This window comes from Lactuca virosa, chromosome 4 (assembly GCF_052849685.1).
Source record: "Lactuca virosa cultivar CGN04683 chromosome 4, Lactuca_virosa_CGN04683_v6, whole genome shotgun sequence".
Lineage (NCBI taxonomy): Eukaryota > Viridiplantae > Streptophyta > Magnoliopsida > Asterales > Asteraceae > Lactuca > Lactuca virosa.
In genome coordinates, this window is record NC_136429.1 from 427,322,593 (window position 1) to 427,394,681 (window position 72,089).

General features: G+C 34.3%; 5 protein-coding genes and 1 pseudogene across 6 annotated transcripts; all 6 read left to right on the forward strand.

Annotated features, from left to right (window-relative positions):
• Nucleotides 1-18,060: 18,060 nt before the first annotated feature.
• Nucleotides 18,061-20,909, forward strand: SOS4 (pfkB-like carbohydrate kinase family protein). Its single transcript, XM_079046121.1, has 13 exons — nucleotides 18,061-18,362; nucleotides 18,465-18,573; nucleotides 18,748-18,841; nucleotides 18,947-19,051; nucleotides 19,175-19,258; nucleotides 19,338-19,411; nucleotides 19,525-19,589; nucleotides 19,672-19,735; nucleotides 19,836-19,901; nucleotides 20,046-20,102; nucleotides 20,253-20,297; nucleotides 20,409-20,462; nucleotides 20,599-20,909. The coding sequence occupies exons 1-13, from the start codon at nucleotides 18,286-18,288 to the stop codon at nucleotides 20,737-20,739; spliced, it is 1,035 nt and encodes a 344-aa protein (XP_078902247.1). The 5' UTR covers nucleotides 18,061-18,285; the 3' UTR covers nucleotides 20,740-20,909.
• Nucleotides 20,910-22,113: 1,204 nt separating this feature from the next.
• On the forward strand, nucleotides 22,114-25,542 carry LOC145109021 (uncharacterized). The gene is made up of 14 exons (XM_079046122.1): nucleotides 22,114-22,399; nucleotides 22,802-23,038; nucleotides 23,180-23,262; nucleotides 23,389-23,446; nucleotides 23,567-23,626; nucleotides 23,733-23,862; nucleotides 23,944-24,167; nucleotides 24,239-24,331; nucleotides 24,411-24,482; nucleotides 24,567-24,599; nucleotides 24,707-24,838; nucleotides 24,910-24,966; nucleotides 25,077-25,169; nucleotides 25,230-25,542. The coding sequence occupies exons 2-14, from the start codon at nucleotides 22,943-22,945 to the stop codon at nucleotides 25,260-25,262; spliced, it is 1,164 nt and encodes a 387-aa protein (XP_078902248.1). The 5' UTR covers nucleotides 22,114-22,399; nucleotides 22,802-22,942; the 3' UTR covers nucleotides 25,263-25,542.
• A 2,098-nt stretch (nucleotides 25,543-27,640) lies between these two features.
• On the forward strand, nucleotides 27,641-37,909 carry LOC145106605 (uncharacterized). The gene is made up of 12 exons (XM_079043566.1): nucleotides 27,641-27,736; nucleotides 27,964-28,046; nucleotides 36,038-36,095; nucleotides 36,207-36,266; nucleotides 36,381-36,513; nucleotides 36,595-36,815; nucleotides 36,888-36,980; nucleotides 37,059-37,130; nucleotides 37,214-37,246; nucleotides 37,354-37,485; nucleotides 37,710-37,802; nucleotides 37,877-37,909. Exons 1-12 carry the CDS (start codon nucleotides 27,641-27,643, stop codon nucleotides 37,907-37,909), a joined length of 1,107 nt encoding a protein of 368 aa, XP_078899692.1.
• Nucleotides 37,910-40,315: 2,406 nt separating this feature from the next.
• On the forward strand, nucleotides 40,316-42,983 carry LOC145169142 (uncharacterized). Its single transcript, XM_079087708.1, has 13 exons — nucleotides 40,316-40,413; nucleotides 40,639-40,721; nucleotides 40,848-40,905; nucleotides 41,017-41,076; nucleotides 41,191-41,320; nucleotides 41,402-41,625; nucleotides 41,697-41,789; nucleotides 41,868-41,939; nucleotides 42,024-42,056; nucleotides 42,163-42,294; nucleotides 42,356-42,412; nucleotides 42,523-42,615; nucleotides 42,683-42,983. The coding sequence occupies exons 1-13, from the start codon at nucleotides 40,318-40,320 to the stop codon at nucleotides 42,713-42,715; spliced, it is 1,164 nt and encodes a 387-aa protein (XP_078943834.1). The 5' UTR covers nucleotides 40,316-40,317; the 3' UTR covers nucleotides 42,716-42,983.
• A 2,816-nt stretch (nucleotides 42,984-45,799) lies between these two features.
• LOC145106606 (uncharacterized) lies at nucleotides 45,800-47,511 on the forward strand (annotated as a pseudogene). Its single transcript, XR_013707606.1, has 10 exons — nucleotides 45,800-45,820; nucleotides 45,973-46,102; nucleotides 46,169-46,392; nucleotides 46,464-46,556; nucleotides 46,637-46,708; nucleotides 46,793-46,825; nucleotides 46,932-47,063; nucleotides 47,122-47,178; nucleotides 47,289-47,381; nucleotides 47,449-47,511. The product of XR_013707606.1 is annotated as an uncharacterized LOC145106606 (transcript).
• Nucleotides 47,512-49,367: 1,856 nt separating this feature from the next.
• LOC145109023 (glutamyl-tRNA (Gln) amidotransferase subunit C) lies at nucleotides 49,368-50,762 on the forward strand. Its single transcript, XM_079046123.1, has 2 exons — nucleotides 49,368-49,647; nucleotides 49,858-50,762. Exons 1-2 carry the CDS (start codon nucleotides 49,485-49,487, stop codon nucleotides 50,652-50,654), a joined length of 960 nt encoding a protein of 319 aa, XP_078902249.1. The 5' UTR covers nucleotides 49,368-49,484; the 3' UTR covers nucleotides 50,655-50,762.
• Nucleotides 50,763-72,089: the final 21,327 nt, after the last annotated feature.

Here is a 72,089-nt window from a genome sequence, read left to right on the forward strand (position 1 = left end):
ATGAAGAAGTTATGAATTTTTAACAGACTTTTCCTGTCCCGGCCTGTAAAAAATATAACTTTAAAAATAAACTAAAAATAAGCCAACGGAGTCTAAACAAAAGTTGTGGAGCTTGATCTCACCTACGCGTGGATATAAAGACCGTAAAAAATGGAGCTCATATGCAAAAGATATGAATTTTTGAAGTTCTAGACACAAACTTCGAGGATGACCGAAGCCGTACGCCCAGCGTACTCGGAAACAAGGTCAGCATCCGACCACGTCGCCCTTCCTTCGCACATCGACATGCAAAACGAGTAGAAAACATTCTTCAAAAAATAACCATATAAACTATATCTTATATAGTTTATGAAACTTATCTACTGAGTATTTATTTCCTAATAACTTATCAATATTCTATACATAATCATCAATATAGCACTTGTGAGACTACCTTCATTTACTTATTTAAGTATAAAACAAAAGTTCTGAAAATATAACCAGAGTCTCCTGAAGGGAGAGCGAGACACTTGTGTATAGATCTATACGGGACTGACAATCCAGCACCAGAGCTGCTTATAACAGCTAGGTCGGCAGACTTGTGGTGACAAATGTCCTACCGATTGCGACGCCTGAAGAACGTCGTGTTCAGGCGATCCTTGGTCACCAAGTATGGTTATGATAACTCACACTTTGATATTGAATAAAATGATTAGTGTATGAATAAGTAAAACTTCACATAGTTTTATCTTTATAAAACTATAATACAGTATTTTACCAGTTTAAATACGTAAATATTATTTTCGTATTGGAAAACACCTTTTCTTTATGGTTTTATGTAAACTATAATACAATATACCACTTAAGAACCAGAAACTTTCACCCTTTTGCTTACCGTATAATACATAAGAAAATATAGGATTTCCTGGGAAAAACGTGTTTACCTTATCAATTAACGAGAAAACGGATTTGAGATATAACACATTAGAAAATATAGGATTTTCTGGGAAAAACGTGTTTACCTTATCAATTAATGAGAAAACGGATTTGAGATATAATATATCAAAAAATATAGGATTTTCTGGGAAAAACGTGTTTACTTTATCAAATAACGAGAAAACAGATTTGAGTTATAAATATGCTTATGAACTCACCAGCTTAAATGCTGATCCTCTCTTTCAAAATAACTTGTATTCTCAGAAATCCAGTAGACAGGTACTGTAACATCCCAAAATTTCAAGCCAAATTAAAACTTTTGGATTCATTTGAAACCATTCAATTATTACAATTTGTTTTCAAAATAGTTTATACATCAGAGTTCCTAGAAATCATAATCGTAAATCGAGGAAGTGTACGGTCACGCCTTCGCCTACCCGCGGCCATCCGCTGAACCTGAAACAATAAACTGAAACTGTAAGCCCGAAAGCTTAGTGAGTTACCCCCAAAATACCAACCTCATATAACCATAATCATATCATATCAACAAATACAGAACAACCATGCATCTCAAGTCTACAGTGTGACTGGTCCACTCTCCAAGTCTCGACACGTCTGGTCCGCCCTCTCGGGGCCTTCAGCCTATCCGGACCGCTCGTCGGGCCTTCGGCCTGACTAAGTGCCCTCCCGGGTCTACAGCCTATCCGATCCGCCCTGGGTATGTTGGCCTACAGCAGGAAGCAGGACCCGCCTCAACCCAACCCAACCCAATCAAAACAACCATGTGCACATATAACAGATGATCACATAACGGTCTATAGACGAACAAACCGATCTAACATATCACATAGCATAGCAACATCCTATAACCAGGATACCGACCTAACCAGTCACTAACATAGCAACATCATATATACCAGGATACCGACCTACCAGGTCACTAAACACAATACCGTCCTAACTACCAGGACGCAGATCTAACAGTTCAATAACATAACATGCAATATACCCGGATACGAATCCGATAAAGGGTCGGCCTTGGTGCCGTAGACCCTGTCGATATAGTGAGGATAACTCACCTTGCAATGTCGGACTGAACCACGAAAACACGCTCCCGACACACTGCCCCAAACTCCAACACCTATAATCATCAATGATCCAATCATAAATACCTGTTTTCCAATTATCCTCAAAAGTCAAAAAGGTTAACCCTTGGTCAAAGTCAAAGTTAACTATCAAGGTCAACAGTCCATGTTGACCTCAACTCGCCGAGTATCCTCAGCTACTCGCTGAGCTCCTTGCATAACTTGCCAACTCGCCGAGTCACCATGCCACTCGCCGAGTCCAAGGCAATCTTCATCGGACTCGCCGAGTTGTTCATCCAACCCGTCGAGTTCATGACCATCTTCATATGACTCGCCGAGTCTACCATGCGACTCGCCGAGTCCCTTCAGTCCTTCATCCATACAGATGCTTTTTAAGCCATGCTAAGACTCCATACTGCAGATCCAACTTCCCAAGGCATGCTTATCACGTAAAGTTGCAAACTTTACGTGCATGCAAGGCTCTAATGACTTATAATGCCAAATCCAAGCTTGAAATGGGGTTTTACACTCAAGGAGGGGTTCATACTTGCCAAAGCTGATAGCTTTATGGACTTACAAATCAAGGAGAGTTCAGATCTGAAGTTACAACTTCAGATCTGAGCTCATACCCAAAAATAGCTTCATAACCAAACCAAGAAGCCCTAATTTCATCCAAAGAGATCTAGAATGAAATGGAGTTGGGATAACAGCTTAATACCTTCCCAAAAGATGCCAACTGAAGTAGATCTTGATCCCCACGAATTCCTTGCTTCAATCCACATGTTTCCCCCAAGCTCTTCTCACCAAGAATCCTCTTCCAAAGCTTAAAACACACAATGGGGTACACACACACGTATTAGGGTTTGCTAAGCTCTCAAGGGACTATAAAGAGGCTGAAGGTGGCTTATGATTCTTTAAATAGGGTTCCAAACCCCGGAAATTAGGGTTTTACCTTCCAACTCCTACTCGTCGAGTCCCTTCTTGGACTCGGCGAGTAGTTCACTTAAACTCGCGGACCAACCCGCTGCTACTCGGCGAGTCAGGCCACCAACTCGTCGAGTAGACCTTGAAATCATGAGAAATTATAACCACAAATTGATACTCGGGAATCAGGGCGTTACAATTCTCCCCCACTTAAACTAGACTTCGTCCATGAAGTCTGCTGCGGTGATCAACCTCGGATAGTGCTCCCGCATCTCTGCCTCCGGCTCCCACGTCCACTCAGACTCTCTTTGGTGCTCCCACCGTACCGTTACCAAGGGTACCTCCTTGTTCCGCAGAACCTTCACCCTCCTTCCCAATATGGCCACAGACCTCTCCACATAATCCAGGCCCTCACCGACCTGAGTGTCATCTAACGATATTACCGCCTCCTGATCCATGACACACTTTCGCAACTGCGAAACGTGAAAGATGATGCAAAACCCAACCTAACCTTTTAGAAAGGTCTAACCTACAAGCCACTTTGCCAACTGACAAAATCCTGATGATCCAACGTATCGGAAACCCAACTTTCCCTCTTCCTGAGGCGAACCCTTTGTGCTGACAGGACAATTGTCCCTCCTCATCGTACAAAATCAATCCACCGAAACACGAACACTCATGCCTGGCCCAATCAGCCTCGGCTGGAATACCAAACATATAAAGTCTAGTCAATCATAAGGTCCGGTCATCCTCAGGATGGAATACCCTAGATTGGAATACCTCCATGAACATAACTCGGGTCTACTCACAACTTGAGATCCAAGGATCTATCCTTGCGTCTCATCCACCATCCTCAGATTCGTCACAACCGAGTGCAACTCCCCCGAATCTTCAACAATACATCCAATCCGAACGCGCTCCTACAACAGACATAACCAACACAATATCTATGCCCACAGCCTATGACTGGAATAAAATTACGTGGTCCTCAGCATAGGTCTGGATTGCCTCTAAGCCCACAACATGAGTCTGGTATGCCCTCCCCGGCCCTCAGCTCATGACTGGAATGCTCCCGATGACCGATCGACACTACTGTCGTTACCTCAGATGCCCAACACTCCGACCCTGCAGATATCCAATTTCCTCTGCCATTCGAAGGTCTAATCGCCGCTCCTCTCATCAACGAGCAACATAACGATACAAAACTACTACAACACATGAATCCCAAGTCATAAACCCATTTCAACTCTTTTTGCTGCCATATGACGTTTCTCAAGCGAAGTCGAAACCTCCTTGGTCCCAACTTGTCTGTCCACTACCTGATCGTAGGACACCTCACCAATTACTGAACCAAAAGACACATACACACAACAGTCCCACGTGTCTCTCGAGAAGAATCCGACTGGCTGGACTTGCTTCCACGCCCTGCCAACATAATGAACGCTACATGACCCATGTCAGCCTCACATCCTACCTGGTCTTCCATGACCCATCTTTTCTTACTTCAGACACGTTATGGCCCTTTCGCAGATGAACCAACCCAAGGAACACCACATTAACTCAAACCATCATCACCATACCTACCACTACCGGCCAACCAGTACGACACTCATATCTAACCCATATCACCCCCTTCGGGTTGGAATACCAACATGTCTAATCAATTCAACTATTGAGTTGAAATTCTCAGGGTTTGTTGGCCTACCGCCTCAACCCCACCGCTCCCTTCGAGCCTCCGTGCCTACGACTTACAGTCGGCCCGCACCGGGTATCTTGGCCTACTGCATAGAGCAGGACCGCCTCAACCTCAACCAAACGCCATAGACGATCATGAGAAAGATCTAACCCGGTTCCCAAAACCTGAATGACATGATATTCTAATCCCAAACCTTCCCAAAACTGACTAATACCCATTCGGATCCACTCTCAGTCCCTAACTGGAGTATTACCCGATCCAAGAAGATGAAACCTCGGAGGCATTCCGAACTGATGGGATCACCAAGATCCTTTGCACTCCATCTGATCTAGCAAAAACTTTCGATCAAACCAAAATACACTGGAGTCTTCAGCCTACTCCAGCAGCATGTTCAACACTTGGAACAGACCTATTGATTGCTATAGCATAGTAGCCTACTCAATACCCGAACATAGATCTACGAACATATACAGAGTCTTCAGCCTGACTGGACCACCCTACCAGGCCTTCAGTCTATCTGGACTACTCTCAGAACCTTCAGCATGTCTGGACCGCCTCTCTGGGCCTTCAGCCTGTCTGGACCGTTCTCCGAGCCTTCGGTCTAACTAGTACGCCCCACTGGCCTTCAGTCTATCCGGACCGCTCTAAACTGTTGAGCATCTCCCTGGACCACCCCTTTTGATGCTCTCTCCCATGCATCCTGTTCTCACCCACTTGGGGCTTCGAACTCCTGATCTACTATGTGGACTATATCCCCAGCCTAATCCTAGGCCTCATGTCGATTGTCCACCTTCTCGGAAATCCGTGGTCTGTTCCCTGACCCGCGTGTCTACTACATACGCTAAATAACATGCACTCACGTGCTGAATGTATTGCCGAGTCCTGGCAGCTAAAAAAACCCTCAATCTATCAATCCAAAAACCCTCAGAGTCGAGCACACCCTCAACCGAATACTCGAACTGAACTCAAACCATGATCAGAACTCCAACCTGATTCTCCGAATTCTGTTATCAACCACCGAGAAGACGTGATACACATGCTGGGGAGTTTTACCAAACTCCCAACTCACACAATCCTCCAACCCAACAGCCACTTGGTTTGTCTTCCTTCCTGCCAATGATGCGAGACTTATCCCATTTTCAACACCGCTCCTGCTTCTGTATCCTGGGACGATTCTCCCCCACTTAGATTCGACTAAGTCTTCACATTACATGGACATTGGGAAAGTTCCCAACCCTTCTCACTTTCCCACAATCGATCTGATGACAACCAACTCTTTCCCAATTGATCACACACTTCTAATAACCAGATGAACACCTTCTGTATCCCAGTGCAATCGACAGTCATTAATGCTTGAATGGCCCCACCCTCATGTCCTGGAGACCAAAAGATAAATGCTGCAAATAATACCTCAGCAACGAACCACTTCCCTTGGCGCTTTCATTCGTAAATCACTAACGGTTGCTTAAACCACTGAATCCTGACGATGATGGATAACCCTTCTGTGGAACCCTATCCGCCGACTTCACACGTAATACCCCTTTTCCCTGAAGGTGCTCCAAACAAGTTTCCCGCTCTCGGGCTCTAGAATCATTCTATTCAGGGTTCGCACCCTAACTCACTTACCCGCTTAAACGTCCACAGCTGAACTGCAACAACTGAAGCAACCTCTGCCCTAACCTGGGCTTCGAACTACTTCCCAAGACATAGTCTACAATTCCAAAAGTGCAATAGATCGCACAATAAACCCTTACCGTCCGATACCAGAGATATAAGGCAACCCGGACATCACAAAATACTTATGCCACATCGACCCACCTGTGCTCAACGATGCTGAAATAATATCGCCAATCCCTTCAATCAACTGACCCCGAGCAAGAATACAATATGATCCTGGGGTCACAAGCCTGCTCACTCCTTCGAGCTCGGAAAACTGAAAGGGCACAATCCTTGCCCTATACAACGACAGTCCAATCCAACAATTAACCATTCCACTTCCAACTGCAAAACCCCAGCTGAACATAATCATCACTCCTTTCCAGAGTTCCTGCGACCCATATTCCGGCCTCGAGCAAACCCCCGAGCCTCAATCTATAAACTTGCGTGCTAACCTCTCCCGCTCCACCCGCGGAAATATAACGAGTACAAATCATCTTCCCGATCCCAAATAATTGCAGCCCTCTGCTCATCAGAATATGTCCCAGAACTAGGAAGCTCGACCAGCTCCTCCCTTTGCCGTCGTTACAGTTGTTAAAGCTGTCGCGGCAACCGTCTCGGCAATGGCTGCATAGCGCTCGTCGAAATACTCAACCATAACGGTCTTAAAAGACCCAATCATCTCTGGAATCTGTCCCCGAACTATCTCGATCACCTACTCCCGGATGATCCCCTCCTGACATGACCATCTGACAATACTGGCCTATCCTGGCTGCCAGTTCTCGATCCTGATCCGGATCCGGTCTCGAAACGTCTCGAATAATCCATACCATAATCATGGGAACCGACTCCAACCCAACCCTGGGGGTTGTGACTTCCTTGATACGCGTATGGGTCATGTGGTTTCAGTAGTACGAGCCCATACTACCTTCCACACCTACCCATATTTGTCTCAAGTATCACCACAACACCCTACAATATACATATACATAGCGAGCGATAAATCCTCACTCTATACGAATGCTAGATATCTCAGCACTGGCCTCCCGGCCTCTCACTACCCACCCATCCATGAAACTTCCATCAACCCCTGCAACACTAGTGTATGCTAGCCATACATAACGCTGGACCCTATAGACTTTCGAATATCTAACCTACCCTAACCCCTAATCAATAAGAACAGAACATAAGGCCAGGTCAAACATTCTCAGGCTATAAGATCTTAGTTATATACAGCTGTGATGCATACACAAGTAACTACAGTAATGATGTTAATCTCATATAAGGAAAACCCTAGGCTAACAGGTATCATGTAATCAGGCAATTCTATCATGCAATTCCTGAAGATCCCTAGCCTAGTACTAACATGTTGTTCTAACGTATCACAATATCAAATAACCGTATGGTATTTTGGGGTCTGCTTACTGGCTCTGGATGATCGTACACTTCGCATCCTCTTTTACTTATTTTGAAAACCATTTAAAATCATTTTGAAAATCTTTCCTTGATTTGAGGCTGGATTCACACGAGTGTTCCTCCAATTCACTCAAACCAAGGCTCTGATACCAACTTGTAACATCCCAAAATTTCGAGCCAAATTAAAACTTTTGGATTCATTTGAAACCATTCTGTTATTACAATTTGTTTTCAAAATAGTTTATACATCAGAGTTCCCATAAATCATAATCGTAAATCGAGGAAGTGTACGGTCACGCCTTCGCCTACCCGCGGCCATCCGCTGAACCTGAAACAATAAACTGAAACCGTAAGCCCGAAAGCTTAGTGAGTTACCCCCAAAATACCAACCTCATATAACCATAATCATATCATATCAACAAATACATAACAACCACGCATCTCGAGTCTACAGTGTGACTGGCCCGCCCGTACCGGGCCTTCAGTATATCTGGTCCACTCTCCGAGTCTCGGCACGTCTGGTCCGCCCTCTCGGGGCCTTCAGCCTATCCGGACCGCTCGTCGGGCCTTCGGCCTGACTAAGTGCCCTCCTGGGTCTGCAGTCTATCCGGTCCGCCCTGGGTATGTTGGCCTACAGCACGAAGCAGGACCCGCCTCAACCCAACCCAACCCAACCCAATCAAAACAACCATGTGCACATATAACAGATAATCACATAACGGTCTATAGACGAACAAACTGATCTAACAGATCACATAGCATAGCAACATCCTATAACCAGGATACTGACCTAACCAGTCACTAACATAGCATCATCCTATATACCAGGATACCAACCTACCAGGTCACTAAACACAATACCGTCGTAACTACCAGGACGCAGATCTAACAGTTCAATAACATAACATGCAATATACCCGGATACAAATCCGATAAAGGGCCGGCCTTGGTGCCGTAAACCCTGTCGATATAGTGAGGATAACTCACCTTGCAATGTCGGACTGAACCACGAAAACACGCTCCCGACACACTGCCCCAAACTCCAACACCTATAATCATCAATGATCCAATCATAAATACCCGCTTTCCAATTATCCTTAAAGTTCAAAACGGTCAACCCTTGGTCAAAGTCAAAGTCAACTATCAAGGTCAACTGTCCATGTTGACCTCAACTCGCCGAGTATCCTCAGCTACTCGCCGAGTTCCTTGCATAACTTGCCAACTCGTCGAGTCACGATGCCACTCGCCGAGTCCAAGGCAATCTTCATCGGACTCGCCGAGTTGTTCATCCAACCCGTCGAGTTCATGACCATCTTCATATGACTCGCCGAGTCTACCATGCGACTCGCCGAGTCCCTTCAGTCCTTCATCCATACAGATGATTTTTAAGCCATGCTAAGACTCCATACTGCAGATCCAACTTCCCAAGGCATGCTTATCACGTAAAGTTGCAAACTTTACGTGCATGCAAGGCTCTAATGACTCATAATGCCAAATCCAAGCTTGAAATGGGGTTTTACACTCAAGGAGGGGTTCATACTTGCCAAAGCTGATAGCTTTATGGACTTACAAATGAAGTAGAGTTCAGATCTGAAGTTACAACTTCAGATCTGAGCTCATACCCAAAAATAGCTTCATAACCAAACCAAGAAGCCCTAATTTCATCCAAAGAGATCTAGAATGAAATGGAGTTGGGATAACAGCTTAATACCTTCCCAAAAGATGCCAACTGAAGTAGATCTTGATCCCCACGAATTCCTTGCTTCAATCCACATGTTTCCCCCAAGCTCTTCTCACCAAGAATCCTCTTCCAAAGCTTAAAACACACAATGGGGCACACACACGTATTAGGGTTTGCTAAGCTCTCAAGGGACTGTAAAGAGGCTGAAGGTGGCTTATGATTCTTTAAATAGGGTTCCAAACCCCAGAAATTAGGGTTTTACCTTCCAGCTCCTACTCGTCGAGTCCCTTCTTGGACTCGACGAGTAGGTCACTTAAACTCGCAGACCAACCCGCTGCTACTCGGCGAATCAGGCCACCAACTCGTCGAGTAGACCTTGAAATCATGAGAATTTATAACCACAAATTGATACTCGGGAATCGGGGCGTTACAGGTACACTTCTGGAGCTTTTGAGAAGACAGCCTAGTACCGTGTTGCGTCTTTTGTCTTTTACTATATCTACTTTTGATGTTGAACATCTAGTGTTTGAACACTTATGTAAAAATTTATACATTATTAATGCAATGGTTGTTGTACTTTGATTACTATAATGCATGTGTTGTGATACTTGACATGACGTCCTCCACCCCCGAACGTTTCCACCGTTCCGGTTTGGGGTGTGACAGTAACTCATTAAGCCTTCGAGCTTACATTTATGGATTATTGTTTCAGGTACCTCAGATGATCACGGGAAGGAAAAGACGTGACCGTACACTTCTTCACATGTTATGATTTTGATTTATGGGATACTCTGATGTTTAAACAATTTTGTATTACATGGTGGTTTTGGATGTTGGAAAAAGTTTTAATTTATTTATTTATTTTTTTGTTAATTTTCATGGATGTTACAAAAATCACACACTTGTACTTAAAACACATAACATATTTGAAATTAAACTAACACACACAACCACTAGAAATTTAAACACACAATCCACTATAAATTAGAAGACAACGAGTTTAAATTTGACCAAATTTTGGGCACTGCCTCACAATTTGTCAAAACTCAACAAGCCGGAAATGTTTGTCAACTTCAACACGGTAAACCTTAAGAGCATTCTCTAGCAAAGTATTTTTATTTTCACCAATTTTGGCTTCATGCATCACTCTACGAAAGACATTGTTAAACTGAGTTGCAAGTGCGTTTGCTTGTCTCAATTTGGAGTAGATTTCATCTTTACGTCGAGGTACAAGGGCTTGACGGTTGTATTTTTCGGCGACTCTTCTCCAAAAAGTTGTTGTGTGGAGGTTAATGTGGATTGGGTATTCTGTTGCATCAACCCATAAACGAGCCAGTAACATCTCTTTTTCAATGGACCAAACACGAGCCATTAATGAGGAGGTTTTGAAGAAAATAAGAAAGTTAGCAGAATTTAATTAAGAAGAATTAAATGTGATGAAAAATTAAAAATTTGATGATATTTATAGTTCAGAAATGAGGGTTAATATTTGAAATTTTGAAGAAAAAACGATTACATTTTTGAAAATCAGTATTTTTATTTATTTATTTATTTTTTAAAAATATGGTATTTTCGCAAATGAAAATTTGAGTAAATGGTCAAAAAAAGGTGATAAATGGTTTCTCTCTCATCGGTGACATTATATATATATATATATATATATATATATATATATATATATATATATATATATATATATATATAATTTAGTGAATTTGAAATAAGTCCATTAAACATGAATTGATCTATATTAGACCATCAAAAGAAGAGTTCGTATATCAAATTATGTTCTCAATTACAAGAGTTTGTCAATCTTCACTTCGTTTGATGGTGTATATACCAAATCGTAGCTTCTCGCTTTGATGCTTGTTAAACTTTATAGTTGATGCAAACCAAATCTGATTATGATCTCTGGTTTTGATAACTTATTAGACTTGAAATTGTTAGTTTACATAAGTTGAGTTTATTATGTTGATAGATCGTATTGGGGATGGACCAAGGGCCGGCCCAATACATGGGCGAATTAGGCATAGGCCCAGGGCATCAAAAAATATATGACATAATTTCAGTCCATTAATACTGTTAGGTATTATTTTGGTTTTATGTTACCGTTGAATGAAGATGCAGTTACTTCAATCTGATGCAGGCAGGCAAAGGCGTGGGAAATCAAACGATTGGTTATGTAATCGACGCCTACTCACCTAGAATAATGAAGCGTCGACGACTCAGTGAATCAGGATGTAGAAAACGATAAACGATGAGTCTCTCTTGTCGATTTCTTTGTCAACACACAAGATTTATGGATACTCTCCCACTTACGAATCTATTTCATCTATGCTTAGCCATCCAATTTTGTATACCCCTGTCCTTCATTCAATCGATTTCTGAATGCCCTCTCACCCTCTGCCCACTCACCCTCTGTCCCGATTTCTTATGTATATACAATTTATGGATACCTAATTCTTAAAAGTGAAGATAGGAGTTGGAGACTTCAGCCTTCAGGAGGTATGCTTTTCGATTTGATTAAACCTTATCAGATTTCTAGATAATTAATTTGCTGGAGACCTATAACTGTGCTTATTGTATTGTTATTATGATTACAATCCAATTTTTAACATTTTGTTTTTCTATCTGATTAATCCGAGTTCGCATATTTGATTCAGGATGTATATTTTTTCTGTCTAAAGTTCTGATTCAGGATGTTGTACCAGAGGCAGAAACGACATCGGACGACGATGTTGAATGAGTGAGCACGTAGTTATAGTGTTCTCCTAAACTTCTAACTTCTCGGTTCACTCATTCTTTCACTGTTTCACACATCGCAGAGGGAATAATCTGGTTTCTTTCCCTCATTCATAAAAAAAGAGATCCAACGGCTCAATTTAGAATTGAAATAAAATCAAGGTTTAAAGTTTCAAAAGTTTGAAACTCGTTAAATCTTCGAAGACGATCTGTTTTCGGGTAGGAATCAAAGTTTAATAGTTGAAAAGTAAAAGCTTAGAAGTTTAATGCTAATGTTGTCTCAGATCCAAAGTACATTGCTTTTGTGTGCATTGATGAAGATGTTTCTCACCTACTGACCCGATCTGTTTTAGGGTCTGAATTGAAGGTTATTGATTCCATGAGTTTGATGTGGTTTTTGAGACAAATTTATGGTATAATGAAATTTTGTTTTGAATGATAGCTTGTGATGTAGAAAGGTTGCATGCAAATTTTTATTTTAATAAACCTCTGGCGGAAAAAAGAGTTGCCATTTATGTTGCAGATATTAAAAGTTAATAAAATATATCGTTGTCTTTGGTGAATCTATTCATTTTAAACATTGTTTTTAAGTGATTTTAGCAGGGTGTTTTTTGTTTATATTAGTATATTAAATACAAAATGTACAACACCTTTGTATTATAAATTATGTTGTAACGGTTCGGACATAAGGGCATTAACTAATCTCGCCATGGGTAGTAAAAACCAATGGACCAGCCCTGGATGGACCAGGGATGGGTCGGGGATGGGCATGGAAAAGCCAAAATCTAAAGGGGAGTGAATTTGATTCCCCGCATCCATCGGGGATGGGGATGAGGATAAGGATCGTCATCCCCACCCTATTTCCATCCCTACCCATGATATACTAACATTCCAAGCTTACATGGTATCTTCATAATCTACTTTTTCTCTTAATGTAATGGTTATATCAGAACGAAAGTCAAGACTCCCTGCCAAATGGATTGAAGTATGTGTTTGTATGAATGATTACTTGGACAACATTGAAAAGATACAAAATTGTGCTTCACTTGAAAGACCACTTCTACTCGTCGAAGTAAATGAGGAGACATAATTGAAGTAGATGAGGGTGATATTAAAGAGTTATAAAATTCACCTTAGATTTTAGATAAACTCATAAAATTAGATTTCATGGAGAGAACCGATTTCGCGACTATAAATATTTGTATTTTTCATTTTCTACGTGAAATTAACGTACTTTTAACATTGTTGCATTTTTCGACTAGTATTTCAAAACCAAAAATAGTACAAGTATTTATATGGTTGGAGCTAAATTAGAATTTTCAAAAAAAGAAAATCAAATTTTTAGCGGATAAACCGAAACCTATTTTTTTAAAAATTGGATAATCCGAATTCGATTACATCGAATATCCGATCTATTCCAAAAAAATCCAGTCAAAATTGACTCGGACTTAACCGAATCTGACAACCCAAAAAACCGGTCATAACCGAACTAGATTTAAGAAAATAAGAGTAATGGTTTTGCTTAGAGAAATTAAATATTCTCCTACTTTTCTTTCCAATTATCTTACTATCCATTTGAAATGACGATAAATGTTCAAAAATATAATTAATTTTATCAAAATATGACACGTGTCCATATGGGTAGGAAGATATATGGAAGGAAATTTAATTTCTCTTTTGTTTATAACCGTGTTGATATGCACCTCAACATCTGGTATGGCGCGTCGTTAGTTCTCGCTTGGTAATAACTTTTATATAATTCAATTAATTTTAAATATATATTTGGCCTATTATTATATATATATATATATATATATATATATATATATATATATATTAAAATTATGAAAGATTTTAACAGTGACACATTTTTTTTGTCAATTTTGGTCCTCCAACTTACAACATTGACCCTTCATCTTTATGCTTTTGTTCACAAACAACCCTTTCACTTTGGTTTGAATTTTTCATAACCCTCTTTTTTTATTACATATTATTAGTATTTAGTCTTTTGGCAGAAATGGTCCCTCATCATTATTATTATTATTGTTAGACAAAATTACACGATTGGTCCTTGTGGTTTATCAGATTTAACATTCTCTTTTTGGTTTTAAATTAATGTTTTATTTATTAGAAAATACTCACCCAATACCATAAACCCACCCACCATCTGCCATCACCACCACCACCACCACCGCCAAAATTACACAAATGGTCCATATGGTTTACCCATGGTGACAAATTCAGTCCCTACTACCTGAAAAGACCAAATTACTCTCACATTAACGGACAAAAAACAACCAACATGCTACTTTACTTTACAAAGCAATACCTTCCGACCCCGGCAACGCCGGGGAATCTTTTCTAGTTATTATTATTATTATTATATATATATTAAAGTTATGAAAGATTTTAACAGTAAAGTGACATTTGTCAATTTTGGTCCTCCAACTTACAACATTGACCCTTCACCTTTATGCTTTTGTTCACAAACAACCCTTTCACTTTGGTTTGAATTTTTCATAACCCTCACCTTTTATTACATATTATTAGTATTTAGTCTTTTGGCAGAAGTGGTCCCTCGTCATTATTATTATTATTGTTAGACAAAATTACACGATTGGTCCCTGTGGTTTATCAGATTTAACATTCTCTTTTTGGTTTTAAATTAATGTTTTATTTATTAGAAAATACTCACCCAATATCATAAACCCACCCACCATCTGCCATCACCACCACCACCACCACCGCCAAAATTACATAAATGGTCCATATGGTTTACACATGGTGACAAATCAGTCCCTACTACATGAAAATACCAAATTACTCTCACATTAACGGACAAAAAGCAACGGTATATATTTTCCGGATTGGTTTTCTGACCGCTGTCATACATGGCAATAAAGTTCAATTTGTGAGACCATTTTTTTATTTTCATCATTTATTGCAAGAAATAATGATTTAGATTTCTTTACTTATGTAATTAGATGACATTGTTTATCTTCATTTACTAGATTATCTCAATGCAATTCAACATGCTACTTTACTTTACAAAGCAGTACCTTCCGACCCCGGCAACACCGGAGAATCTTTTCTAGTATACATAAAATAACAACAAACAACACAAGCTTAATGCCTTAATCCCAAAACTTTTAGCAGACTTTTCACTAAAGAAGGCAATATCTATGCTTTCTTAATGTAGGCGACATGTTGACGGTTATAAAATCATTGAATAACTTTTGGCATTTTTTTTTAATTTCCAGAAAGAAAATTATATATTTCAGTAAATTATAGTTTTGGTCCATTTGGTATAATTTTTTTGCAGGTTTAGTTCTATTTTTGGAACTTTGACATATTTGAGCATTATGGTTGGCAAATCCATCACATTTGATCTTTATTTTAGTTATCGTTAATGATGTTATGTTAAATAAATACCAAAAGGAGAATTACATCTATATTTTTGTAAACTTTAATAATTACGTATATATATTTCTAAAACTTCAAATTACATGTATATCGTTATAAACCTCTCTCTCTCTCTATATATATATATATATATATATATATATATATATATATATATATATATATATATATATATATATATATATATATAAATACTAAATTTAATCATATTTTATATATTAAAAAAATAAACACACTATCTTTAAATGATTTTTATTATTAAAAATATAATGAAATTGTAATATTACAATATTACCCTTCTACATTACTATTATCATCATATTAAGTTTATGAATCCTTACAAAATATTGACACCCTCACTGAAATTAGTTTTTTTTTAAGTCATTTACTTGTGTAATTATAACTGAAGAACCAATTAACGAACATAACTGTTTAGAAGAGAATAATCGCACGCCTCATAAATCGATTGCAGGAGATGATCTTTATTGTTTAACAATCAAATAAAAATATGCAATCAATAGGTTTTACTAATCGATTATGTAAAATATGAAACGATAAAAAATCATGTCGTGGATAACCATATTGTGAATAAGGAGATCGATTATAGGAGTTGCAAATAATTAATTTAGTAATTTAGTTATAATTTTAATTTAAAGAAATTGTTTTTAATTTTTAAATGTATTAATTATCTTTGAATAAAGTATTAGGATATATATATGTGATTTTTATAGCTTTTATAAGGATATACATGTAATTTAAAGTTTTACAAGGATATAGACTTAATTATAAAAGTTTATAAGGATATATATGAAACTCCAATATAGAATTACTAAAATGTCTTTACTTTTGTCTTTTGTTTATTTTATGTTATCTTGTTTTTAAGAATTATTATTATTAAAGAAAAAAAAATGGACCTCATTCTTAATCCTTTCCCACCGTATACCACCACTAGCATCGTATACAACTACAAACATCATTGTATAACATCAATACCATCATATTTCGCCGTAGTTGCCAATATCATTTTTCACCACATACAACTCAAAATTAGATTAAGCTACTTAGAACCTAAAATCGAAATGGGCCAAAACCTGAAAACCCAAACCCTAAAAATTGATTTCAACCCTAGAGAAGAATGAGATCGACGATACGAGGAGATTGAGATCGGCGCCAGTTTTTTACATAGGAGAAAGAGATATCAGTTGTCATAACTAGTTGAGAGAGAGAGAGAGAGATCGTGGTCGACGGTTATGTGCAACCAGCTCCACACCTGTCGTGACAATTTTGGTGGTGAAGGAGAGTGTGAGAGATAGATATGTGCAAGCGAGAACTGTCGTGACAATTTTTGTGGTGGAGAAGAGTGGGAGAGATAGATATGTGCAAGCGAGAACTATTGTGACAATTTTGGTGGTGGAGGAGAGTGTGAGAGATAGATATGTGCAAGCGATAACTGTCGTGACAATTTTGGTGGTGGATGAGAGTGTGAGAGATAGATATGTGCAAGCGAGAGAGAAGGAAGGTGAAGGTGGACGTGGAGGATAGGAGATCCATGGGGAATAGGGGTGTTCATTTGGATGGATCGGTTTGATCCAATCCAATTAAGTAAATCCAAATTGATTTCGGTTTTCAAAATATGGATCCGAATAGTCCAAACTAAAATCAAATCCGAACCGATCCGATCCAATTACAATTCGGTTGGATCGGTTTTTTTTATTCGGTTTTCAAAAACTAGAACATTTTAAAACGACATATAATTATAATATAATCCAACTTTTACAGAAGAAGTAAAAACTAATTATTTAGTTGTGATTTAAAATTTATAAAAATTACTAATAATGTATATTATAGTTTAACATTTAATGGATAAAAAACTTTTTAGAGAAAATTCATATTAATTTTTTTTATTAGGTGAAACTTTTTTAATTTATTTGAAAAAATAAATTATAAAATTAATAAATAATTTTAGATATATTAAAAATAAATAAATAATAAATTGTTATTCGGTTTTTTTGGACTATTCGTTTCTTATTTTATAATTCAAAACCAATCGAAAATCCAAAATAATATTTCGGTTTTTTTGTAAACCAATCCAAAAATCCGAATATCCAAACCAAATAGTCCAATCCAAATTATCCAATTGGACAATTCAGTTTTATCCAAATAGTGAACAACCCTACCGGGGAAGGGAGTGACCTATGGTGGTTTCGATTTTCGATGTTAGCGCTATAGTTGATGGACTTAGATCTGCATAAACGAAAGAGACCAAGCATATTGAGGTCTATGGAGAAAGTAATGGGTTTTAAAGCATAATTCCAGATATTTAAAGAATTAATCACTAAAGTTTATACTAATGTAAAAAACTATAAAGACAAAAAAAAAATAATATAAATGTATAGATTTTCCAACTATGAAAATCAATGGTGTCAAATTTACAAAATCAGAACAAAAGATGTATTATACGTAATATACTCATTTCCAATTTATAATTTTGATTTTGAGATTACATCAAATGACTTCAAAATTCAAACCCACCCTCTTTCTTTGACTTTGCTACCCTAAAAACCTTCAAGCTTGATTATCTTATTCTTATCTCGTATGAACACCAATTGACGATACAAAATTCTTCGTCCTTTTCCATGAAAATTTGCGAACATTTTAGCTTTAGTTCACAAGCAAAGTTCTCAACATAAATCGAAAGTGTTGATGTTGACTGTTTAGTGCTAATCCTTGTATCGTCTTTTTGGTTTATGATTAGATTACAGAATTCATTGTACAATAATTTCCGTTCTGAATCGATCGCATTCCGAAGATTATCTTATTTTAGGTGAAGAAGAAGTTATATCTGTACATTTTGTTGATTTAAACTGATTGTGCGTATTGTAATTGATTCATTCTTTGTGTGTGTGTGAATGGATTCGAATTGAAGGGCTAGGAGTTCGAAGAAGGATTCGCGAAAAATGGCACCTCCAATCCTATCTTTAGCTTTACCATCGGAAACGGGTCGGGTTCTCAGCATTCAGTCTCACACTGTTCAGGTTCGTTCTACTTTTCGTCTCCTCCCTCCCCTTTGATTGCAAATTTGTTTGAATTTTTGGAAATTGGCATTAGATTACAGCTTTTCAGTGTCCGATCAAAATTAGGAAATTACTTTAATGAAGCAATTCTCAATCATCCTTTGATCATATATAATTTGATTTTTTGTGATCTAGGGTTATGTTGGCAATAAGTCTGCTGTCTTTCCACTCCAATTACTAGGTTATGATGTTGATCCGATTATGTCAGTGCAATTCTCAAATCATACAGGCAAGTTTAAGGTTCTTTTATTTACTTCATTAAACACCCCAACATTGAGGGTCATATTTGTCAATTTCAATCTATCCATGACTTAACAACAACAGAATTTTACAGGATATCCAACTTTCAAAGGACAAGTTCTAAATGGAAAACAACTTTGGGAGTTAATAGAAGGCCTAGAGGCCAATAATCTACTACACTACACACATCTATTGACTGGTATTTTCTAGGTTGTTATTCATTTTTCTAATACAAAAAAAAAACATTTTCTTTAACATGACAACATATAAGAAATTGTGATTGAATATTTGAATAACTTTGTTGATGCATTTACAATTACAGGTTACATTGGTTCAGTTTCTTTTCTGGAAAATGTATTAGAAGTAGTTAAAAAGCTTCGATCCATTAATCCTAATCTTACATATGGTAAGTTTTCATTTTTTAGCATTTTTTTTTTTGTGAAATATATAAATATAATGTCTGTAGTTTTTTTTTCTTTTATCAGTTTGTGATCCAGTGATGGGTGATGAAGGAAAGTTGTATGTCCCTCAAGAATTGGTGTCAGTATATCGTGAAAAGGTAACATATATATATATATATATATATATATATATATATATATATATATATATATAATGTAATAAGTTTGATTATTTATATATACAATGACTCTTTTTGTAATTCATGTTTAGGTTGTCCCTATTGCTTCAATGTTGACTCCCAATCAGTTTGAAGCTGAACAGTTGACTGGATTGAAGTACTTTTAATTTCAACACACAAAATCTCAAAATTTTATTAATTTGTTGGACATGTAAATTGACATATTTAACCTTCTGCAGAATTGCATCTGAGCAAGATGGGAGGGAAGCATGCAGGCATCTTCATGCTGCTGGCCCATCAAAGGTTCTCTCTCTCTCTCTCTCTCTCTCTGCTATTTATATTATTATTATTTTGAATTATTTATTTTCTTTAGAATCTAATTTTTATTTTTATTTTTTCTCAGGTTGTGATAACAAGCATATCCATAGATGGCAATCTTCTTCTAATTGGAAGTCATCAGAAACAAAAGGTACACATTCAAATTCAATCAATCTTTATAAGTTATAGCAACTGATTTTTTTATTTTTTTTTTTATTTTTTTTATTTTTTGTTAATTTTCTTGTGCTTACAACTTTCTTTTTATTTCTTAATATTTAAATTCTAAATATTATAGGATCAATCTCCTCTCCAATTCAAGATTGTTATCCCTAAAATCCCTGCATATTTCACAGTATATATTTTCTTCCCTCTCTCTCTGTCTGTCTGTCTCTCTCTCTCTCTCTCTCTCTCTATATATATATATATATATATATATATATATATATATATATATATATATCTGTCTATTTATCTATCTATCTGTGTGTCTATCTGGTTACAGGGAACAGGAGACTTGATGACTGCATTATTACTTGGATGGAGCAATGTAATTACTAATTAATGCATTTATTTTTTATGACAATTAATTCATTATTCATCAATTTTTTTTTTTTTTAAATGTTGGGTTCTTAAAGACCTTTTTTTTTAATTTCTTCAGAAATATCCTGAAAACCTAGACAAAGCAGCAGAACTTGCTGTATCAAGCTTACAAGTATGTCATGTGCTTATTGTGGTTTATTTAATATGTCTATAGTATATATATTTTGGAAAAAAATCGAATTGATTTTTTTTTTAATATATTTATGTTGTTTAAGCATGGTGTTATTTGGTGTGTGAAATATTTACAGGCTGTTTTGAGTCGAACATTAGAGGATTATGAGAAGGCAGGGTATGATCCACAGTCAAGCAGCTTGGAGATTAGATTGATTCAAAGTCAAGATGATATTCGAAACCCACAAATTAAATATATTTCTCAGTTATATAATTAAATGCATATATGTACAATTATTAATTTTCAAATGTTTTATGTTTAATCAAACTAGAATTTTCAGATAATTTGTGATTTAAGTACAAAGTATAGTGTCGAATCTTAGAGTAATGTTATGCCTCACTCCAACTTAGATATATCATTAATTAATTAAATGGAGAATTGCTGTGAGATTTGATAAATATATAGATAATGATTTGGTTGCTCTCTCACCAAAACAAATTTTGCGTACTTTGTAGAATATATTAAGACATGGTCAAGTTTAAAGTAAAGAGCACACAATCTTATAAAAATGTTGTTTTTCGGATAGTACAACAATACAGTCGAATGGGAAGTACCTTCGATCAATTGTTTCCCACTTGTGACTATAGGACAAGTTTGGCCAAACCAACAATCAAATGACATGTATGGTTGGCCGTGGTCACAGCCAAACTATCAGAGAAGTGCTACCAACTCAGTGCCATGTCAGCTCCACCAATTCATTAGACATTGGAAATGGTTACCAATCCACAATATTCTTTTTTTATGATTAAATTAAATAAAAAACCATAATTTAAAACATAATAAAATATTTTACATTAATTAAAATCACATTACATTAATTAAAAAACATAGAAAATTAAACCTAAAAAAATAGAAAATTAAAGCTAAATTACTAAATAAACATAGAAACCTAAATCTAAATTACTAAAAAACACAAAAAACATAGAAAATTAACCTAAATTACTAAAAAAAACATAAAAACCATAGATACTAGTTGCGGTATTTTTCAAGAACTTGTTGAATTTTTAGAAATGTGCTTAAATTTTCCGGGTTAAGTTTCGGTTGCGGCACCGTGTTTAAAATTTGAAGATCAGTGAGTGTCATTTTCACCGACGAGCTTCCTCCGTTGATTCAATTTTTTTTTTTCTAAAAAACTTAGAGTTTTGTCTTTTTTTGTCCGTTAGTACGTCCTCTTTGGTGAAGATGGGCTGACAGTGGTTTTCACATTCAACGACAGACAAGGAGAGGCCTCAGATGATGATGATGGAGATGAAGAGTCTTCTAAAACTTCTATCTCCGACAAGAAGGGAGGCGGCTGTGACTGTCCAGATCTGTAACACAAGTTACAATCTGATGTTCAGACGGCGTTGGTGAAGGTGGTTTGTCTAGGGATGGCTCAGATGGTTTCCAGTGATGGTTCTTAAAACCATTGGTGAACTATCAAATTTTTTTGGACCAAAGTCACATAATTTTGCCAAACCATTTCTGCAATTTGTCTTTTAAGGATAACTTATAATTTAAATGTGTTATAAAAATTAAATTTTATTTAAATATTTTTTGTTAAGAAATAAAAGGTCAAAATTAAAATCGGAGTCGTGATTCGGGAAGCTTGTAAACTGTAGTAGAAGAATCGGGAAGCTTGTAAACTGTAGTATAGTAGTAGAAGAAGACATACATCCTCGCAGACATGGGCTAGTCACTTCAAAATAAGCCTTTTGTTTTATCGGCGCCTCCAATTCTTCCGACTTCCCACCCTCGAAGCCTCCCTGCTTCGCTCCAGCACCGTTCGATCGTTCCTCATCTCCGATCAGAATCGCCGCCCTCTTCTCCGATCGCAGGACCTCCTCTCCGGTCGCAGGCGAAGAATAGCTTCTCCGATTTCCACTGAAAACGAACAGGTTTGCACCGCCCGTTTCGAATTATTTTATTTTATTTTATTTTTTTCAATTCTAACATGAAATTATTGCTTAATCTTGCTGGAAAAACTCTCTAATGTACTGAAATTTGTTGTTTAATTTTGCTGAAATTGCTTCTTGTTGCTTAAATTTGTTGTAGGATGTTGGAAATCCGAAAATATTGTTGAAAATAGATTTTCTTGCTTAAAATTCTTGTTAAATGTTGCTGAAAATCAATATTTATTTTGCTGGAAATTCCATAACATTGCTGAAAATCAAGCTTTTTCTTGATGAAAATATGAAAATAGTGCTGGAAATTCCATAATGTTGCTGAAAATACTCCATATTGCTGAAAATAGTCATTATATGTTGATTTTTTTTTGCTGAAATTTAAAAAACAAACAGATTTCTTGTTGAAGACTACAACAGGCATCTGACTTCAGAAAAACATACATCACCGAACACGCTACATCGATTAAAAGCAAATTCATCAAAAACCCTCAGCAAATCAGAAAACAGAATCTGTCAAAAACCCTAGAATTAATAATGGATGCAGATACAGCTTTAGAGTTGGTGAAGAAAGGCGCCTCTCTTCTTTTCCTCGATGTTCCTCAGTACACTCTTCTTGGCATCGATACTCAGGTACTACACTACCCTTTAGTTACAACTCTTCTATTTTTTCTCCATTTCTTTCCATAATCAAGAATTTGGGGTATTTTATTTAGTATCTTGTGATTTTGTATTTAATATCTGGTGTTAACTGTATATGATTATATAATACAGATGTTTTCTGTTGGACCTAATTTCAAAGGTATCAAGATGATTCCTCCAGGTCCTCACTTTATATACTACAGTTCTTCAAATAGGTTAGCTACTTTTCATCATCCAAATTCCCCATTTTTCTATATTCATATCATTTTATAACGCTTTAGAGTCTTTAGATATATAATTTCATATGATTGTTCTTGAATTATGAATTGTTTTTCTTGCAGAGGTGGAAGTGAATTTTCACCAATGATAGGTTTTTTTATCGATTTGAATCCATCTCAGGTCAGAATTTTCTCACTAATTCTTTCATTTTGATCAATTATAAACACCATTTGTACCCTTTTTTCCTACAGGAATTTGATTAATCTAATCAAAACTATCTTTTTTTACTTCATATGACAGGTAATTGTTCGCCAGTGGGATCAACAAGAGGAACGATTAGTTAAAATATCAGAAGAAGAGGTATGAATCATGAACCTTTTCTTATTACTTTGATTCTAAATAATCACAATATTATAAGTTTATAACCTATTTAGTCTTTGAATATCAATTTTTATCTTTATTGAAGGAAGAAAGATACTCTCAAGGTGTAAAAAATATGGAGTTTGACAAATACCTCGGGCCTTATACACTAAATCAATTTGGGGAATGGAAAATGTTATCAAACTACATTACAAAAACTACTATTCAAAGAATTGGTAATTATAACTTTTTATTACTAGATTAGATACATAATTTGTTAAAATTTTATTTGCTTTTAATCTTCATTCCACATGCAGAACCCATTGGAGCAGAGATCACAATAATTCATGAACCCGATATTTTTGTAAACAATCCAAAAACTGCAATGGAGGAAGCTTTATCTGAGCAATTAAAGAACACTAAAATTCAAAAATCTGATGATAAAATTGTAAAAAGAGGTTGTTATTACACGAAAATCCCACGTTTAATTAAACAAAAGGGAATCCTCGGGCAAGATCTTACTTCCTTGAATCTTGACAAGGTACACGTTGCAAAATTACCATTTTACCCCTTGGAAAAACATAAATGACACGTTTTTCTTATACCATGTAGACAAGTCTTTTGGAAAGCATTTTGATTAAAGAATATGAAGGAATGGAAGATTTGCTTCTTGGAGAACTGCAATTTGCTTTTGTTGCATTTTTGGTAAGATTTTTTAGTGAAATTCTTTAAAGAAAAATGATTTTAAAAAAAATATCTGAAATCAAATATGTTTATTTGGCAGATGGGACAATCACTTGAAGCATTTCTTCAATGGAAAAATTTTGTTAACCTTTTATTTGGTTGTACTGAAGCTGTAAGTTTTCTCAAATATTTTATTAAACATCAACACTTTATCCATACAAAATGTTTTAACTTTTTTTTTTAATATTTTTTTCAGCCTCTTCATACACGGAGTAATTTGTTTACTAAGGTAATTGTATATGATTTTGACAACTATTGTTATTCTATATTTCTATTATTTATAATTTATTATTGTTTTTTGTTGTTGACATTAAAGTTTGTGATTTTTTTTAATAGTTTATCAAGGTTGTCTATTATCAACTCAAGTATGCATTTCAAAAAGAAAATAATGCTGCTACAAAAGGGTCTATCACATTGTTAGATGATTCCTTTTTATCTTCTGATAGTTTTCTTCAACATCTGTGTAAGGTAATCCAATCTTTTTTTTTTTTTTTTTTTTTTAGTGTTTAATTAGTTTGTTAATAATTAAATTTTTACAGGAGTTCTTTTTGCTTGTGCTTCAAGCTCCCTTTGTTGATGGAGACCTTTTGTCTTGGGTGAGTATAATTCTCACTCATTTTACTAAAGCTTTATAAATTTTCTTCTATATTAATTTCAAGTTTTAACTTTTGTTGTAATTATAAACTTGTGTAATGTATTTATGTAGACAAGAAAACTTAAAGAGTTACTAGAGTCATCTCTTGGATGGGTATTTGAGCATGACACGAGAGACGGCATCTTTTATGAAGATGATGATGAGGTTGGTATAGTACACTGTATACTGTGTATTGTGTACTGTGTAACAAATTTGTTTTTGCAGTTTGCTCCGGTGGTGGTGATGTTGGAGGAGTGAAGATATGATGGATTTTTGGCGACTTATTAGGCATTTGGAAACAACATCAAGATTTTTTTTTTGGGTTATAATAATAAAATTTTGTGCAATATCTATTTATAGTTAGGGATTTCGGATGAATTTTGTGTATAAAAGTTAATGTCATAGGGAAATCTTTGATTGTGGGTTGTGAATTATGTGGAATGTGGCTAATTTCATGGAGTAGATAAAATGTTAAAAAAGGCTAGTTTATACTTTATAGAAATGTAACAACTTTTTATTATATAATTTTGTTAGTTTATTTGTTGTATAAAGAGGGTTAATGTTACACAAGCCAACTTTATTAACTAAAGCAAGCCTAATTAATTATAGAATTCTAATTAGGCTTTATACTATAAAAAACTTTGTTATGTTTGTGAAAAACAAAATCGAAATTTTCAGTTTAAGTAGAAAGATATATGTTATTTTTTTAATCTGTCTGTCAGTTTTAGTACCTCTCTTTGTACTTATTTTGCAGCTTCTAGTTACTTGCTAGATGTCTGTTTGTTTTTATATTTTATTTGACAGTTCAAAAAAAAAAAAAAAAAAAATCGGTGGAAACCACTTTTTTAACCATACAATTTATGGATTGTAGCCTTATTTTTCAAATCAGTTTACCCTTATTTTGACATTCTAATTATTTTACATTATGTCTGAGACTTATCTATTACATGGATTGATTAAAACAAAAGTTAAATATACAGGTATAAATATTAAACATTTTTTAAATTAAAATTTAGAATTAAATACAAATGAACTCACGAATAAGTAAGTAATTCAATGTATAATAATAATAAAAACTAATGACATATTTTAAATAAATGGGTTGAATCACAAATTTCCCCTTGTGCAAAAATAATAAAAACTAATGAGTTCTTAAAATAATAATAAAAACTAATGATATATTTTAAATAAACTAGTTTATAACTCGTGGGAACCACAGGTTATAAAATTAATTAAATTTTTATAATAAAAATTTATAATTATTAATCAATTATTTTAAATAAATTAGTAATTAAGAGATATATCAAAATTTTAAAGTTATTATAACTTCAAATTTAACATACAATTAAAAAATGTAAATTTAAATTTTGAAATAAGTTGCTTAATATATCTACATGACATAATATTAATGAGAAGTTGTATTAGACTGACACTTGACAAAAGAATATTAAAACTATTCATTTATTAGAATATGGATGGGCTGAATCACAAATTTCCCCTTGTACATTGAATAAATGGGATGAAGATATTATTAAAATATGTCATTACTAATAAAAGACAAATTACCCTTGTGCAAAAACTGAAAGTAGCATGCTAATTCTATAACTCCTTATGACTTAAAATGAAAATACACCTAATGGACTAAAAATTAATATTTTTGCCACGTATGTCATATTTAATGAAATTTAATGATATTTTAGTAAACTAATATGACACATGTCATAATTTAATTGAATAGGAGGATTTGTAGGAACAAAAGTAAAAAGATATTTAATTTCTCTATTTTCCCCTTTAAAAAAACAAAATCAAGCAATGTAGTTTGCTTTGTCTGTTACTATGAGTACATGTAAAAAAAATGAGACAGATCTAACAACATTCCCCATTTCTTAATTACTTTCCAAAAAAATTAAGAAATAGCTAGATCCCTAAAATCAAATCACAAATGAGTCTTTAATCATACATTCTTGTTTATTATCCCTCTCATTTCAATCACTCAATAAAACCATGGAAGAAACTCAAATTTGAATCCCATGATTCGACTTACAACTCGAAATTGAGTTTGTACAGATCAGGTTATCTTCTTGATGAATTTTAAGAATAACTTATAATTTAAATATATTTAAAAAATCATTTTTTATTTAAATATCCCTTTTCTAATAAATGAATAGTTTTAACCTCCTTTTGTCAAGTGTCAATTTAATACAACTTCTCATTAATATTATGCCATGTGTCATGTAGATATATTAGGCAACTCATTTCAAAATTCAAATTTAAATCTTCTAATTATATGTTAAATTTGAAGTTATAATAACTTTAAAAATTTGATATATCTCTTAATTAATAATTTATTTAAAAGATTTATTTAAAATAATTTATTAATAGTTATGAACTTTTATTATGAAAATTTAATTTAATTAATTTTATAACCCGTGGTTCCATAATTATAAAATAGTTTTTTGTTAATAAATAAAAGGTCAAAATTAAAATGGGACTCGTGATTCGGGAAGGTTGTAGACTGTAATACAGTAGTAGAAAAAGAACATTTTGCACTGCTGATTCCATCGATTAAAAGCAAATTCATCAAAAACCCTCACCAAATCAGAAAACATAATCTATCAAAAACCCTAGAATTAATAATGGATGCAGATACAGTTTTAGAGTTGGTGAAGAAAGGCGCCTCTCTTCTTTTCCTCGATGTTCATCAGCACACTCTTCTTGGCATCGATACTCAGGTACTACACTACCCTTTATTTATAACTCTTCTATTTTTTCTCCATAATCGATATCCCTTATTTATTTCTGATACAAAAACAAAACAGAGTTCAATTGCTACGTAGTTACAGATAGCTAATTATGTAGTTCATAAATTTCAAAAGTACTAATCGAGAATTTGAGGTATTTTATTTACTATCTTGCGATTCCGTGTTTAATATCTGTATATGAATATACTACAACACAGATGTTTTCTGTTGGACCTAATTTCAAAGGTATCAAGATGATTCCTCCAGGTCCTCACTTTATATGCTACAGTTCTTCAAATAGGTTAGCTACTTTTCATCATCCAAATTCGCCATTTTTCTATATTCATATCATTTTGTAACGCTTTAGAGAATTTATAGAAAAATCATCAAAGGTGAAATGAAATTGACAGCAACTTTTTGTTGTATACAGTTTCTGTTACTGTTCTTAGAAAATTTATAGAAAAATCATCAAAGCTCTAAATCCAAATCCGCAAATTCTGTGAGTTTGGAATATGAGTCTAGTTTGTTCGTACATTTTATCATGATTTTTAGTGATCTCTGACAGAGGTGAAAATGTTCATAATCACAGACTGGTCCGGGTTTGCCTCTGAAATGATAGGCAGTTTTGTAAAAATCACCATAAATTGTAGAAAAATCATATGGAGATGTGAAAGTAGCCATTTTAAAGCTAAGAGTTTGAACTACTTGCACCTGGAACAGTTTTGAAAACTAAAATATTTAAGTTGACCAAAACAGTCCGTGATCGAAGTTCATCTTTTCTGATGTAATCTGATAGAAAAAGTTTAATTGTGTTCTTGATGATTTTACTTGTATTCCCCCTTTAAAACTTAAGAAAAACATGTAAATGTAGGGGTATGAACTCACCTTATGTGATTTCAGTAGATGAAAGTGAGATAGAGGAAATGTTCAACCCAAGAACACTAAGAAGATGTCTTGATGATTCGAGAATCTAACACCGAATAAGATGGAATTTGTGTAAGATATCAATGATTTGAGTAGAATGGAGTTTAATAATTATGTGAATGATGAAGATACTTACTAATTGAAGAAAGAAATCCCTGGAGAAAGCCTTGAAGTTCTTGAAGTTGAGAGAAAAGATGAGAGAATTTTGGAGAGTGTTCTTGGTTGCTAAATGTAGAATGAAAGGGCTTTTAAGGAGAATGAGGAGAGAGGACCAATCCTCCAGCTCTTAGAACGTGGGAAGAGCTGGAGATAGGGTGTAAAGGTCCACTAAGGAGATAAGGGGTGGTTGGAAAGAATGGCTGATCATAGAGTGAGGTGGTGGTGGCTTGCTTTTGTCATAAAATAAGGAAAAACAAATATTCCCTCAATAATTAGTCCAACCACCAATTCTTTTAATACATTTTTATAAAAACCCTGGAGATTTATATATTTTGGGGCCTTAGTTTATAGAATAAAGTTTTGGGTGAAAATCCCACGTTAAAATAATGAAAAACGGAGTTAAAACGAAGTCGTAGTCGAAAAACCGGTAAAAAGGGGCCGTCTGCGAGACCTCTCGCATGGGCTGTCTGAGAGGCTTCTCATGCGAGGCTTCTGTCCTGAGAGGCTTCGGTCCTGAGAGGCTTCTCATGAGAGGCTTCGGTCCTGAGAGGCTTCTAATGAGAGGCTTCGGTCCTGAGAGGCTTCTCATGAGAGGCTTCGGTCCTGAGAGGCTTCGGTCCTGAGAGGCTTCTCATGAGAGTTTTCGCTTCTAATAGGAGGGCTTTGGTTCCTTAAGGTTATTTTACCCGTTTTTACCCCGTTTCAAGTGGTTTTTGACCCGGTTAAGGGTCGAGATGACCCAAATGATTACAAAAAGTTAAAGTAACTTTTGAGAGAGATTCGGGAGAGATTTGGGAGAGATTTTAATAGAGAGAGATTGAGTGAAAGAGATTGAGAGAGGTTTCGTTTGTGATCTTTTTGAGTGTCCGGCTTCGCAACGCAAGGTTCGTAAACCCCGTTAAACCGTGTTTTAGTGTCGTACACACTCCCGATGAGTGTGCAATAATGTTTTATCGTTTTGGTTCAATGTTTACTTAGGAAATTCAACACACGAACTTTCCAAATGATGTTTCTCTCATTAAGATATTGCATTGTACAGTAATTACATAGTGTAAACCCTAATATACAAGGGTTAATTGAGTCGATTGGTTTTGACTTGTTGACTTTGACTTGACTCAATTTTGACGGTTGTCACATCATCCCCCCGTTAGAAAGAATTTCGTCCCGAAATTTGCATTTGACTGGGACATCAAGAGTTTGGGAAAAGATGTGGGTATTTTTGTTTCATTTGATCTTCGCGTTCCCAGGTGAACTCAGACCCTCGTTTAGCGTTCCAATGAACCTTCACGATGGGAATACGACTTTGTTTCGTTCGTTTGATTTCCCGATCCATGATTTCGACTGGTTCCTCCACGAAGTGGAGATTTTTGTTAACTTCGATTTCGTCGAGTGGTATTACGAGTGTCTCACCAGACAAACACTTCTTTAGGTTCGACACGTGAAATGTGGGATGTACTTTGTCGAGTTCCTGAGGTAATCGAAGTTTGTATGCTACTGGCCCAATCTAGCAAGGATTTCGAATGGCCCGATGTACCTTGGATTTAGTTTCCCGCGTTTGCCGAATCGTATCATTCCTTTCCAAGGGGAAACGTTTAGTAGTACACGATCACCCACCTGGAATTCCAAGGGTTTGCGTTGTTTGTCTGCGTAACTCTTTTGCCGATCTCGAGACTCTTTTCCCTTATGATTTCAGGGCCAGTGAGGGTGCTATTAGAGACTTGTCCTCTAGCTAGCTGTGTATCCCCCACCTCAGCCCAACACAGGGGTGATCTGCATTTGCGACCGTAAAGAGCTTCGAATGGAGCGACTTTGATGCTAGTATGATAGCTGTTATTGTAGGAGAATTCGATAAGCGGTAGATGGGTATCCCATGCTTTACCGAAGTCTATCACACAAGCTCTTAACATGTCTTCCAACGTTTGAATGGTTCGTTCGCTCTGTCCGTCGGTTTGTGGGTGGTAGGCCGTACTCATGTCAAGCCTAGTTCCCAATGATTTTTGTAGAGACTGCCAAAACCGTGAGGTAAATCTACTATCTCTATCGAAGATAATAGATATCGGCACACCATGGAGTCGTACAATCTCTTTGATGTACGTTCTAGTCAGCTTCTCCATCTTGTCGGTTTCTTTTATCGGTAGGAAGTGTGCTGATTTGGTCAATCTGTCTACGATTACCCATATGGTGTCAAGCCCGCCCGATGTCTTAGGCAGCTTGGTTATGAAGTCCATGGTTATTCGTTCCCACTTCCACTCAGGTATATCCGGCTGTTGTAATAGCCCGGATGGTTTCTGGTATTCGATTTTGACCTTGGCGCAAGTCAGGCACTTGCTCACATAGGTAGCAATCTCAGCTTTCATGTTCGGCCACCAGTATAATTTCTTGAGGTCCAGATACATCTTATCTGACCCGGGATGGATGGAGTATCGAGTCTTGTGTGCTTCATTCATGACGACGTCTCGGAGTCCATCGAACTTCGGTGTCCAAATCCGGTTCATGATATAACGTGCTCCATCATCCTTGACTTCTAAGTTTTTATCCATTCCCCTTAATGTCTCTCCTGCCACCTTTTCTGGTTTCAAAGCTTCCAGTTGAGCTTCCTTGATTTGTATGGTCAGGTGGGAATGGATTGTCATTGTTAAGGATTTTACTCGGCGGCCCGAGTACTCCTTCCTGCTTAGAGCATCGGCCACTACATTGGCCTTGCCCGGATGATAACGAATTTCGCACTCGTAGTCATTCAGCAACTCTACCCATCTCCTCTGTCGCATGTTGAGCTCTTTCTGATTGAGGATATGCTAAAGGCTTTTGTGATAAGTGAAGATAGTGCATTTCGTGCCGTAGAGGTAGTGTCTCCAGATCTTCAAAGCGAATACTACTGCTCCTAATTCCAGGTCGTGCGTAGTATAATTAACCTTGTGCGTCTTAAGCTGTCTTGATGCATACACGATAACCTTCCCTCTCTGCATGAGCACACATCCGAGGCCTTGATTCGAAGCATTACAGTACACTACGAAGTCTTCGGTTCCCTCTGGGAGAGACAAGATCGGTGCTCTGCATAGGGCTTGTTTTAACATTTGGAAAGCAGCTTCTTGTTTCCAAGTATATGACCGTTTGTAAAAGTTTCACACATACTAATTTAGTCGGGACATAATTAATATATTTATGTTTTAAAAAGATCTTTATCGGTTACTTCATTAGTTGCAAAGTGCATACCAGTCATATGTGATTAAGATATAATAGTCCTTCGAATAGATGACCCTAACTCCAAGACCACAACCAAACAAGGACAGGAAGTGAAACAAAGATACATAAATTCTAAGTCTATAGCATCTTAGTTACATATGACCTTAGCGCATCCACTTAGCAGCTATTGATCTATAAATAAAGACCTATTTAATTCTCAGATAATTTATTATAGTAACACAAAATACTCCTATAGTATTTGTAAATGTTTAGTTTTGAGTTCTTAAAGTATCCTTTGTAGTGTGTTATTAGGTTTGTTAGATTTTTTGCCCATCCTGACCATCCCCCGGTATATGCAAGTCAATTCCCGGACAGATATAGTTGATCAGGCTATATCCTTCCCATATTTAATCCACATATACTAAGGCATACTCAAAATGTTCAACTCTTATTCTTTTGCTTTATGTTTTCGCTAGTTATGATACCATGCGAGCATGTAATGTATGTATGTATACTTTAATCAAGAAAATCATTTATTTTCTAAAAGTATATTTATTTGAAAAATGCACAAATCAGAGACTATTAGTCCCAATTGTGTTTATAGTTTGTATATCTTATGTGGTCTGATATACTTAATTCACTATAAACTGTGCTCTGATACCAATCTGTCACACCCCCAAACCAAGGATGGCGGAAATGTCCGGGGGTGGAGGACTTCATGTATAGTATCATAACAACAATTGTAATAGTAATTCAAGCAAACACAACCAACATATATATAATTGAAAAAGTTACATCATTGTATGAATTACATGTTTACGAATCAATTACAATATGTTGACAAAATATGAAATAGTAGACGCCTTAGCGTCCCATCCTCAAAAGCACTTGGTTACCTGTTTAATGATTTCCTGAGAATACAAGTTGTTTGAAAAAGTGTCAACACAAAGGTTGGTGAGTTCATAAGCTTTTGTTTGGTATTATTAAAATCCTTTCGTTTGTAAAAGTAGTATTTGTTTTAGAAAAATCCAATATTTTCCTTAAAATGTATATGTAGTCTTAAATCCAAAGACCGAAATGTATAAGTAACTTTTTTTACTTATAATAAATAATGTAAGTTTAAATCGACATAAACTCGTTTAATTTTAATGAAGTTCCCGTAAATTCCAATATTCATTAATACTTTATGTGAGTTTATTAAAGCCTTTTCTTGTAAAAGTAGTGTTCGTTCCAGAAAATCCAATATTTTCCTTAATGTGTAAATGTAGTCTTAAAACCCAAAGACCGAAATGTACAAGTAGTGTTCGTTCCTTATAGTAAAACAATGCAAGTTTAAATCGACATAAACTCGTTTGATTTTAGTGAAATCCCCGTAAATTCTATGTTTGTTAATACCACATGTGAGTTATTATAACCATGCTATGACCTAGTTGGCCTGAAACGACGTTCTTCAGGCGTCGGAAATGTTATGACATTTGTCACCCCAGACCTGTCGGTCTAGCTGTTGCATGCAGCTAAGGTGTAGGTTTGTCAGACCCAATATAGATCTATACACAAGTATCACGCTCTCCCTCGAGGAGACTCTGGTTATAATACAGGACTTATTTGTAAATTGAATCGAATGTCTCACAGAAGTCATTAACGAATTTACGTGTAGTGTAATGAAAACTTGGTACCGTATGGCCGTACCTTGCTTAATGAAAATATCCTTTGTATAAATGTACCCTTTTTAAATGTATGTGTTATGTAATGTTTCATAAAGTCATTAACGGAATTACGTGTTATGAAAACTTGGTACCGTATGGCCGTACCTTGCTTAATGAAAATATCCTTTGTATAAATGTACCCTTTTTAAATGTATGTATTATGTAATGTATCATAAACTATACCTATTATAGTTTATCAACCAAAGGTAGTACGTAGTAATGTATGCAAACTATATTCAAAATAGTTTATTAAATGTTTGAATGTATCGGTTGTACTTTGATTATAATCACTTGTTATTCTTTATATTTTATATGTCCAAATCCATTTGTAAACTAATGTGTGTCTAAATATTAAGATAAAATGTCATATATTGCAATAACATATAATCACATAAAGATATACACCTTGCTCAACATGTTACAAGGTGAAATGAAATTGAGAGCAACTTTTTGTTGTATACAGTTTCTGTTACTGTTCTTAGAAAATTTATAGAAAAATCATCAAAGCTCTAAATCCAAATCCGCAAATTCTGAGAGTTTGGAATATGAGTCTAGTTTGTTTGTACATTTTATCATGATTTTTAGTGATCTCTAACAGAGGTGAAAATGTTCATAATCACAGACTGGTCCGGGTTTGCCTCTGAAATGATAGGCAGTTTTGTAAAAATCACCATAAATTGTAGAAAAATCATATGGAGATGTGAAAGTAGCCATTTTAAAGCTAAGAGTTTGAACTACTTGCACCTGGAACAGTTTTGAAAACTAAAATATTTAAGTTGACCAAAACAGTCCGTGATCGAAGTTCATCTTTTCTGATGTAATCTGATAGAAAAAGTTTAATTGTGTTCTTGATGATTTTACTTGTATTCCCCCTTTAAAACTTAAGAAAAACATGTAAATGTAGGGGTATGAACTCACCTTATGTGATTTCAGTAGATGAAAGTGAGATAGAGGAAATGTTCAACCCAAGAACACTAAGAAGATGTCTTGATGATTCGAGAATCTAACACCGAATAAGATGAAATTTGTGTAAGATATCAATGATTTGAGTAGAATGGAGTTTAATAATTATGTGAATGATGAAGATACTTACTAATTGAAGAAAGAAATCCCTGGAGAAAGCCTTGAAGTTCTTGAAGTTGAGAGAAAAGATGAGAGAATTTTGGAGAGTGTTCTTGGTTGCTAAGTGTAGAATGAAAGGGCTTTTAAGGAGAATGAGGAGAGAGGACCAATCCTCCAGCTCTTAGAACGTGGGAAGAGCTGGAGATAGGGTGTAAAGGTCCACTAAGGAGACAAGGGGTGGTTGGAAAGAATGGCTGATCATAGAGTGAGATGGTGGTGGCTTGCTTTTGTCATAAAATAAGGAAAAGCAAATATTCCCTCAATAATTAGTCCAACCACCAATTCTTTTAATACATTTTTATAAAAACCCTGGAGATTTATATATTTTGGGGCCTTAGTTTATAGAATAAAGTTTTGGGTGAAAATCCCACGTTAAAATAATGAAAAACGGAGTTAAAACGATGTCGTAGTCGAAAAACCGGTAAAAAGGGGCCGTCTGCGAGACCTCTCGCATGGGCTGTCTGAGAGGCTTCTCATGCGAGGCTTCTGTCCTGAGAGACTTCGGTCCTGAGAGGCTTCTCATGAGAGGCTTCGGTCCTGAGAGGCTTCTAATGAGAGGCTTCGGTCCTGAGAGGCTTCTCATGAGAGGCTTCGGTCCTGAGAGGCTTCGGTCCTGAGAGGCTTCTCATGAGAGTTTTCGCTTCTAATAGGAGGGCTTTGGTTCCTTAAGGTTATTTTACCCGTTTTTACCCCGTTTCAAGTGGTTTTTGACCCGGTTAAGGGTCGAGATGACCCAAATGATTACAAAAAGTTAAAGTAACTTTTGAGAGAGATTCGGGAGAGATTTGGGAGAGATTTTAATAGAGAGAGATTGAGTGAAAGAGATTGAGAGAGGTTTCGTTTGTGATCTTTTTGAGTGTCCGGCTTCGCAACGCAAGGTTCGTAAACCCCGTTAAACCGTGTTTCAGTGTCGTACACACTCCCGATGAGTGTGCAATAATGTTTTATCGTTTTGGTTCAATGTTTACTTAGGAAATTCAACACACGAACTTTCCAAATGATGTTTCTCTCATTAAGATATTGCATTGTACAGTAATTACATAATGTAAACCCTAATATACAAGGGTTAATTGAGTCGATTGGTTTTGACTTGTTGACTTTGTTTGACTTTGACTTGACTCAATTTTGACGGTTGTCACAATTTAGATATATAATTTCATATGATTGTTCTTGAATTATGAACTGTTTTTTTTTGCAGAGGTCGAAGTGAGTTTTCACCAATGATAGGTTTCTTTATCGATTTGAATCCATCTCAGGTCAGAATTTTCTCACTAATTCTTTCATTTTGATCAAATATAAACACCATTTGTACCCTTTTTATTCCATTAATTTAATCAAAACTATTCTCTTTTTACTTCATATGATAGGTAATTGTTCGCAAGTGGGATCAACAAGAGGAACGATTAGTTAAAATATCAGAAGAAGAGGTATGAATTATGAACCTTTTCTTATTATTTTGAGTTTTTGACTCTAAATAATCACAATATTATAAGTTTATAACTTATTTAGTCTTTGAATATCAATTTTTATCTTTATTGAAGGAAGAAAGATACTCTCAAGGTGTAAAAAATATGGAGTTTGACAAATACCTCGGGCCTTATACACTAAATCAATTTGGAGAATGGAAAATGTTATCAAACTACATTACAAAAACTACTATTCAAAGAATTGGTAATTATAACTTTTTATTACTAGATTAGATACATAATTTGTTAAAATTTTATTTGCTTTTAATCTTCATTCCACATGCACAACTCATTGGAGCAGAGATCACAATAATTCATGAACCCGACATTTTTGTAAACAATCCAAAAACTGCAATGGAGGAAGCTTTATCTGAGCAATTAAAGAACACTAAAATTCAAAAATCTAATGATAAAATTGTAAAAAGAGGTTATTATTACACGAAAATCCCACGTTTAATTAAACAAAAGGGAATCCTCGGGCAAGATCTTACTTCCTTGAATCTTGACAAGGTACACGTTGCAAAATTACCATTTTACCCCTTGGAAAAAACATAAATGACACGTTTTTCTTATACCATGTAGACAAGTCTTTTGGAAAGCATTTTGATTAAAGAATATGGAGGAATGGAAGATTTGCTTCTTGGAGAACTGCAATTTGCTTTTGTTGCATTTTTGGTAAGATTTTTTAGTGAAATTCTTTAAAAAAAATGATTTTAAAAAAAATATCTGAAATCAAATATGTTTATTTGGCAGATGGGACAATCACTTGAAGCATTTCTTCAATGGAAAAATTTTGTTAACCTTTTATTTGGTTGTACTGAAGCTGTAAGTTTTCTCAAATATTTTATTAAACATCAACACTTTATCCATACAAAATGTTTTAACTTTTTTTTTAATATTTTTTTCAGCCTCTTCATACACGGAGTAATTTGTTTACTAAGGTAATTGTATATGATTTTGACAACTATTGTTATTCTATATTTCTATTATTTATAATTTATTATTGTTTTTTGTTGTTGACATTAAAGTTTGTGATTTTTTTTAATAGTTTATCAAGGTTGTCTATTATCAACTCAAATATGCATTTCAAAAAAAAAATAATGTTACTACAAAAGGGTCTATCACATTGTTAGATGATTCCTTTTTATCTTCTGATAGTTTTCTTCAACATCTGTGTAAGGTAAACCAATCTTTTTTTTAGTGTTTAATTAGTTTGTTAATAATTAAATTTTTATAGGAGTTCTTTTTGCTTGTGCTTCAAGATCCCTTTGTTGATGGAGACCTTTTGTCTTGGGTGAGTATAATTCTCACTCATTTTACTAAAGCTTTATAAATTTTCTTCTATATTAATTTCAAGTTTTAACTTTTGTTGTAATTATAAACTTGTGTAATGTATTTATGTAGACAAGAAAACTTAAAGAGTTACTAGAGTCATCTCTTGGATGGGTATTTGAGCATGACACGAGAGACGACATCTTTTATGAAGATGATGATGAGGTTGGTATAGTACACTGTGTACTGTATACTGTATACTGTGTATTGTGTACTGTGTAACAAATTTGTTTTTGCAGTTTGCTCTGGTGGTGGTGATGTTGGAGGAGTGAAGATATGATGGATTTTTGGCGACTTATTAGGCATTTGGAAACAACATCAAGATTTTTTTTTGGGTTATAACAAGAAATTTTTGTGCAATGTCTATTTATAGTTAGGGATTTCGGATGAATTTTGTGTATAAAAGTTAATGTCATAGGGAAATCTTTGATTGTGGGTTGTGAATTTTGTGGAATGTGGCTAATTTCATGGAGTAGATAAAATGTTAAAAAAGGCTAGTTTATACTTTATAGAAATGTAACAACTTTTTATTATATAATTTTGTTAGTTTATTTGTTGTATAAAGAGGGTTAATGTTACACAAGCCAACTTTATTAACTAAAGCAAGCCTAATTAATTATAGAATTCTAATTAGGCTTTATACTATAAAAAACTTTGTTATGTTTGTGAAAAACAAAATCGAAATTTTCAGTTTAAGTAGAAAGATATATGTTACTTTTTTAATCTGTCTGTCAGTTTTAGTACCTCTCCTTGTACTTATTTTGCAGCTTCTAGTTACTTGTTAGATGTCTGTTTGTTTTTATATTTTATTTGCCAGTTCAAAAAAAAAAAAATCGGTGGAAACCACTTTTTTAACCATACAATTTATGGATTGTAGCCTTATTTTTCAAATCAGTTTACCCTTATTTTGACATTCTAATTATTTTACATTATGTTTGAGACTTGTGTATTACATTGATTGATTAAAACAAAAGTTAAATATACAGGTATAAATATTAAACATTTTTTAAATTAAAATTTAGAATTAAATACAAATGAACTCACGAATAAGTAAGTAATTCAATGTATAATAATAATAAAAACTAATGACATATTTTAAATAAATGGGTTGAATCACAAATTTCCCCTTGTGCAAAAATAATAAAAACTAATGAGTTCTTAAAATAATAATAAAAACTACTGATATATTTTAAATAAACTAGTTTATAACTCGTGGGAACCACAGGTTATAAAATTAATTAAATTTTTATAATAAAAATTTATAATTATTAATCAATTATTTTAAATAAATTAGTAATTAAGAGATATATCAAAATTTTAAAGTTATTATAACTTCAAATTTAACATATAATTAGAAAATGTAAATTTAAATTTTGAAATAAGTTGCTTAATATATCTACATGACATAATATTAATGAGAAGTTGTATTAGAGTGACACTTGACAAAAGAATATTAAAACTATTCATTTATTAGAATATGGATGGGTTGAATCACAAATTTCCCCTTGTACATTGAATAAATGGGCTGAAGATATTATTAAAATATGTCATTACTAATAAAAGACAAATAAGTTCTTTTTTTCAATTTACCAATTTACCCTTGTGCAAAAACTGAAAGTAGCATGCTAATTCAATAACTCCTTATGATTTAAAATGAAAATACACCTAATGGGCTAAAAATTAATATTTTTGTCACGTATGTCATATTTAATGTTCATTTAATGAAATTTAATGATATTTTAGTAAACTAATATGACACATGTCATAATTTAATTGAATAGGAGGATTTGTAGGAACAAAAGTAAAAGAATATTTAATTTCTCTATTTTCCCCTTTAAAAAAACAAAATCAAGCAATGTAGTTTGCTTTGTCTGTTACTATGAGTACATGTAAAAAAAATGAGACAGATCTAACAACATTCCCCATTTCTTAATTACTTTCCAAAAAAAATTAAGAAATAGCTAGATCCCTAAAATCAAATCACAAATGAGTCTTTAATCATACATTCTTGTTTATTATCCCTCTCATTTCAATCACTCAATAAAACCATGGAAGAAACTCGAATTTGAATCCCATGATTCGACTTACAACTCGAAATTGAGTTTGTACAGATCAGGTTATCTTCTTGATGAATTTTAAGAATAACTTATAATTTAAATATATTTAAAAAATCATTTTTTATTTAAATATCCCTTTTCTAATAAATGAATAGTTTTAACCTCCTTTTGTCAAATGTCACTTTAATACAACTTCTCATTAATATTATGCCATGTGTCATGTAGATATATTAGGCAACTCATTTCAAAATTCAAATTTAAATCTTCTAATTATATGTTAAATTTGAAGTTATAATAACTTTAAAAATTTGATATATCTCTTAATTAATAATTTATTTAAAAGATTTATTTAAAATAATTTATTAATAGCTATGAATTTTTATTATGAAAATTTAATTTAATTAATTTTATAACCCGTGGTTCCATAATTATAAAATAGTTTTTTGTTAATAAATAAAAGGTCAAAATTAAAATGGGACTCGTGATTCGGGAAGGTTGTAGACTGTAATACAGTAGTAGAAGAAGAACATTTTGCACTGCTGATTCCATCGATTAAAAGCAAATTCATCAAAAACCCTCACCAAATCATAAAACATAATCTATCAAAAACCCAAGAATTAATAATGTATGCAGATACAACTTTAGAGTTGGTGAAGAAAGGCGCCTCTCTTCTTTTCCTCGATGTTCCTCAGCACACTCTTCTTGGCATCGATACTCAGGTACTACACTACCCTTTATTTATAACTCTTCTATTTTTTCTCCATAATCGATATCCCTTATTTATTTATGATACAAAAACAAAACAGAGTTCAATTGCTACGTATACAAATAGCTAATTATGTAGTTCATAAATTTCAAAAGTACTAATCGAGAATTTGAGGTATTTTATTTACTATCTTGCGATTCTGTGTTTAATATCTGTATATGAATATACTACAACACAGATGTTTTCTGTTGGACCTAATTTCAAAGGTATCAAGATGATTCCTCCAGGTCCTCACTTTATATACTACAGTTCTTCAAATAGGTTAGCTACTTTTCATCATCCAAATTCCCCATTTTTCTATATTCATATCATTTTGTAACGCTTTAGAGTATTTAGATATATAATTTCATATGATTGTTCTTGAATTATGAACTGTTTTTTTTGCAGAGGTGGAAGTGAGTTTTCACCAATGATAGGTTTCTTTATCGATTTGAATCCATCTCAGGTCAGAATTTTCTCACTAATTCTTTCATTTTGATCAAATATAAACACCATTTGTACCTTTTTTATTCCATTAATTTAATCAAAACTATTCTCTTTTTACTTCATATGATAGGTAATTGTTCGCAAGTGGGATCAACAAGAGGAACGATTAGTTAAAATATCAGAAGAAGAGGTATGAATTATGAACCTTTTCTTATTATTTTGAGTTTTTGACTCTAAATAATCACAATATTATAAGTTTATAACCTATTTAGTCTTTGAATGTCAATTTTTATCTTTATTGAAGGAAGAAAGATACTCTCAAGGTGTAAAAAATATGGAGTTTGACAAATACCTCGGGCCTTATACACTAAATCAATTTGGAGAATGGAAAATGTTATCAAACTACATTACAAAAACTACTATTCAAAGAATTGGTAATTATAACTTTTTATTACTAGATTAGATACATAATTTGTTAAAATTTTATTTGCTTTTAATCTTCATTCCACATGCAGAACCCATTGGAGCAGAGATCACAATAATTCATGAACCCGACATTTTTGTAAACAATCCAAAAACTACAATGGAGGAAGCTTTATCTGAGCAATTAAAGAACACTAAAATTCAAAAATCTGATGATAAAATTGTAAAAAGAGGTTGTTATTACACGAAAATCCCACGTTTAATTAAACAAAAGGGAATCCTCGGGCAAGATCTTACTTCCTTGAATCTTGACAAGGTACACGTTGCAAAATTACCATTTTACCCCTTGGAAAAACATAAATGAGACGTTTTTCTTATACCATGTAGACAAGTCTTTTGGAAAGCATTTTGATTAAAGAATATGGAGGAATGGAAGATTTTCTTCTTGGAGAACTGCAATTTGCTTTTGTTGCATTTTTGGTAAGATTTTTTAGTGAAATTCTTTAAAAAAAATGATTTTAAAAAAAATATCTGAAATCAAATATGTTTATTTGGCAGATGGGACAATCACTTGAAGCATTTCTTCAATGGAAAAATTTTGTTAACCTTTTATTTGATTGTACTGAAGCTGTAAGTTTTCTCAAATATTTTATTAAACATTAACACTTTATACATACAAAATGTTTTAACTTTTTTTTTTAATATTTTTTTCAGCCTCTTCATACACGGAGTAATTTGTTTACTAAGGTAATTGTATATGATTTTGACAACTATTGTTATTCTATATTTCTATTATTTATAATTTATTATTGTTTTTTGTAGTTGACATTAAAGTTTGTGATTTTTTTAATAGTTTATCATGGTTGTCTATTATCAACTCAAGTATGCATTTCAAAAAGAAAATAATGTTGCTACAAAAGGGTCTATCACATTGTTAGATGATTCCTTTTTATCTTCTGATAGTTTTCTTCAACATCTGTGTAAGGTAATCCAATCTTCTTTTTTTTTAGTGTTTAATTAGTTTGTTAATAATTAAATTTTTACAGGAGTTCTTTTTGCTTGTGCTTCAAGCTCCCTTTGTTGATGGAGACCTTTTGTCTTGGGTGAGTATAATTCTCACTCATTTTACTAAAGCTTTATAAATTTTCTTCTATATTAATTTCAAGTTTTAACTTTTGTTGTAATTATAAACTTGTGTAATGTATTTATGTAGACAAGAAAACTTAAAGAGTTACTAGAGTCATCTCTTGGATGGGTATTTGAGCATGACATGAGAGACGGCATCTTTTATGAAGATGATGATGAGGTTGGTATAGTACACTGTGTACTGTATACTGTGTATTGTGTTCTGTGTAACAAATTTGTTTTTGTAGTTTGCTCCGGTGGTGGTGATGTTGGAGGAGTGAAGATATGATGGATTTTTGGCGACTTATTAGGCATTTGGAAACAACATCAAGATTTTTTTTTTTGGGTTATAACAAGAAATTTTTGTGCAATGTCTATTTATAGTTAGGGATTTCGGATGAATTTTGTGTATAAAAGTTAATGTCATAGGGAAATCTTTGATTGTGGGTTGTGAATTTTGTGGAATGTGGCTAATTTCATGGAGTAGATAAAATGTTAAAAAAGGCTAGTTTATACTTTATAGAAATGTAACAACTTTTTATTATATAATTTTGTTAGTTTATTTGTTGTATAAAGAGGGTTAATGTTACACAAGCCAACTTTATTAACTAAAGCAAGCCTAATTAGTTATAGAATTCTAATTAGGCTTTATACTATAAAAAACTTTGTTATGTTTGTGAAAAACAAAATCGAAATTTTCAGTTTAAGTAGAAAGATATATGTTATTTTTTTAATCTGTCTGTCAGTTTTCGTACCTCTCCTTGTACTTATTTTGCAGCTTCTAGTTACTTGCTAGATGTCTGTTTGTTTTTATATTTTATTTGCCAGTTCAAAATAAAAAAAAAAGGTGGAAACCACTTTTTTAACCATACAATTTATGGATTGTAGACTTATTATTCAAATCAGTTTACCCTTATTTTGACATTCTAATTATTTTACATTATGTCTGAGACTTGTGTATTATATGGATTGATTAAAACAAAAGTTAAATATACAGGTATAAATATTAAAAAAAATTTAAATTAAAATTTAGAATTAAATACAAATGAACTCACGAATAAGTAAGTAATTCAATGTATAATAATAATAAAAACTAATGACATATTTTATATACTATGGGTTGAATCACAAATTTCCCCTTGGGCAAAAATAATAAAAACTAATGAGTTCTTAAAATAATAATAAAAACTAATGATATATTTTAAATAAACTAGTTTATAACTCGTGGGAACCACATGTTATAAAATTAATTAAATTTTTATAATAAAAATTTATAATTATTAATCAATTATTCTAAATAAATTAGTAATTAAGAGATATATCAAAATTTTAAAGTTATTATAACTTCAAATTTAACATATAATTAGAAAATGTAAATTTAAATTTTGAAATAAGTTGCTTAATATATCTACATGACATAATATTAATGAGAAGTTGTATTAGAGTGACACTTGACAAAAGAATATTAAAACTATTCATTTATTAGAATATGGATGGGCTGAATCACAAATTTCCCTTTGTACATTGAATAAATGGGCTGAAGATATTATTAAAATATGTCATTAGTAATAAAAGACAAATAAGTTCTTTTTTTCAATTTACCAATTTACCCTTGTGCAAAAACTGAAAGTAGCATGCTAATTCAATAACTCCTTATGACTTAAAATGAAAATACACCTAATGGGCTAAAAATTAATATTTTTGCCACGTATGTCATATTTAATGATATTTTAGTAAACTAATATGACACATGTCATAATTTAATTGAATAGGAGGATTTGTAGGAACAAAAGTAAAAGGATATTTAATTTCTCTATTTTCCCCTTTAAAAAAACAAAATCAAGCAATGTAGTTTGCTTTGTCTGTTACTATGAGTACATGTAAAAAAAATGAGACAGATCTAACAACATTCCCCATTTCTTAATTACTTTCCAAAAAAATTAAGAAATAGCTAGATCCCTAAAATCAAATCACAAATGAGTCTTTAATCATACATTCTTGTTTATTATCCCTCTCATTTCAATCACTCAATAAAACCATGGAAGAAACTCGAATTTGAATCCCATGATTCGACTTACAACTCGAAATTGAGTTTGTACAGATCAGGTTATCTTCTTGATGAATTTTAAGAATAACTTATAATTTAAATATATTTAAAAAAATCATTTTTTATTTAAATATCCCTTTTCTAATAAATGAATAGTTTTAACCTCCTTTTGTCAAATGTCACTTTAATACAACTTCTCATTAATATTATGCCATGTGTCATGTAGATATATTAGGCAACTCATTTCAAAATTCAAATTTAAATCTTCTAATTATATGTTAAATTTGAAGTTATAATAACTTTAAAAATTTGATATATCTCTTAATTAATAATTTATTTAAAAGATTTATTTAAAATAATTTATTAATAGTTATGAATTTTTATTATGAAAATTTAATTTAATTAATTTTATAACCCGTGGTTCCATAATTATAAAATAGTTTTTCGTTAATAAATAAAAGGTCAAAATTAAAATGGGACTCGTGATTCGGGAAGGTTGTAGACTGTAATACAGTAGTAGAAGAAGAACATTTTGCACTGCTGATTCCATCGATTAAAAGCAAATTCATCAAAAACCCTCACCAAATCAGAAAACATAATCTATCAAAAACCCTAGAATTAATAATGGATGCAGATACAGCTTTAGAGTTGGTGAAGAAAGGCGCCTCTCTTCTTTTCCTCGATGTTCCTCAGCACACTCTTCTTGGCATCGATACTCAGGTACTACACTACCCTTTATTTATAACTCTTCTATTTTTTTCTCCATAATCGATATCCCTTATTTATTTATGATACAAAAACAAAACAGAGTTCAATTGCTACGTAGTTACAGATAGCTAATTATGTAGTTCATAAATTTCAAAAGTACTAATCGAGAATTTGAGGTATTTTATTTACTATCTTGCGATTCTGTGTTTAATATCTGTATATGAATATACTACAACACATATGTTTTCTGTTGGACCTAATTTCAAAGGTATCAAGATGATTCCTCCAGGTCCTCACTTTATATACTACAGTTCTTCAAATAGGTTAGCTACTTTTCATCATCCAAATTCCCCATTTTTCTATATTCATATCATTTTGTAACGCTTTAGAGTATTTAGATATATAATTTCATATGATTGTTCTTGAATTATGAACTTTTTTTTTGCAGAGGTGGAAGTGAGTTTTCACCAATGATAGGTTTCTTTATCGATTTGAATCCATCTCAGGTCAGAATTTTCTCACTAATTCTTTCATTTTGATCAAATATAAACACCATTTGTACCCTTTTTATTCCATTAATTTAATCAAAACTATTCTCTTTTTACTTCATATGATAGGTAATTGTTCGCAAGTGGGATCAACAAGAGGAACGATTAGTTAAAATATCAGAAGAAGATGTATGAATCATGAACCTTTTCTTATTACTTTGACTCTAAATGATCACAATATTATAAGTTTATAACCTATTTAGTCTTTGAATATCAATTTTTTTCTTTATTGAAGGAAGAAAGATACTCTCAAGGTGTAAAAAATATGGAGTTTGACAAATACCTCGGGCCTTGTACACTAAGTCAATTTGGAGAATGGAAAATGTTATCAAACTACATTACAAAAACTACTATTCAAAGAATTGGTAATTACAATTTTTATATAATTTGTTGAAAAAATTATCTTCTTTTAATCTTCATTCCACATGCAGAACCCATTGGAGCAGAGATCACAATAATTCATGAACCTGACATTTTTGTAAACAATCCAAAAACTGCAATGGAGGAAGCTTTATCTGAGCAATTAAAGAACACTAAAATTCAAAAATCTGATGATAAAGTTGTAAAAAGAGGTTGTTATTACACGAAAATCCCACGTTTAATTAAACAAAAGGGAATCCTCGGGCAAGATCTTACTTCCTTGAATGTTGACAAGGTACGCGTTGCAAAATTACCATTTTACCCCTTGGAAAAACATAAATGAGACGCTTTTCTTATACCATGTAGACAAGTCTTTTGGAAAGCATTTTGATTAAAGAATATGGAGGTGTGGAAGATTTGCTTCTTGGAGAGATGCAATTTGCTTTTGTTGCATTTATTGTAAGATTTTTTAGTGAAATTCTTTTAAAAAAAGAAATGATTTTAATTTTTTTTTGAAATCAAATGTGTTTATTTGGCAGATGGGACAATCACTTGAAGCATTTCTTCAATGGAAAAATTTTGTTAACCTTTTATTTGGTTGTACTGAAGCTGTAAGTTTTCTCAAATATTTTATTAAACATTAACACTTTATCCATACAAAATGTTTTAACTTTTTTTTTTAATATTTTTTTCAGCCTCTTCATACACGGAGTAATTTGTTTACTAAGGTAATTGTATATGATTTTGACAACTATTGTTATTTTATATTTCTATTATTTATAATTTGTTATTGTTTTTTGTTGTTGACAATAAAGTTTGTGATTTTTTTAATAGTTTATCAAGGTTCTCTATTATCAACTCAAGTATGCATTTCAAAAAGAAAATAATGTTGCTACAAAAGGGTCTATCACATTGTTAGATGATTCCTTTTTATCTTCTGATAGTTTTCTTCAACATCTGTGTAAGGTAATCCAATCTTTTTTTTTAGTGTTTAATTAGTTTGTTAATAATTAAATTTTTACAGGAGTTCTTTTTGCTTGTGCTTGAAGCTCCCTTTGTTGAGGGAGACCTTTTGTCTTGGGTGAGTATAATTCTCACTCATTTTACTAAAGCTTTATAAATTTTCTTCTATATTAATTTCAAGTTTTAACTTTTGTTGTAATTATAAACTTGTGTAATGTATTTATGTAGACAAGAAAACTTAAAGAGTTACTAGAGTCATCTCTTGGATGGGTATTTGAGCATGACACGAGAGATGACATCTTTTATGAAGATGATGATGAGGTTGGTATAGTACACTGTGTACTGTATACTGTATACTGTGTACTGTGTAACAAATTTGTTTTTGCAGTTTGCTCCGGTGGTGGTGATGTTGGAGGAGTGAAGATATGATGGACTTTTGGCGACTTATTAGGCATTAGGAAACAACATCAAGATTTTTTTTTGGGTTATAACAAGAAATTTTTGTGCAATGTCTATTTATAGTTAGGGATTTCGGATGAATTTTGTGTATAAAAAGTTAATGTCATAGGAAATCTTTGATTGTGGGTTGTGAATTTTGTGGAATGTGGCTAATTTCATGGAGTAGATAAAATGTTAAAAAAAAGGCTAGTTTATACTTTATAGAAATGTAACAACTTTTTTATTGTATGATCTTGTTAGTTTATTTGTTGTATAAAGAGGGTTAATGTTACACAAGTCAACTTTATTAACTAAAGCAAGCCTAATTAGTTATAGAATTCTAATTAGGCTTTATACTATAAAAAACTTGGTTATGTTTGTGAAAAACAAAATCAAAATTTTAAGTTTAAGTAGAAAGATGTATGTTATTTATTTATTAAAGATCGTAAACTTATTTACATACAATTGGGAATAATCTATTCCTCCCACCAAATATTAAATTATACTCTTACCAATGCTACAGGCTGTTTTATTTTAATTTATTTCGAAGTATTTATAATTTATTTGAAAATACTTGTTTGTTATTGGTGGAAACCACTTTTTTAACCATACGATTTATGGATTGTAGCCTTATTTTTCATACCAGTTTTACCCTTATTTTGATATTCTAATTATTTTACATTATGTGAGACCTGTGTATAACACGGATTTATTAAAACAAAAGTTAAATATACAGGTATAAATATTAAACAATTTTTAAACTAAAATTTAGAAATAATTACAAATGAACTGACGAATAAGTAAGTAATTCAATGTATAATAATAATAAAAACTAATGATATATTTTAAATAAATGGGTCGAATCACAAATTTGGAAATTTGTGCAAAAATAATAAAAACTAATGAGTTCTTAAAATAATAATGAAACCTAATGATATATTTTAAATAAATGGGCTGAATCACAAATTTCCCCTTGTACATTGAATAAATGGGCTGAAGATATTATTAAAATATGTCATTAGTAATAAAAGACAAATGAGTTCTTTTTTTTCAATTTACCAATTTACCCTCGTGCAAAAACTGAAAGTAACATGCTAATTCAATAACTCCTTATGACTTAAAATGAAAGTACACCTAATGGGCTAAAAATTAATATTATTGCCACGTATGACTTAAAATTAAAGCACAACACACCTAAAATGACCATATTGCCCCCTGAACGGATTTACCATCAATGCATGTTTGATCATTTGAATCCAAAAAACAGATTTAAGAAAAAAAAAATCAACCGAAATTGGAATATGGTCAATGTTGTTATAAAGTACAGATTTTCCCCTTAAAAAAAAACAAAATCAAGCAATGTAGTTTGCTTTGTCTGTTTCTATGAGTACATGTAAAAAAAAATGAGACAGATCTAACAACATTCCCCATTTCTTAATTACTTTCCAACAAAATTAAGAAATAACTAGATGTCTAAAATCAAATCACAAATGAGTCTTAATTATTGGACTGAGATTTCAAAGATTAAGGATATGGGTTCCTTTTTCGTCTCATGTAGCAAATCCATAAGCCAAAAGTATTTAAGGTTTGAAAAAAAAATTATAGGAGTACTCGTAAAGAAATCTCATGTTTTTCTGTGATTTCGTGTAGCAAAAAATAACAGGATTTGAAAGTTTTCTTTTTAATGAATTGCAACCCATATTTATGAAATGGTAGCCCATTAAGCCCGTAACTACCCATATTCGATGTTTTTATTATTATTTTATATATTTTCATAAAAATGCCCATTAGGCCTATCTGCGATATTTGTGGTTATATAGGTGTCTCTTAATTTTTTTTGGCTCCAAGAATTTATTGAATTTGGCTACATTTGTCTTTTTTCAGATAACAGTAGCAAACACCCTTTAGAAATTTAGACTTTAATTGCATTTGACATTTGAATACACCGAGTGGGTTTGGTTTTCACCATTGTTTGCAAGAACAGAAATGGCGCGACGCTTCTCTCAACTACCCTCTCTCTTCAAAACTACCAAAACTTATTTTCATACTCCAAAATCATATCTCAGATTACCCAATAAACAATCGACCTCCCTTTTCTTCATCGACTCAAGAACCCGAGTAAACGATTCACCTTTCCCGTTTGCACAAGGTCAGCATCCTTCAACCTCATCTTAAAATTCGTTTCTTTGCTATCAATAACTTTGAATACCATATGTTCATAAATCCCATTAAATTCTTTTCGTTATATGTTACGTTACCTGGTAGTGTTCTCTTATGCACCCCAACTGTTTGTGAAAATGTCTGACTGGTTTGAGGACTCAAATGATTTCTCTATTAAAACCCAACATATCTTTTACAGCATCTCGATCATATGCTAGAGGGAAGCAATCTCATTACAATCTGTTTAGCAATGGGAAGCCCGGAGACAAGAAATTTCGAGAAGCATGGGGAAAGGAAATCGACGAAGACGATTGTCTCTGGACAGGAAGCGAAGAAGACGAAAGTGACACAGAAACCCAAAAAGCCCATCTCAATGAAGAAATAAAAAAAGTCAAACAACAAGCAAAAGATCATTCAAATCTCATCGATGGCGACGACAGTGACGAATTAAGAAGCGTGTGGTCTGGAAGCGACGAAGAGAAAACCCTATGGACCGGTAGTGAAGACGATGACGATGACGACATCCCTACAGACCCTTACCCTAACGAATCCAGCGATGCGTATTTAGACAAACTATTCGAATTTGATGAAAAACCAAAGTATCGGACAATTTCCGAGCTTTTAAAATCCGAAGAACAAGAACAGGAAGAATTATCTCCGGGAAAGCAAGCGAGAAAACTTGCGGTTGAAAATGCTTTGAAGAAACTGAAGAAAGGAGCCGATGGGCGTTATGTTAATGTGTGGGAAGTGATGAGTGATTTGGATATTTTGATTGGTGCTTTTGAGAATATTGTTTCTGGACCTGAATATGAAGAGTTGAGAAAAGGTGGACCTAAGAAATTGAATATGGAGTTTTTTAAAGATATACAGAAGAGAATGAGGGATCCGAATTATAAATTTTCGCCGGAGTTGAAGCTGAAACCGAAGAGTAAAGTGGTTCCAAGAAAGAAATGGCAGAAGGCACAGTCTAGAAGAAGGAAAGCACAGAAGCGTTGAGGTTTTGGTGTTAGTTGTTTCGACACTCTTTTACAAGTGGAGACGAATAGGGGTTAGGGTTTGATTTCATTTCATTTTACATGTTTATGTAGTTTCTAAAATGTTAAATTAGCAAAAAAAAAAAAAAAAAAATTGATCATTTTACTCATAACATTTGGTTTCTAATGATGTTACAAATAAGATTGCTTGTGCTTATTTGGAAACCACATGATCAATCGTCCCAATCTCTTTTCGGGTCATATATTTTTATCGTGTTGTGTCATTGATTGACGTTGTGTCATTGATTGACACACATAAACTTTTGAGAGTTTTTAGGAGCTTTTAGTTCCTTCAAGAGTATGTTAAACAAATGTTTAGTAATTCCAAAACTATTTCAATTAACTTTTGAAAGTTTTTAGTTTTTAGTTATTAGCTTTTAGGGTTTATGTTTTATTTGGTAATATACTATTTATTATTTACAACATAGTTCTTAATTTATGTGAAATGTTATAAAAATATTACAATTAATTAATTTAAAAACAACATATTTATTGAAATAAATATGTACATATTACAACTCGAAATGGAAGCATACATGTTACAAAGGTTTCGTAATCAGAATGTATTGGTTTAATAAAAATTTCTTCAAAGATCTGAGAATGATTAACTACTTCTTAGACGATTGCAATTCACATGAAATATTAATTCCTGACACATTATTACATGAGTTTACATTATAATAAGAAGTATATACATTTTCCTAAATCTCTAGGTATCTTGTTATGTCCTTTACCATTATAAGTTTTAAGTTATTTTCTTATAGTTTTTATGGTAATTACTAGTTGTTTTTGGGTTCTAACAAGATGTTTCTAGTAAGGATGTTTTGGGTTCTATCCCAGGCATATATTAACTTGTCCTAAAAAAATTACAAGTTTTTTTTTGCTTCTGTGCCAAAAAAAAAAAAAACAACCGCTAAATCATAGGTAAGAACCGAACCACGAGACTCTATTTATGAGAACTCTGTCATTAAGAATGGGTTTCACCTGCTCACGAGGTAGTTATTTTGGACTATATGTTGTGCAATGTGCATCATTGGCTGCAACTCCCATGTGGTATCCTTCTTTACCCTGTGGCAATATTATGTACAGTTTGAAAAATAGTCGTATGGCCAAAATTATATGACCAGTTTGGAAAATAGGCATATGACGTTCTATGACAATATATTGCTTTCCATGGCATTTTGAAAATTTGTAAGTTCGAACAAGTTGTGCGTTTGAAATCATTAAAACGACACCACTACATAGGCCAAAAGAATATTTTTGTTCGAAAACTTTTGTCCGGTTCAAAATTGCAAACAACTTGTTTCAGAAAAGCATGTTCGAAAATGATAATGAAGTTTGAAAATTTAGAAAAAAAAGCATTTTTCGTACTACCTTTTTTTTTCTTTAGAAACTAGAATTCAAAAATTACAATTTTCCAACTCCATGATTATCTTGGTGAATTCATAATAAATTGTTTAATTTTTTATATATAGTTTATTTTATTTATTTATTTTTTTTTGAAAAACCCATATTGTATTATTAAGATTGAGATATTGTCTATGACCGTTTTTAATTTTATAAGATTGTGATCATAGAATCAAACTTATCAAACCGGGATCAAAAGACACCACCAAATAGATACAATAATAAGTTCAAAATAAAAATATACCCATCTATTTGACTATTTGTTCTCAACTTATGTAAACTTTGACATAACAATAAGCTAAATTAATACATTAAATCTAAACCTCTAATATAATAGATGTTGATATCATTTTTTATAATTATTTTCATATGCTTTTTTACTAAATGCAATTAAAGAAAAACATGATGCATATAAAAATTTATCTTTACCAACAATTATAAAACTAAAGAGTAAATTCAATAATTTTTCATATCATATTACACGTGAGATTATGGAAGAAAATGAGGTTCCTGAACGTAAATCTATAGTGGAATATAGGAATAGAAAAGATTGGACAAAATGGAAAGACGCCATAAATAAAGAGCTTAATTCTCTTACTCAATGAAAAGTTTTTGGATCTGTAGTCCATACACCAAATGAGGAAATATCAATGGGACACAAATGAGTATTTATGCGAAAAAAGAAATGAAAAAAATGAATTTGTGAAGTATAAAGTAAGACTAGTTGTACAAGGTTTTACCCAAAGGCCCAAAATTAATTATGGAGAACGTACTCTCGTGTGGTTGATGCAATTACATTCTGTTATCTAATAAGTTTACACATGCAAAAATAGAGATGCATCTAATGAATGTAGTTACCGCCTATTTATATGGTTCACTCGAGAATGAGATTTATATGAAAATCTCATAAGGATTTAAGGTGCCGGAAGCACAAACTTCTAATTCTCGAGAAGTATACTTGGTAAAATTAAATAAATCTTTGTATGGATTGAAATAATATGGTCATATATGGTTCAATTGTTTAAGTACATTCAAAAAGAGTAAGGCATCAGCATCCAGAAAATTCAGTCAAGTAACAACTTGACCCATTTGTTCACTAAAACACTCCCTACATCCAAATTTGAAAAGATAGTACGAAACATTGGTATGTAGCGCTTCAAGGAAATTAAGTGATGTGTTTATTAGCAAGGTTTTTAATGAGGCAATTATTTCAAATGTTTATTATTATTCATGTATATCTTTCCTTAATAAGGATTTCTCCCACGAGGTTTTACCGATTAAGTGTAACATCCCAAAAATTTCATCAAATTAAAACTTTTCAAAACAACCCATTATTAACAAAAGTGTTTACAAAAACATTGTCTCCAAAACATGATTTAAAATCAGAGTCTCTCAAGATCCAATCTGTTGTAAAACCAATGATGTATACGGTCACGCCTTCACCTTGCCATAAATCATCTGAAGAACCTGAAACCATAAACAAAATTGTAAGCACAAAGCTTAGTGAGTTCCCCCAAAGTACCAACACTCAACATATAACATATACAAATAACAACATGCAATTGGGTCCACATCTAAGAGACTGGATTACCCCTGAGCCCACAGTATGAGTCTGGCTTGCCTAACGACCCATAGCTTATATCTGGCCTGCTCTTGAGCTCACAACATAAGTCTGGCTTACCCCCGGGGACCACAACTTATGTCTGGCTTGCTCCAACCTAATCAATCATTGGATTGGAATATTAATGTTTAGCCCTCAGTACGAGTCTGGTATACCAACTGGGTCCTCAGCTCGTATCTGGAATGCTACTGAGCCCTCAGTATGAGTCTGGCATGCCCTACCCGACCCTCAGCTCATATATGGATTGATCCAATACCCTCAAGCCCTCAGTACGAGTCTAGCATACCAAACAGGTCCTCAACTCATATCTGGAATGCACATGAGCCCTCAGTATGAGTCTGACGTGCCCTACCCGGCCCATAACTTATATCTGGAATGCTTCAGGGTTTGTTGGCTACAACACGAAGTAGTACAACCTTAACCCAACACGATATACCGACAACTAACAACATATACATGTAATCATGCATACAGAATCACAGGTAGTCCTACTGATCTGCCAGACTAGCATATCAAGACTAGCATGTATATCTATTCCATACTCAACATATCAACAATATCAGGTTATCCAACCAGTTGGCCGGCCTTGGTGCCTTCAACCTAAAAGTAGAGAGAGGAAAACTCACCTCGCACTACCAAATCATATAGACGTTTCTTGGCTGTTGGCTGACAGATCTCTGAACCGTCAATATCAAAACAACACCCCATTAACAGCTGATCTCACGAATAATCTCTGAATGCAGATCTGCTAACATCCACAAACTATCAAATACCAAAAATGAAAACCCATGAACATCTAGCCCCTAACTCACAATATGAGTCCATATTAGGGTAAAAAACCTTTTTACCCTTCTCAAGCTTGGCCCAAAGCCAAGGCCCAAACTAGATGATCAAAGGCCCAAAATTCCAAAATAAACATCTAAGGCCCAAATATGGCCTAATTTTCCAAATTGGGCCTAATTCCTTTCATGGGCCTTTTCCCAAGAAGGCCCAACAAGTCACAGCAACCCAACAATGAAAATCCAGATGGCCCAACATGTCCCAACACAGCTAAGCCCAAACCGAAGCCCAAAACGCAAAAGGCCAAGTCCGCTGATTAAGCGGGGCGTACTCAGCATGTACGCTCCGCGTACAACATAGGAGGCTTGTACGAGCAACATACATACTTGTACGCCCAACGTATTCACCAGCCCAAAGCCAACTTTTTAGTTAAGCACTTAAACCATTAAGACTTGGATCCAAACTCAGATCTGACTTCCCCAAGGTGGCTTATCACATAAAGTTGCCAACTTTATGTGCATACATGGCTAAATGGGAGTCTAGAGCTCAAAAGAGCTTAATACTTGACTTAATACATGCATAGAACCAAAACCACCATAAAGTTTGCACCTTTATGCCTAAGGAACCCATGATATAACCAAATCTACAATTACAAGCTTCACAAACTGTCACACCCCTAAATCAGAACGGCGGAATCGTTCGAGGGCGGATGACTTCATGTAGTATCATAACAGTTGAATACATAGTAAAGAAAGTAAAACAACCATCATATATATAATTTAAAAGTTACATTGTTGAATGATACTTGTTTCAAAACAAATTACAATATGATGACAAAATGAGTTTTAAACTGACGCCTTAGCGTCACTTCTCCAAATGCTGAAGTTTACATGTATTACTGAATCCCTGAGAAATACAAGTAGATTTGAAAGAGTAGATCAGCATTTAAGCTGGTGAGTTCATAAGTATTTAATGTCAATTTGAATGAAATTCTTTGTAGATGTTTGAAAACTCCTAGAAAATCCCATATTTCCTACTAGTATAAAAGTAGTCTTCTACCAAGACCCGATTGTTTTTGAATGTTTGCTTTTAGAAATCCAATATTTTAGTAGTTTAAAAGTTCCAAAACTGTTATGCAAAAGTGTTTTTCATGCCTATGTTAGTAGATTTATGTATGTATAAAATCACCAAGGCATTTGATAACCCCGTAAATCAACTTGTTTTTAATACTCCATGTGAGTTTTATAACCATGCTATTGACCCAGACTGCCTGTAACAACGTTCTTCAGGCGTTGGAATGTTATGACGTTTGTCACCCCAGACTTGCCGGTCTAACTATAGCTAACAGTTTAGGTGCGGGATTGTTAATCCCGTATAGATCTATACACAAGTATCACGCTCTCCCTACAAGAGATTATGGTATATAATACAGGACTTTAACTGTATACTTGAAACTATGTGAAGTTGAATGTCTCACAAAACTTAGTATCAAATAGATTTATGTATGAAAAGTCCATTTGTTCTTGTATATGAAAGTATTTCCTTGATATAGTACTTATAGTATGTAAAATCTCATGATTTCCTTGTAAACTATACCTATTATAGTTTTTCCAAAAGTATGTTTCGTTTGTATGGTAAACCCTAGCGTAGTGTCGACTTTGTATGTACAGTATAAAATTATTGAACATTTATACTCAAAATATAATTAAAGTGTTTGATAATTATATGACGACATGTTTTTATTCTGAAAAGACAAGGTGTTATTGCCATATGTGTTGCATGTGAACGTTTTCATATGATAGTTAAAATAACAGTATAAAATGCATAGCAAAGGATAGATATTTTCACACGATAATAACCGGGTGTTTACTTGTATTCCCCCCCCTTAAAAGTATTTGAAAAGCATTTAAAATGTATTTAAAGTGTATTTGTAGGGGTATGAACTCACTTGATAGAGTGAAGATGGTGAGATGAAAACCGAGCAGAACTTTGACAGGAGAAAGCGGATTTCTCGGGATTCTCGGGAATCTCGGGACGTAAAACTTCCTTCGGGACTTGGGTATGAAAACCGGGGCTTCGGGATATTTCTTACACACAAAAAGGAGTAAAAACGTAAGAGGAGAGAAAATGAGCAATTATGCCCGGAACCCTCACATCCCTTTTATAGGGGCTGGAAACCCTCGGTACGCGGGGCATACCAGACGTCATGCATGACCACCTCGTCTGCCGAACTTCGGATGGGACGGGGCGTAGAGGCATAGAGGGGCGACGTGGACGATCCGAAGCCTCGCACCCGAGTACGCTGGGCGTAAATCGTCTCGGTTTGTGCACCTCGAACTTGTAAAATCCGTAACTTTAACATACGAGCTCCGATTTTGAAGTTCTTTATATGCACGCGTAGGTGAAAATATACTCTACAACTCTCGTTTAGAATTCGTTGGCTAATTTTGACTTTATTTTTAATTATATATTTTTAATAGGCCAGGACACGAAAAGTCTGTAAAAATCCATAACTTCTTCATCCGACGTCCGTTTTTGTCAGACTTTTTACCGTTGCACTATTATTGTTGAGATCTTCGATTATCATTTAGGTTGTTTCAGCCAAAAGTCTCTCGATCTCTATTTCGAGTTTTTAGCTGTGTACTGCTATATCCGAAAATTCGAAAAATCATAACTTCCTCATACGAAGCCAGATTTGGACGTTCTTTTTATGTACGTTTACGGTTTAATGATATCTAAAATTTTCATTTAGATACCTAAGGCTAAAAATTATTGTATTGAAACTTCGCGTTTTACGTTTAACCGTATTGACGGTTTTGCTGTGAATCTTAGGTTGGTCATAACTTCTTCGTTATAACTCGGATTTTAGTGTTCTTTATATTTCTGAAATCCTTGACACAATATCTATCATTTATGAAATCCAGTAGATGACTTTTGAACATTTTATTTTTGACAATAGTTTCATTATATCAACAGATGTTACAATTCTTGACTTTTTAAGTCATTACATTGATTCGAAATATCGGGTTGTCACATCATCCCCCCGTTAGAGGGAATTTCGTCGATCAGGTCCACCACAAGAGTGATAAAGATATTCGTCATGATTTACTAAAGTTTAGTAAATATGATTATACTTATAAGATTAAGTGTAATTCTGAGTTGGTTGAAAGAGTTTTAATGAATAGCAGAACGAATAAAGAAGAATCAAGCAGGCAGAAAGATAAAAGTTTCTCCATTCTAAGAAGAAGGGAGAGTACCTTTTATTGTGTTTTATGATAAGTCTTAATGATTAAGAACCATATCTCAATTGATCCTCTAAGTGAGTCTTAGTGCATTTGTATGTCTGAGAAGAGGAATCGAGAATTGTGGAAATGGTTAAATCAAGAAGTCAATCATACTTCATTCCAATATCAAGTCTTAGAGTTATACTCCAAGATTGTGAATTGAGTGACAAGTCTTAAGAAGGTTTATAACACTCAACAAATGTGGAATTTGGAAAAGTTTTCTTATTCTTGCACATTTGAAATTGGTAAGTTGTGTTGTCTTGGATAAGACAAAGACCAACTAGGACCAATTATGTGAAGTGTTTTGTCTTGATAAGAACTACACTAACTCTTGAATATTTGTTTTGTCTACGAAAGTTTCCTGACAAGAGAATCATATATGTCAAGAGGTCAGTGGGAGTTTTAATGATCTTGAAAAGGGTTTCAAGAACAAATCAAGAATAAACCTTATCGATCATCACTAGCATACGACTTGAGGTTTACAACCTATTGTGTTGACATTATTTTGTTTCTATGCCATTCCAATTGAGTTAATTATGTATGTGAGTTCTATGAGTTCTCATTTGAATGCATAAAGACAAAGCATCTTAATCGATGGAAAGTACATTGATATGTAAGGATAAGTTGCTAAACTACTTGGAAGACATGGTGGGCACTCATGTTACCATAAGGCAAGAAATCAAGATTAAGAAAGTTCAGTCCATATGAGTTTGGATTTGTCGCAAACTTTGGTTTTGGCAAATTCACATGGATAGGAACACATACACCATAAAATCTAAGTGTCATAAGATTCCCTCCTTCATGAAAATGACTGTGAGGAAATGCTTTCACTAAGAGAGATTTTTAAGAAGATAGCAATTATGAAAATTATATTCTCAAATTCGATTATGGTTACGACATCCCTTTCCATAGTTCAAATTGTGAGATTTGGCAATTAGTCTGAACATTTGGGACTTAGTAACATAAGTTCTGACTTTGTCTAGACACACATGTGAGCTTTCTAAGGCAAAGGTGTGTAAGTTTAAGAAGCTTAGATAAAGGCTTATCAAAGCATCAAATGTTAGAAATATGAACTTAAGGAATTCAATAAGCATTGTTTTTTGGAAGTTCAGTTGTTTTCTGAATACATGTCAAAGCTAGTGGGAGCATAAGTGTTATGCTTATATAATAATAATAATCATCATGATAGTGGGAGCATAAGTGTTATGCTTGTATGATTATTATGGCAAGTATTGCAAGTTGGCAATATTAATTATAGAAAAACAAAGATTCAATTTGCAAGGTTGCATGGGTTGAAAAGTTGTTTTGCTATAATTAAGGGAGATAATATTATACTTCTTTTCAAAATCTAAAGCTTAGATTGAGAAATTTTAATTAATTTAGTCAAAGGATACATAGTGTGTTCTTAAATTTCGATTATGATTACGGCATCCCTCTTCATAGTTCGTATTGTGAGAACGTGACACATAAAATATTATGGCAGAAGATTGATAAAGTATCATATCTTTATGTAAGACATTATGCATCGTGTCCCATACGCTTCGGGTATAGGATCGATTGCAAATGCTATAATATTTGACCATTCTAAAATTTTCCAAATGTGTAGCGCATTAAGAGGGAAAAGGACTAGAATCGGTTTTGACTAAAATAATTAAACAACTATCAAAGGACGGTCCAAAGTTCGCTGAGGATTGGCCGCTTGTGAGTAGTTGGAAGTATGGTATTGGATGGACCATATTGACATTATTATGAATAGATAAGGTTCTATTAAGAATGAGTTGTCATATGGCAAATATGGAAATGTTTCCATATTGGGAGTTAGATATTGAGAGTCTATGTCCAGATTAGAAAATTTTATGCAAGAAGGATGTTCAAAGGAATGTACTTTGAATGTGAGACTTCACGTCTATGGAATTGTCTTGTAACAATTTTCGATAGAGTACTTTGTAATTTCATTAGCCAAGTCTTGGTGACTTTTGTGCTATGACTTTGCGAAAGGATCGTTGCATAAAATGTTAGAATCTAACATATTCTAGTAGTGGTAAGAACCTTGTGTTCTAACACTAATGATAAGGATTGGGAATTGTGAAATGAGCATCATTGGAAAAGTTTTTCAATTGATCTATTTCACAAAGTAAGGACCATAGGAAACATAGTGTGCATGCTTTGTGCATGGGACAGCTATTGTTGTAATTTGAGTAATAAGTTGATTTTCTGAAACAGTAAACGATGAATAAAGAGTAATCAATATGGTGTTTAAACAAAAGTGTTTTATTTACTCCCACAAGTTTGGGGCCATATAGGATTAAGTATTATTGTTGTGTTTCAGTTTGCATGTTTTGACTTCCAGAATAACTGGGTTATTCGAACCTCCACAGTCGGTCATACGTTGGAAGTAGGTATGAAGGAAGACTGTCATGAAGAGTCTGTAGATTGTCTGAAGAGTTTAGACATAGCACAAGTTTGCTGCAGGGTTCATGAGTGCTTTGATAAGATTAGAGTATTGGATTAAACCCACGCTCACAAGAATCACTTCATGGATTTTATCACGAGTGATTGTGAGTCGATAATATTGTATATTTTTGAAACCGAGACGTGTGAGTTGTTATTTGCTGGTCGGTTACACATTGATGATAAGTAAACGCACCAGTAACTTGGTGTTATAAAACTTATTGTTGTGTGTGATTCGATGAGTGAATGCAAGCAAACATATGAGTCAAAGTTTATCCATTCCTTTTACCCAAAGTGGGATAAAAGCGATATCTGTGGGCCCCTCGATGATTTAGTGATGACACCTAAGCGCTTGGCCAAGCCGGGACTAAGTTGATGTATTCAATTGTAGTCTGTTGTCAGTCGTCATAAATCGGAAGTCAGGAAACAATATAGAGAGAATGATTGAAATTCATGTCTTGTGTCTATACGATATCTTGAGAATGGAGGAATATATGATCCCTTATCTAAAGGACACGCATATCTGATAAGATCAGAGTTGACAGCGGATTTTGAAAGCTACGATTGCTGATCAGGTTCTGAAGTTATACAAAATAGTTATTAGACTTATCCAAGTGGGAGACTGTTGGATTAGTGTCAAAGTCCATAACTATTTTGGTATGTACTTGACCCGATTATGAGCATGGTCCTTTTGGGTTGCCTTCACCATAGCAATATGTAGGATGAATTAAGGAGAGAAAGGTTTAATTATGATTTATTAATATATTATAAGAATAATATATTAAAGGAGAAATCATATTGTTTAATTAATATTAGTCAAGAATTAATAAAGAATTAATTTTGTGGCTAAAAGAGATTAATTAAACTTAGGGGACTGGAATTGTAATTATATGATAATTGCAATTGGGCTATGGATCACCTTGGAATAATAGGTTGGACGAATTCTATGGGGAAGCCCATTAGAAATCGTCCAAGGCATGTTCCAGAAGAGGTCCATGGGCTGCTTAGGGCTTAAGCAGTCAAATTAGGGTTTCCTTGTTAGATAACCCTAATTGCCTACCTATTTAAAGAACCCTTGAGACCCAAAAACGTGGCTAAGTGTTCCTTTAGGGTTTCCAGCCGTTTTTGGTGCCTCCTCTCTCCTCCCTCTTCATCCAAGTTGCTTAGTGGTGTTTGTGACTCCATTAGAGGTGCAACACTTGAGGCACTAAGATTTCTGAAGCCAAGGATTGATTGTTATTGCTATATAACAATCAAAGGTAAGATCTAAACCCTAATTTCAGTTATAGTTTACTAGATCTAGGGTTTATGGCTTTGGATTATCAATTGCATGTTCATTAGACAAACTAGATCCAAAGCTATTAGGGTTTGCATGTACACTATAGGATTGATGTTATGCTCTAAGTCCATCATATTTATACTCAAAATATAATTAAAGTGTTTGATAATTATATGACGACATGTTTTTATTCTGAAAAGACAAGGTGTTATTGCCATATGTGTTGCATGCGAACGTTTTCATATGATATTTAAAATAACAGTATAAAATGCATAACAAAGGATAGATATTTTCACACGATAATAACCGGGTGTTTACTTGTATTCCCCCCTTAAAAGTATTTAAAAAGCATTTAAAATGTATTTAAAGTGTATTTGTAGGGGTATGAACTCACTTGATAGAGTGAAGATGGTGAGATGAAAACCGAGCAGAACTTTGACAGGAGAAAGCGGATTTCTCGGGATTCTCGGGAATCTCGGGAGCGTAAAACTTCCTTCCGGACTTGGGTATGAAAACCGGGGCTTTGGGATATTTCTTGCACGCAAAAAGGAGTAAAAACGCAAGAGAAGGAGAGAAAATGAGCAATTATGCCCGGAACCCTTGCATCCCTTTTATAAGGGCTGGAAACCCTCGGTACGCGGGGCGTACCTCCGGGTTACGCGGGGCGTACCGGACGTCATGCATGACCGCATCCTTGTCTGCCGGACTTCGGATGGGACGGGGCGTAGAGGCATAGAGGGGCGACGTGGACGATCAGAAGCCTCGCACCCGAGTACGCTGGGCGTACGAGGGTACGCTGGGCGTACGAGGGTATGCTGGGCGTAAATCGTCTCGGTTTGTGCACCTCGAACTTGTAAAATCCGTAACTTTTGCATACGAGCTCCGATTTTGACGTTCTTTATATGCACACGTAGGTGAAAATATACTCTACAATTCTCGTTTAGAATTCGTCGGCTAATTTTGATTTTATTTTTAATTATATATTTTTAATAGGCCAGGACACGAAAAGTCCGTTAAAAATCCATAACTTCTTCATCCGACGTCCGTTTTTGTCAGACTTTTTACCGTTGCACTATTATTGTTGAGATCTTCGATTCTCATTTAGGTTGTTTCGGCCAAAAGTCTCTCGATCTCTATTTCGAGTTTGTAGCTGTGTACTGCTATATCCGAAAATTCGAAAAATCATAACTTCCTCATACGAAGCCAGATTTGGACGTTCTTTTTATGTACGTTTACGGTTTAATGATATCTAAAATTTTCATTTAGATACCTAAGGCTAAAAATTATTGTATTGAAACTTCGCGTTTTACGTTTAACCGTATTGACGGTTTTGCTGTGAATCTTAGGTTGGTCATAACTTCTTCGTTATAACTCAGATTTTAGTGTTCTTTATATTTCTGAAATCCTTGACACAATATATATCATTTATGAAATCCAGTAGATGACTTTTGAACATTTTATTTTTGACAATAATTTCATTATATCAACAGAGGTTACAATTCTTGACTTTTTAGGTCATTACATTGATTCGAAATATCGGGTTGTCACACAAACGACTTAAACTCCCAATCATCAACCAAAAGAGGTCAAAATGACCAAAAATGCAACAAGAAGAAGATCTATGAAATGAAAAGGCGAGGTTTGAACTTTATACCTCCCAAGCTACCAAAAAGGGAATGCAAATGTTGGATCTCAAAGCTTTCCTTCAAACAATAAGTCTTCAAGTTCCTCCTTCTTCTTCTTCTAGATCCACAAAACCCTCCAAAAATCTCACAAGAGCTTCAAGATCACCAAATATAGGCTAGGGGGTCGAGTTAGGGTTTTTAGAGCATGGAGGCTAACTTAGAAATGACCAAAAGGGGATATCATAAAGCTTATATACGACACAACACAATAGAGTAGGATTTTCTAATTGACCCTCATACTCCCAGTGTAGGGGGCCTTGCACCCCCACACCACCCTTCGCATTACGCTCATCGTATACCTCTTTACGCCAAGCGTACTGACCTATGCAATCATACGCCCTGCGTACTGACCTACGCAGTCGTACACCCCGCATACTCCCTTGGTACGCCTCGCGTACTAGGGTTCCCTCCAAAACCCTAAATACTCCGAAGGCCATAACTTCCTCGATTTAAGTCCGTTTCCGATGAACTTTATATCCACGGAAAGGTGATGAGAAGCCATTCACTTCTAGTAACTCATCATAGCCTTGAAGTTTCCCCGAACCAAACCCATAATTCATAAAGGAACGGGATAACGAATTACAATGATGCCCTTGGGCTCCGAAACACCATCGAACACTCGGATCACTTAGACTTCAATAGCCTCAACCAAAAAGGGCCGAATCCTTTCTTCCCCCAAGCTCCCAAGCCTTATGATAATTGATGATCAGCCCGTAACCCCGAATAATAAAATCGGGTGTTACATTAAGGTTTTAAGGAGGTATGATATAATCGTCATTCAAGGGGGAGTGTTATGAATTATTATTTAGTCGATGACTAATGGATTTCTCATACTCATCCATCACACCTCATAACTAATGAGCATTATAACATACGTTATTATGAGTTTTATGAGTGTAGTTAGGCACTAGCATAATGAGCATTAATAACATACCTCACCTTTCATCTTCTTTTTTAATTATAAGTAATGAGTAATATGTATTGTCAAGGTTGGTTGTTTTACCACATGTGATAAAATAAAGTTTTTTACAATCTTATTTCTTACATTTTTCTTTAATTTAACTTCATATTTTATAACAATTTAGTATTTACCACATGAAAAATCATGTTTTTAAGGTTACTCCAACTACCTATCAATATATAAGCAAATATTACTTTTATTTATTTTTTAGATATTGCCTCTTATATGTAAATACATTTCTTTTATACCATAATCAAATGAACACATTATTATTTCGGCCAAATTCCATTAAAACGCACCGTATTTTTTGTTTCTTTTGAGTTTAGCCATAGAAAAATACTTATCTAATTTAACCACTAATACTTTTGATTTTTGTAGTGGTGTTGATTATAATGACATGTGCGGAATTAGAAAGATCTAGTGAATCATCATCTAAACTATGAACACATGGAGTAAATGAATATTGTTAAGCTCTCATTATATCTAGCAAGAACATACAAATGGGTGTTGTAAAAATTCTCTCTCTAGTCTAACACTCCAAAATGATCATTACTAAATATGAGTGTCACTCACTTTCTATTTATAGGAAAGGCAACTCATTTACACATCAATAAGGGTAATGCACAAATACATCCAAGCATGACTTTGCACCCTAACATTCTCTCCCTCAAAGTTAGGATTGGATGCCCGACTTCAATATCCAACGAGCTCGCGCGATCAAGACCAAACTCCCCCTCGAAGTAACACTGGTCTTCAAAATCCGCAATGAATACCCGAAACACTCGCTTCAAATACCCATCATTCTCCCACTTTTTATAATCAAAAAATGATTATAAAACCCATGAAGGGCGAGAAGCGTCCGAGGAATGAACTTGACAATACTCCCCTTGATGTGTACCAAAAATGAAACTCCAAAAATCTTGCACGGAAAAACAATCACGAAAAAGCCTAAAAAAAAATCAAATTCGTGAAAATTTTTGACTTTTTGGGTGAAAGTTGCAAGATTTTCCAAATTCCGGGTAAAATCCGTCAATAACAAAATTCCACAGGGATCCGTTGTGCCAAAAACAACTAAATATGCGAAACACTCCCCCATTTGCGAAACTGGGTAGAAAATGTAAATTCGCACAAACTGTAGGGGCTAGAAATGAATATTCTTCAATTTATCAGCTTTATATCCCTATTTTCGAAAGTTGGGTATGAACAACCAAAATTTCGAAACATCAGGGACTACTTTCGAAATTTCTGCCTCTTTTCTTTCAAATTGTCGAAATTAATCCAACTTTCGAAGGTGGGTATAAGATGTCAAACTTTCGAAACTTTAGGGTCCACTTTCGAAACCTTTATGTTTTCTTCCCCAGTTCGTTTTATCAGTAACGAAATCTCAACGCCATTGATAATGAAGCTTTTTCTCAATCAAAGAACTACCGAAATCGAAGGATGTCGAGCCCTTAACCGTGAACAGTAACATCATCGACATTAAAAAAAAACTTTCGCTTTTTATTATTCAATCTTGACATCGATCCCAAATCAATAAGAAATCCTTCGAAATTCAACTGCCACCATCTTCCCTTTCGTTATCAATTAACACTCAACCTCAAAGTGTTCGATCCCATTTCGTTTCCAACCATACATCCTTCGATTATCACATATATCAAATATCGAATCCATAGATGCGAACCGTAAGCAACAACAGTCGAACTCGTCAATCATTCATAAAAAATTGAAGTCGATTTCAACTCCAAAAGTATATTCCCAGTACACGATCAAATCAATTGAAACATCTACATTCAACCAATTTCAATCCCAGTTCACTTCTCAGTGTCGAGGCTTTAATTTTGACTTTAGTTCGTTGACTTTTCAAATACAACCAAGTCGATAATCAAATAAACTATCATCTTCAATCCTTTGATTTCCATCATCCCTTGACCACAATACAATCGACTTTCAACACCATATAACAAATACAACACAATAAACCAGGTTATTTGACCCCAAGATGTTCGACCGTGATCCTAAAACGAAACCCATATCGGGAATGAAAACCAATTCGAACTCCAATCAGTCGAATAACATACATAACACAGTGATTCGACTTTCACAAATCAAAATCAACTTCAAACTTTAACTATCGACTCTAAGCTTTCGCTTTTCACAAATTGAGCCTTCGAAGTCAAAATAATCGTTGTACGCTGTTAATTCACGAGATCAAAACAATCGGATCCAAAATCAAATTGATATCAACATATCGACATTCGAAGTCGATTTCAACTCTAAATATATATTCTCCGTTCGCTTTCAACCATCGATTATCAAATACTTTCAAAATCATCAATTTTGACTTTCTGAGTTTGACTCTTAATTAAACTTTAAGAACAAATTCGATTTCCATTAACGGATCCACAACATCAAGATGCGAACAACAATACTAGTCAAAGTCAGATCGAACGATTCAACTCCATATTGAAACTGTAGTGACCTTTCGATTCCTAACCCAAACATCCCCAAAATCAACTTTGATGCTTGACTTGAGATGAAAATCAAATTAAACGAGTTAAAGAAATATATGGTCTTCGAAGTCGGATGAACAGTAAAGGATTTTAGGTTGGGCTTGATGTGATCAACGAACAGTAACAAAACGAAATTTGGGCTTAAAATGATAGTAAATTTCAAAAAAATGAAAAAGCATAACATTGATTTCGAAATTAAAAAAATGAGAATATGATTTTGATTTTGGATTGATCTAAACAGAAAAATAATCGGATCAACAATGGGGTTGAAACGAATTACATCAATGAGTCAAATCGATCAAAAATGAAAAAAGAAAAAATGAATTGAAATCATGGATGTTTTGGAATCCATTTGAGAATTTGAGATACTTTTTTGACGAATCGAGTTCCATTTTCAACGAACGAATCAAATTTAGAAGATCTTTGTTCTTTTGTTGGAACGAGAAAATCTCCAATTTGACTATTGTACCACCCACTATGTGTGATGTACAACTTGTTCTTCTTGTTCTTCATCAAACCAAGAACATCTTCAAAAGAACCACCAACACTTTTGGGTTTGCACTTCACATTCAATTTAACATTTGGAGATTGTTGCGTTGGAACCCAAATTTGCTTCACGGATTTCTGCTTCACAACATTTGACGATTTTTATGAGTAAACCCGCTTGTTTTTCCGTTTGATCTTCTTCTTCTTTTTCCTTCTCATCTTTTTGCATCTTGAAGACTTGATTTCATGAACAAACCCACTTTCCACAACTTCAACATTGTGAATTTGAATCAAATCTTTTGGAGTTGATACTTGTGAATTTCTTGGATCACCGGCTTCCGATAGGGAATCATTCCTTCAAACGAATCACAAGAACACAGAATATCATCGGTTTGAACTCCAATCGAGCAAAAAACTTTTTCATCATAAGAATCAACTTGAACTCCTTTTTCTTGAACATCGAGAACATCAAGAATATCACATTGAACTCCATTGTCTTGAACTTCTTTTTGATTATCTCTTGCAACTAACTTGAGTATGTAAAGATCGTACAAACATTCAATATTTGGAAGTGGTTGAAATATCAGTCTTCCACGATTATCCTTCAAACATCCATAAGAAATCAAAGCTTCCTTTGAAATCAACCCACTTAACACCAATTCATAAAATTGAGATATGTTGATTTTGTATTTCACATCTTCAACGATTACAACTAAAGAATCATACTCTAAATGCACCATGATCACAAGAACTTGAAAATTTTTAGAGATAGAAAGTGATTTTGAATGAGTTTTCTAGAGAGAGAAAGTAAAAATCACTTGAATTCTAGTGAAGAAAATCGAATTTTGAATAGAATCAAAGATGAATTCGATTTCTAGAATCCAAAAACTCTCTAAAACACGAAGATCAAAGATCAAAAAATGAATCACCAAATCAAGATTGCCACCATGGATCAATTCTTGATCAAATCAAGAACACCCGCTCTGATTCCAAATGTAGTGATGATGATTATGATGGCATGTGCGGAATTAGAAAGATCTTGTGAATCATCATGTAAACTATGAACACATGGAGTAAATAAATCTTGTTAAGCTCTCATTAGATCTAGAAAGAACATACAAATGGGTCTTGTAAAAATTCTCTCTCTAGTCTAACACTCCAAAATGATCATTACTAAATATAAGTGTCACTCACTTCCTATTTATAGGAAAGACAACTCATTTACTAATACTTTTGATTTTTTCCCAAAAAACCACGATAACCAGGTTTAAAGGGTTTTCTGATAACATAAAACTTTGAATTCTATAAAAAAACATTGTAATTTGAACTTTTTTTAGTTTAACCACCTAAATAAATTTTATATGATTAAACCACAAAAACTTTACTTTATAAAAAGCAACTTTAACATGAATATGTAACATTCATAAAATTCTTGAAAATTTTAAAATTTTTAAACAACCACAAACCATCATTGATTACAAATTGTTTTCAAAATAAGTTTCACATAAGAGAAATCCCAAAATTGTAAAACAAAACATGAGGAGGTGCACGATCACGCCTTCTCCTTCCCGCGATCCTCTGAGGTACCTGAAACATAGTCCAAAACTGTAAGCCCAAAGCTTAGTGAGTTTCCCCCAAAAATACCGATACATAACAAATAGCAAAAATATAATAACAACATGTAATGGGTCCACAACTTTACAGACTGGATTACCCCTGAGCCCACAACATAAGTTTGGCTTGCCCTACAGGCCCATAGTTTATGTCTGGCTTGCTCCTCGGCCTGATTAGTCAACAGACTGAATACCGCTAAGCCCTTAGTACGAGTCTGGCATGCCCTGCCCGACCTTCAGCTTGTATCTGGAATGCTCATGAGTCATCAGTATGAGTCTGGCATGCTCTCCCTAGCCCTCAGCTCATATCTGGCATACTCCAGGGTTTGTTGGCTACAACACAAAGCAGTACTACCTCAACCCACCTACACAATATGTCGACATATAACTGATAATATCATATATAGATACACTGGCAATTTCACATGTAGTCCTATAGATCTACCAGACTAGCATATCAAGACTAGCATGCATATAAATTCCATACTCATCATATCAATAATATCAGGTTATCAAACAAAAAGGGCCGGCCTTGGTTAAGGATCCATACCTAGGGTAAATGTCCACTTTACCCCTTCCCTAACTGGGCCAAGGCCCAAGTCCAAATCTTTGATCCAAAAGGCCCAATTTACTTCAAGGCCCATGATTGGACCAATTTTCCAAATTGGGCCCAAACCCCTTATTGGGCCTTATCCAAAGGCCAATTGGCCCAAAACATACTTATCAAGATAGACCATTAGGTCCCAAGTATTAAAGCCCAACAGATGGCCCAATACCCAAAGCCCAAAGTACGAAATCCAAACAAAGGGCATATGCTGGGCGTACCCCTTCGGTACGCTGGGTGTAATTCGCTTCGCCTTTACCACCCATGGGGTGGTTAACTCAGTACGTGGGGCGTACACTACCTTACGTGGGGCGTACCCTCGCAGGGCTTAATACTTCCATAAGTGCTTAATGGATTAATCATTTAAGCTCAAAGTTCATATTCATGACTCAAAAGCACTCTAGAACCATAAAGTCTCAAACTTTAAGACTTTGGTCACCCAGAAAGTCCTTAATACATGATCTTAATCCATTAAGACATCCTACAAAGAACAAGGAACCAAACTAGCTAAAGGGACCCCATTTTTATGACTTAGAACCCATCCTTGGGTCTGAAAGGACAGCCAAACACGTCCAAAACAAAGCATGCACAAAATTGGGACTTTTAGTACAAGAAGAACACCATAAAGCTACCAAACAAGATCCAAACAATCCAAGCATAAAGGTAGAAGCTTTTTACCTTCTGGAGCTTCCCAAGAAGATGATAATCCCAGATCTACAAGCTTCCTTCCTTCCTTGACCCCTTTGACGCACTATCTTCTCCTTTTGGCTCACAAATACCACACTATAAGCTCAAGATGCTCACTTATGGGGTTAGGGTTTTTTCAAAACGGCTCAAGGACTTGGAGGCTGAAAGAGTGAGTCAAAATGACCCATAATGGTGCTTAAAGACTCCACAAACCCTAAAAATTAGGGTTTTCACTCGGACACGCGTACACCTAGTGTACATATGTGTATGCCCAGCGTACTAGGGCGTGCCCTAGTATGCTTAGCATACCCACATGTACGCCCAACGTACAACTCAAGCTCCCAAGAATTACCAATTTGCCACTAGGGCTTCTTAGGGCTAATTCCAACCAAAATGACATATTTAAATACCAAGGGAAGGATTCAAAAATACCTGAAAGCCCAGGATGTTACAATTCTCCCCCACTTGATCTATACTTTTTCCTTGAAGTGTGATGTAGCAAATAGATCCGGGTAACGTTCCCGCATCTCGGTCTCTGGCTCCTAGCTCCACTCGGAGCCCTTTCGATGCTTCCATCTTACCTTTATCAGAGGTACTTCCTTCGTCCACAAAAGCTTCACCTTTCTCTCCAAAATAGCTACGGGCCTGCCAACATAGTTCAGGTGCTCATCAACCTGAATGTCATCTAATGGCACAACCGCATCCTCGTCCAACACGCACTTCCGCAGCTGTGAAACATGGAAAGTGCTATGGATCTAACTGAGCTCCTCAGGAAGATCTAATCTGTAGACAACCTTGCCAACCCTGGATTTGATCCGGAATGGTCTAATATATCAAGGACCCAATTTCCCCCTCTTCTGGAAGTGAATCACACCTTTCCAAGGTGAGACTTTCAGTAACACCATGTCATCGACCTGAAACTCCAACTCAGATCGGCGCCGGTTGGCATAACGTTTCTGCCGACTTTAAGTAGTCTATAATCTCTGCCTGATCTGCTGAATCATCTCTGTAGTTTGAAGAACTACCTCGGTCCAATGCATGACTCTGTGACCAACCTCTCCCCAACAGACTGGGGTACGACATCTCCGCCCATACAAAAGCTCAAAAGGCGGAGCACCAATGCTGGAGTGGAAACTGTTGTTGTAGGAGAACTCTGCAAGAGGTAGGTAGGAGTCCTAGCTCCCACCAAAATCTATGACGCATGCTAGCAACATATCCTCGAGAGTCTGAATGGTCTGCTCACTATGGCCGTCGGTCTATGGATGATAAGCAGTGCTGAAGTGTAGTCTTGTGCCCAGTTCCTTATGGAACTTTTGCCAAAAGCGGGAGGTGAACCGAACATCACGGTCTGAACAATGGAGACCGAAACCCTATTGCGAGCAAAAATCTCGCGAATATACACATCAACCAATTTCTCGGCCGACGAGCTCTCTCGAATCGCCAGGAAGTGGTCACTCTTGGTTAATCGATCCATGATGACCTAAATAGCATCAAAACCCTTTGCTGTCTTCCGAAACTTGGTGATGGAATCCATCGAAATCTGCTCCACTTTCCATATGGGAATCTCTAGAGGCTGCATCTTTCCATGTGGCCTCTGATGCTCGACCTTGACCATCCTGCAGGTTAAGCACCTCTCAACATACCAAGCAATCTCTCACGCTCTCCCTCAAGGAGACTCTGGTTATACTATAGTAGGATTTAGTTCCGTACCCCCGGAGGCTACAATTGAAGTAGTGCCTCACAACCCTGTATTAACTAGTTCACGTGTAGTGTTGTATTGTTCTCTTGTACTTGAAACCGTACGTATGACTTGTAGAGTAAAATAATTATACTTAAATAATTATTTAGTATTGTACTCTTGTATTCAGAAAATAGTATTGTATACCATAAACTATATCTACCATAGTTTATATGTTCGTTAATGTATAAAGTTCCCGAGTTAGTAAAACTGTGTATTGAATCCTAAACTATACATATTATAGTTTTGTATGTATGTTATGTATTTGATTCGTGTATTGTACTGAAAACT

Coding starts and splice junctions, on each gene's coding strand:
- SOS4 (XM_079046121.1), top strand. CDS start 18,286: ATGATTAGATTACAGAATTCATTGTACAATAATTTCCGTTCTGAATCG. Junction 19,052..19,174: donor CTACACACATCTATTGACTG/GTATTTTCTAGG, acceptor TTACAATTACAG/GTTACATTGGTTCAGTTTCT. Junction 19,902..20,045: donor GAAGTCATCAGAAACAAAAG/GTACACATTCAA, acceptor TAAATATTATAG/GATCAATCTCCTCTCCAATT.
- LOC145109021 (XM_079046122.1), top strand. CDS start 22,943: ATGGATGCAGATACAGCTTTAGAGTTGGTGAAGAAAGGCGCCTCTCTT. Junction 23,447..23,566: donor TCGATTTGAATCCATCTCAG/GTCAGAATTTTC, acceptor TTCATATGACAG/GTAATTGTTCGCCAGTGGGA. Junction 24,967..25,076: donor ATGGAGACCTTTTGTCTTGG/GTGAGTATAATT, acceptor GTATTTATGTAG/ACAAGAAAACTTAAAGAGTT.
- LOC145106605 (XM_079043566.1), top strand. CDS start 27,641: ATGGATGCAGATACAGTTTTAGAGTTGGTGAAGAAAGGCGCCTCTCTT. Junction 37,247..37,353: donor GGAGTAATTTGTTTACTAAG/GTAATTGTATAT, acceptor TTTTTTTAATAG/TTTATCAAGGTTGTCTATTA. Junction 37,486..37,709: donor TTCTTCAACATCTGTGTAAG/GTAAACCAATCT, acceptor GTATTTATGTAG/ACAAGAAAACTTAAAGAGTT.
- LOC145169142 (XM_079087708.1), top strand. CDS start 40,318: ATGTATGCAGATACAACTTTAGAGTTGGTGAAGAAAGGCGCCTCTCTT. Junction 41,626..41,696: donor CTTCCTTGAATCTTGACAAG/GTACACGTTGCA, acceptor TATACCATGTAG/ACAAGTCTTTTGGAAAGCAT. Junction 42,616..42,682: donor TTTATGAAGATGATGATGAG/GTTGGTATAGTA, acceptor TTGTTTTTGTAG/TTTGCTCCGGTGGTGGTGAT.
- LOC145109023 (XM_079046123.1), top strand. CDS start 49,485: ATGGCGCGACGCTTCTCTCAACTACCCTCTCTCTTCAAAACTACCAAA. Junction 49,648..49,857: donor ACCTTTCCCGTTTGCACAAG/GTCAGCATCCTT, acceptor TATCTTTTACAG/CATCTCGATCATATGCTAGA.